Source organism: Zingiber officinale, chromosome 11B (genome assembly GCF_018446385.1).
Source record: "Zingiber officinale cultivar Zhangliang chromosome 11B, Zo_v1.1, whole genome shotgun sequence".
Taxonomy (NCBI): domain Eukaryota; kingdom Viridiplantae; phylum Streptophyta; class Magnoliopsida; order Zingiberales; family Zingiberaceae; genus Zingiber; species Zingiber officinale.
The window spans coordinates 25236307-25308395 of record NC_056007.1 but is presented as its reverse complement, the minus strand read 5'-3'; the positions used below and the strand labels follow the sequence as shown (position 1 = coordinate 25308395).

At 39.5% G+C, this 72089-nt stretch overlaps 1 protein-coding gene across 12 annotated transcripts; it reads left to right on the top strand.

Moving 5' to 3' along the window:
- Positions 1-34610: 34610 nt before the first annotated feature.
- Positions 34611-45818, top strand: LOC122034273. 12 transcript variants are annotated; one of them, XR_006126658.1, is made up of 7 exons: positions 34611-34752; positions 34882-35049; positions 43377-43702; positions 43778-43905; positions 43971-44255; positions 44559-44865; positions 44970-45818. XR_006126658.1 is itself a non-coding variant. In XM_042593449.1 (6 exons), the coding sequence occupies exons 3-6, from the start codon at positions 43449-43451 to the stop codon at positions 45632-45634; spliced, it is 465 nt and encodes a 154-aa protein (XP_042449383.1). In that variant the 5' UTR covers positions 34611-34752; positions 34882-35049; positions 43377-43448; the 3' UTR covers positions 45635-45818. The 12 variants fall into 12 exon arrangements, 1 of the variants encoding a protein (XP_042449383.1); XR_006126660.1 differs by having other exon boundaries at positions 43778-44255; positions 44970-45003; positions 45586-45818; XR_006126659.1 differs by lacking the exon at positions 43971-44255.
- The last annotated feature ends 26271 nt before the right edge of the window (positions 45819-72089 follow it).

The window sequence follows — 72089 nt, the reverse complement described above, 5'->3', positions numbered from 1 at the left end:
ATAACTCCTTATGTAGGGATCCATGGTGACTTCAGGTCTAAGGACTAATAGTCACACTAATAGCCACATGAGAAAGTATATGACACTCATATAACGATCCATGATACTTTCTCATGGCGGGTCATTCAGTATACATTCTCTAATGCATACCCATGTGTCAGCTTGATGTCTCTATATCCATGACTTGTGAGATCAAGTCATCGAGCTGACCTACATGCTAGTCTTATTGTATTAACATTGTCCCTGAATGTTAATACTCGACTAGGAATGATTTAGAGTAGTGTTCGCTATATCATCTCACTATCGATTCAACTAATCGATTGATATAGGTATGAACCTTCTACTCAAGGACGCTATTATACTTAGTCTATTTGGCACTAATACAAATAAGTATAATAACCAAACAAATGCCTTTATTAATATATAAGAATATGATATACATGAGTCCATACAATCATCAAATGATTGGCTCTAGGGCTCTAACTAACAATCTCCCACTAGCACTAGTGCCAATCAGTATAGGCTCTAAGGCCTAATGACCTAGTGTGACCATCATGCTTCCTCTGTGCCAAAGCCTTGGTCAAGGGATCTGCGATGTTAGCCTCTGTAGGTACTCTGCAAATCTTCACATCTCCTCTATCGATAATCTCTCGAATGAGATGGAAGCGCCGTAGTATGTGCTTGGTCCGCTGGTGTGAGCGAGGTTCCTTCGCCTGTGCTATAGCTCCATTATTGTCACAATAGAGCTCAACTGGGTCAGCGATGCTAGGAACCACCCCAAGTTCAGTGATGAACTCATGGATCCAAATCGCCTCCTTGCCTCGATGCGAATGTACTCGCTTGTAGAATCACCATCGATCCCGCTCAACTCTTCCACCGACAAGACCACCATTAATGCAAAATACGAACCCCAACTACGATCTATAGTCATCCTGGTCGGTCCGCTAGCATCACGTAACCCTTTACACCTAGCTCATCATTGCCTCCATATATCAAGAAATATTCTTTAGTCCTTCTTAAGTACTTAAGAATATTCTTGACCGCTATCCAAAGGACTTTCACCGGATCGATGGTATCTGCTCGTCATGCTCAAAGCATACGAGACATCAGGTCGAGTACATAGCATGGCGTACATGATCGATCCTATGGCTGAGGCATAAGGGATCTGATCCATGCGGTCTCTCTCCTCTCTAGAAGAGGGACTTTGAGTCTTCGAAAGACTCACGCTATGTGACATCGGCAGAAATCCCTTCTTGGAGTTCTGCATGGCAAACCGAAGGAGTACCTTATCAATGTATGTACTCTGACTTAGGCCAAGCAATCTCTTAGATCTATCTCTATAGACCTGAATCCCTAGAATGCAGGATGTCTCACCTAAGTCCTTCATTGAGAAGCAACTCCCTAGCCAGGTCTTGACAGACTGAAGCATAGGGATGTCCTTCCCAATGAGTAGTATGTCATCCACATACAATATGAGGAAGACAACTATGTCCCCTACAACCTTCTTGTAGACACAAGGCTCATCTTCGTTCTTGATGAAACCAAACTGTTTGATTGCATCATCGAATCGAATATTCCAGCTCCGAGAAGCTTGCTTTAGTCCATAAATGGACCTATGCAGCTTGCATACTCTACTAGTATGCTGTGGATCTACAAAACCCTCAGGTTGTGTCATGTACACATCCTCGAGTAGGTTTCCATTCAGAAACGCGGTTTTGACATCCATCTTTCATATCTCATAGTCATGGTAGGCTGCAATAGCAAGCATGATCCGAATGGACTTAAACATCGCTACTGGAGAAAAGGTTTCATCATAGTCAATACCATGAATCTGCTTGAAACCTTTAGCTACTAAGCGACCCTTATAGATAAGTCCATCCATGTCAGTCTTTCTCTTAAAGACCCACTTACACCCAATGGGTTTTACCCCTTCAGGTGGATCAACCAAAGTCCATATTTGGTTGGTGTACATGGATTCCATCTCGGATCTCATGGCTTAGCCATTTCTAATCTGTCTCATCACAGCTTCGATAGGTGGTAGACTCATCCTCTATGAGCATAACGTCATCATGGTCAGACAAGAGAAATGAGTATCTCTCAGGCTGACGACGTACCCTATCAGACCTACGAAGAGGTATGTCTACTTGAACCGGTTGTTGTTCCTCAACTCCTTATGGAACAGCATCATCCACAACACTTTGTGGTTCCAATTCAATTTCCATCGAGGCATCAGTGCTATTGTTCGCATCTTGAACTTCTTCAAGATCGAACGCACTCCCACTAGTCTTTCTAGAAACAAAGTCCCTTTCTAGAAAGACCCCAGTCTTTGCCACAACTACCTTGTGCTGACTGGGAATGTAGAAGTAATATCCCTTAGTTTCCTTGGGATATCCGATGAAATAGCACTTGTCGGATTTGGGTCCTAATTTGTCTGAGACTTGACGTCGTACGTAAGCCTCACAACCCCAAATCCTCATGAAAGACACCTGGGCATCTCTCCCAGTCCATATCCTATATGGTGTCTTTATCACGGCCTTGGATGGAACTCGGTTGAGAATGAAAGCTGCCGTGTCTAGAGCATATCCCCATAGATATGTCGGAAGATCTGTGTGACTCATCATAGATCGTACCATATCTAATAAGGTATGATTCCTCCTTTCGGATACACCATTCCACTGTGGTGTTCCAGGAGGAGTGAGTTGAGATAAAATCCCACACTCAGCTAAATAGTCACGAAACTCATGGCTTAAGTATTCACCACCTCGATCTGATCGAAGTATCTTAATACTCTTGCCAAGCTGGTTCTGTACTTCATTCTTGAATTCTTTGAACTTTTCAAAGGATTCGGACTTATGTGTCATCAAGTACACATAACCATATCTACTGAAGTCATCAGTAAATGTGATGAAGTATCTATAACCGCCTCTAGCAGCGACATTGAAAGGGCCACATACATCACTATGTATGAGTCCTAACAAATCAGTCGCTCTCTCGCCGTGCCCACTAAAGGGAGTCTTGGTCATCTTGCCTCGTAGGCATGACTCGCATATCTCATATGATTCAAAATCAAATGAGTCCAGCAAACCATCCTTATGGAGCTGGGATAAGCGCTTGTCATTTATATGACCTAAGCGACAGTGCCAGAGGTATGTTTGGTTCATGTCATTTGACTTGAATCTCTTGGTATTTACGTTATAGATAGGGCTCTCTAGATCTAGAATATAGAGTCCGTTTATCAGAGGTGCACTACAATAGAATATATCGTTTAAATAGACGGAACAATATTTGTTCTTTATTATAAACGAAAATCCTTTCTTGTCCAAACAAGAAACGGAAATTATATTCTTAGTCAAGGCAGGCACATAACAACAATCATCTAATTCTAGTACAAGCCCAGAGGGAAGAGATAGATGATAAGTTCCTACAGCAATAGCAGCAACTCGTGCTCTATTGCCTACTCGTAGGTCTATCTCACCCTTCGTTAATGCCCTGCTATTCCTCAGCACTTGTACATTAGTACAAATGTGCGAAGCACATCCGGTATCTAATACCTACGATGAAGAAATAGAGAGGTTGACTTCTATAACATTTATACCTGAAGTAGAAATCTTATTTCTCTTCTTCTTAAGATCTTCCAGGTATTCTTTGGAGTTCCTCTTCCAGTGCCTTGCTTGTCCTTGATATAGGTGACAAAGATGTTCAACCATATCGTAAGCGCTCATCAACTCATGTTGCTTCTGAAGCTCAGAGTTCATGGTTGCGAGCATAAGACAAGACACATCTAATGCGTCATCTTGATGCTTCTTGTAAGCATCTCGGTCAGCTCAGGAGGAGCCTCCGGAATGGGCTGCTCCAGAACGTACAGTTTACGTTCTTGGGTGAGAACTATTCTCGTGTTCACCAGTCCAGGAAATTTGCTCCGTTGAGCTTGTCCTTCTTAAGGACAGATCGCAGAGAGAAAATGTTCGTATTTGACGTTATGGTTATCTACAACAGAAAATTTACAGAAATAAATATCATATTCTTTTAAAATCATTTAATTAGGCCTTCAATTAAATGATGCTCCCACTGAATTCTATAATTCTTGTGGGACAAGATCCACATCATACTAACCCTTGAGTTAGCTTTGGCTAATACGCCCAAGGCTTAGTATGATCGGTAGGTAACGATTACCAATTACATCTCTATGCAACTCTTGTTTATAGAATCAATATCCGCATTTATATTAAAACTCGAGTTAGCTTTGGCTAATACGCCCGAGAGTTAATATAGATGTGATTTTGACCTATCTTTTCCAACCGTTGGAATAATGCCTATAGTTGACTCGATCCAACCGAGTAACTAGGAATACTCAATCTAATTGAGTTTGTATTCACCCATGCGTTGATAGGCGGGACCAAGATTGTCCCTCCGTACCCTACCAAGATAATATGTATTGCTCTGCTTTGGCAGATTCAACAATACATGTGATCGAGGTAGTGATAGGTATCACGGCATGGTTAGGCATTTAGAGTTGGTTCGATCGAGATCTAATCTAATCGAAAAGGATGCATCTTGTGCACACTTAGATCTAATCTAATCGCAAGGGTGCATCATGTGCACGACTTAGATCTAATCTAATCGTAAGGCACTAATTAATTAATTACTTATTAAACATGCATCACATACACAAGCAATTAATTAATTTATTTGTGATTTAGTCATGGCTCTACTACGATCTTCTCAAGCCAATGAGAAGATCGATTGGTCAATCAACAGCTTCTCCAAGCTCCTCCCTTTGACCACCTTGTGTTGCTCGTGCCCGCCTCGGAACTCCGTCTCGTGTGGACCCTCCACCGCTCCAATTTGTACATTACAATTTGAAACTCGAGTTACATTCGAGTCTAAATCTAATTTACAACAAGAATATAAGAGAAAGGCACGACGCGCAGGTCGCGGAAAAATAAAAACATACAACACGCGCAAACACATAACGGCACGCAGGCCGTATTATGAATTACAACACAATCCAATCATATTGGGTTTTTGGGCCATGACTATCACAAAATTAATATATAATTCAAAATTATATATTTTCATAATTTTCTATAATTTTAAAATAATTTTTACAATTTTACGAGTAAAATTTCCCGGCGGTCCCGTTTAGCGGTTTCGGGCGCAATCGCGGAACGGATCCCCTTGCGGGGCCCAGGGGCAGCGCCCCTACCCGCGATCTAACCATCGTGAGGGTTCGTTTGCGATCCAACATCGCCTAAAACCGCTGTCCCAAAACGATTTGGGCCGAGACATTGCCGTTTCGGAAAAATCTTCCCGGCGGGTTCGTTTTAAGCGATTTCGGGTGCGATCGCGGAGCAAATCCCCTTGCGGGGTTAGGGGCAGTACCTCTACCCACGATCTAACCATCGTGAGTTGCTCCTTTGCGATCTAATGGCACCCAAGCCCGCTGTCCCAAACGGATTTGGGGCGAAACGAAGCCGGTTTTGAAAGATCTTTCCGGTAGCCGAAGCCTACAAGTGCCGAGACACTTGTGCTTCGCTTCTACGGAAAAATTACCCATAAAATCATAAAAAAAACTAATTTTTACAGAAAATCACAGAAGGGTTTTATTTTTCATAAAAATAAAAACAAACTCGTACAAGCCTTGCACGTGGCTCTGATACCACTGTTGGGTTTTTCGGGCCGCGAAAACCGCTTTTCGCGTCGCGGAAACCCCGAATCGCCCAAGCCACGGATCTCGTGCAAGGTAAAACTTTCGAAAAATATGAGTATGAGTTTAAAACACGATCGACTCTTAGATCTACGAGGGGAAAACATTTACCCTTGATGCGTGCCCTTCGTAATCCCGCAATGTCCAAAGGTAGCCGGATCTCGAGACCGTCAAGCGAACGGTCCTCTAGCGGTATCCACACGAACAAGGAGTGGTCTTCTACCACTCAAATATGGAGAGGAGAACCCACAAGTGTGCTAGCACTTTCTAGGGCTCTCGGATTGGATCTAAAAGGTGAGAAAGCAAAGAAGGGAAAAGGAACTCACACACTCCTCTAGGTACTCTCCTTTTGTGACCTTCAAGCTTGTCTTTCTCAATTCATTAATATAAATTGACTCATGAATCAAATTTAAATTAGACTCATTCAACAATTGAATCTAATTGAGTCTAACTCAATAAGTCTAATTTGAATCCAATCTTTGATTCATCATATGAATCTAATCCTATTGGTTCATCATATGAACCTAATCTCCATGCACATGTTCTTTGTGTGTGACCCAATAGGTTCTTGTAACGTTGACAATGTTATAAACTCCTTTAAAAATATAAGCAATGAGCGGCATCTAGCAATACATCATTGCTACCCAAGTTACAAGAAATGTTGAGATCCAACATCACCTTGTGACTACTAATTGTGACTCCTCACAATATGTGACAAATGTCCTTCTATCCTAGACATCTATATTGATCAATGTGAGGCATAGACCGTGTCATCCTCTGACCAATCTAAATCTTGAACTCCGAGTAGACTCACTCAATCAAATGAGCTCAATATCTCATATTGACTCATTTGGGTATGTCCATACACTTCGTGGTCTTACTCTATCAAGAATATCGATGTCACTCCTGTCATATAGGAGGGATAGATCCCATCTACATCACTCACATCCCTCTGCATAATTCGTTACATACCCAGTAATCGCCTTTATAGTCCACCCAGTTACGGGTGACGTTTGACGAAGCCAAAGTACATAACTCCTTATGTAGGGATCCATGGTGACTTCAGGTCTAAGGACTAATAGTCATACTAATAGCCACATGAGAAAGTATATGACACTCATATAACGATCCATGATACTTTCTCATGGTGGGTCATTCAGTATACATTCTCTAATGCATACCCATGTGTCAGCTTGATGTCTCTATATCCATGACTTGTGAGATCAAGTCATCGAGCTGACCTACATGCTAGTCTTATTGTATTAACATTGTCCCTGAATGTTAATACTCGACTAGGAATGATTTAGAGTAGTGTTCCCTATATCATCTCACTATCGATTCAACTAATCGATTGATATAGGTATGAACCTTCTACTCAAGGACGCTATTATACTTAGTCTATTTGGCACTAATACAAATAAGTATAATAACCAAACAAATGCCTTTATTAATATACAAGAATATGATATACATGAGTCCATACAATCATCAAATGATTGGCTCTAGGGCTCTAACTAACACTAGCCACTTCTCAAGGCCATGATAGGGGCACTGTCTCAGCATGCTTTTGAATCGGTACCAGGCTTCAAATAGGGATTCTGAGTCTATCTGCTTGAAGTTGGCAATCAGGTTCCTCATGTGGACAGTCTTGCTTGAGGGTAGAACTTGTCTAAGAATTTTTTCTCATATTGCTCCCAAGACGATATGCTATCTGCTGGTAGAGAATTCAGCCACTACTTGGCCCTGACTTTCAGAGAGAATCCAAAAAGAAGCAGTCTCACCGATTCTGGAGGAACCTCATTCACCTTCATCGTGCCACAGATTTCATAAAACAGCTCTAGATGATGATTCGGGTCTTCGTGTGGTCCTCCTCTGAATTGATTTTGCTGGACCATGTGGATTACTGCGGGCTTGATCTCAAAGTTGTCAGCATCGATGGGTGGTCGGGTGATATTGGATCGGACCCCTCGTGCACATGATGCCGTATAATCTTTCAACGGTTTATCGGCCATTCCTGAGGATTCTTTTGCTGCATGGAAAGCTTTCAGTAAATTCCTTCGCCTCAGAAAGGTCCTGTCAATCTCTAGATCAAATGGTAGCAGCTGTCATGAAAGGTTAGCTCTACGCATGCAAAAGAAAAGAAAACAAGATAGAAAATATGACAGCAAGAAATTAAAAAAATGAATGCAGTAAGAAAGAAGAGTGAAAATATTTTATTATTAGTAGATTTTTTTATGCAAAGAATAAAGAAAACAAAGCCTAATCTAATCCAATCTGACTTAGCTAGTGTTATGGACGCAGTCCCCGGGAACGGCGCTAAAAACTTGTTATGCTTCCGTAAGTGCACGGATTCGTCGTCAGTAATAAAAATATCAATCCCACAGGGACTGGCTATAAGCACTAGCAATCGCTCACTTATGGTTAGCTAGACTACCAATGGTCTTGAACAGGCTAAGGAAAAAGAAAGGTCGAGGGAGAGAGTCGAGAATCGCAAGGTCGAAATATTCACTTGGTGATGAGGAGTTCTAGGGGGTCGGTTTCGTCGTGGTTGTATTGATGTGTCTCGATTTATCTTACTCTCGCTGTCCTTATTCACGCTATTACCGGAAGCTAAGTGAGTATTCTCAAGCGCCAGACTAGGGTAATGCCCTAAGAAGTCCTGTCACGGTTTACTCCTATCACTAGGGCACCTCGGCAAATCTTGAGGGCATGACTCTAACTAGTAAATTAAGAATAGTGAGTAAAGCTAAGCCTGGTCTCTCACTCCCTTGGGGAGAATCTGCCTTCCTCTCGAGGAGCTACCCTAGATGTCCATGAACGGGTTATCCCTGTCACTAAGGCCCCTCGGGTATACGATCTAGAGGTAATCCTCTACGAGGCTGACAAGTTCTTCACAATCAAAAGTAAGCAATTAGCAATTGAAACAAAGCATGAAAGTTCATCCAACAAGTATAAACACAATACGAGTTTTACATCAATCCGTACCACGACTACTCCCTAATCCCAAAACAAGGGATCTACTCCATGAATGCTAGAGAGATATCCGAAAATAGAGTATAGACAAACATATAATTCTCAGCAAATAAGAGGGAATATGCTTATCGAATGTCGAAGAGTGGCCTTCGGATCCAACTCTCTGGTTCTGGAGTCGATGTGGTGGTGGAAGTTCACTGAACGGCGGTCCAAAGTGGCATAGAATTACTCCAAGATCTTTTTCTCCCTGACGGCTCACCTCCCCCATAACAAAAAGGATTAAAACCCTTATATAGCCTTAGGGTTTGGCCGCCGCGGCACGGCCGTGTAAGGGTGACACGGTCGTGCCCTTCTCCGATTCTGTGCGTGGCTGCACGGCCATGCAGGGTCGCATGGTCATGTAGCCCTTGGGCTCTGTCTCCTGGGGCTCGACCGTGTAGGGGTGCACGGCCGTGCAAATCTCCTTCTCTGCCTGGGGTGGCACGGCCGTGCAGGGTTGCACGGTTGTGTGCTGACTGGTCACTGTTTTGGTCGCACGACCATGCAGGGTTGCACGACCGTGTGCTCTTCCTCTCCTGTTTGGCCACACGACCGTGCAGGGTTACACGGTCGTGTTGTCTGGTTGGTTCCGGTGCATCAATACTCTCCGTTCAAGCTTCTAAAATCTTTCCTGTCAACATAAAACCAAACAAAGAGCAGATATCCGAACAAAACAATAGATATGATGAATACAAGATAAAAGACGTGATCATGTGAAGAATATATGTGCATAAGTCAAGTGAATATGCGCTAAAACATGCGTATAAGATCATACTATTTGCGCACATCACAGAGCATTCCATCGACCGCGATAAACCTAATCTTTTCCTGATCTTCTTTGGCGAATGGTACTTGGTGGTAGCCTTGATACACATCGAGCATATAGATCAGCTTGCAACCCACTGTAGAGTCCTCCATCTGGTCTATCCAGGGACAGCGGATAGAAATCCTTTGGGCACGTCTTATTTAAGTCACGGAAGTCAATACATACTCGCCATTTGTTGCCCGGCTTTGAGACTAATACGACATTAGCGAGCCAGCTCGGGAACTGGACTTCTCGGATGTGGCCGACCTCTAGTAATTTCTCTCTTTCCCCAGATGATTAAGTTCTACTCTGTACTGAAATCCCTTTTCCGTTGCTTCACGGACTAGACGTCTGGTCGGATATGAAGCTCATACTGAACGACACTTGAAGAGATTCCGGGGAGTTCATGGGTCGACCAGGCGAACACGTCATGATTTTGCTTGAGGCAGGCAGACAGCTCTGCCTTTTTCTCTCTCTCCAGCTCGACAACAATGAAGGTGGTCGCATCCGATCAGTTTGGGTGAATCAGGACTTCTTCCTTTTCTTTATAAACCATCGCCGGGGGTTTCTCAATGATGGCGTTAACCTCCAGGCACGGGTTTTTCCGAGCAGTCCTTGCTTCTGATCTGACCATTTTGATGTAGCATCGCCGAGTAGCCAATTGGTCATCTTTGACTTCTCCCATCTTGTCGTCCACCGAGAAATTAATCTTCTGACAATAGGTGGACACCACCGCTCAGAACTCATTTAGGGTTGGTAGGCCCAATATAACATTGTATGTTGACGGTGTGTCTACCACGATGAAATTTGTGGTTCTTTTCCTCTTCAGGGGCTCCTCGCCAAGTGAAATGGACAACTTGGTTTGACCGATTGGCAACACTTCATTGCCCGTGAAACCGTAGAGCAGGATCATCATCGGCAGCAGCTCGCTCCGATCGATTTACAACTAATCGAATGCCTTTTTGTTTATGATGTTCACCGAGCTCCCTATATCAACAAAAGTTCGATGGATTGTATAATTGGTAAGTACCGCTCGAATGATCAGTGCATCACTGTGAGGGATCTCTATTCCCTCCAAGTCTTTAGGGCGGAAACTGATTTCGGGTCCTTCAGCTTTCTCCTTGATGCAGCCAACAGCGTGGACCTCGAGCCGCTGAACATGCAACTTCCTTGCTTGGTTAGAATCTCTGCCGGTCGGACCACCTGTGATCATACCTATCTCCCCTCGAGCGGCATTACTCCGGTTCTCTTCCTCCCGTGCCGATGATTCATTCTTCTCTGTAAAATAAGACAACAAAAACTAATTAAATAATAAGGTTAAATAGAGGAATAGCCTTAGCGGAATTTTTAGAAATTTTTTGAAATTTTTTCGGAGGTCGTATAGTGTGAGTTACGGAGATAATTATGGGGCCACGGGAAAGCCTGTTTGGGTTACCCCATTGAACGAGGAAAAATTTTCTTTTTCTTTTCTCTCGTCGTCGTGCCCTAACCCATCTTCTTTCCCCGCGCCTTCTCCTCTCCCGATCTCCTCCCGAACCCGATCGTCTCCCAACCGGCGTCGTCCTCCCGACGCCTCGCGTCGTCCTCCCGACGCCTCGTGTCGCTTCCCCTTCTCCAAGAATACAAAGCCTCAAGCTGAACCCTTTCCTTCTAACGCCCTCCCCCTCCGCTTCCGAGCCCTCCTCTTCATCTTCCATCCATCTTCTTCCTCACGCACCTCTAGTCTAAATCACTGGATTATCTATCCACCACTCTATCCGATCCTGTTGAGGGTATAAGTGGACCGTTGTTGATCGCCGACACCCTACAGCCGAAGGATCCCTTCATTCCCCCTTCTCGAGTAGTTCACAGAGCCATCCGTGCCTCCTTTCAGGCGCGATCAGATCATGCGACAAACTTTGGAAGCGGCCAACAAGGTAAGGCAGCGTCGGGAATTCTATGGATTTAAGGATCTTGTTGATTGGTCCTCCTTTTTGCGATGTTCTTTCTGTTCGGGCTAGGGGGATGCTTCGGAACAACTCACTGTTGGTTGTTCCTGATCAGATCCTGGTCCTTCTCATTCTTGCGGCTGGTTGAGGTCTCGATTGAAGGTGTTGGGAATCTTTTGAGGTGAGTGATGTTCCATGTGTTGAGTTTCAACAAATTTCTGCTTACTGATAAGACTTGGACTGATTCCGAATAGAACTTATGGATGTATAGGTGTTCTTGGTAGCTGTCGGCAGAGGTTTATAAGGTGGCAAGCTTTATATTTCAACAATATCTGAAAGTAAGAATGTTGTACAGTGAAGTAAAGAATAAATTGTTACTAGAATTATTTTAGGTTTAAATTTGAATATAATTATGGTTAATCGATGGATCTAATCTATGTTTGGATTAGACTCGAGTTATGTAGCTGACCAAGATTACTAAATGAATTAGGGTTCCTGGTAAATAAGAATTTGATTTAGCTATTTGATATTTGTGGTAGTAACTAAATTAAAGGTGTTGATACAGGACTCTGATTTTGCGACGAGCTGCCTTACGTGAGATTACATTTGGCACGCGATATATTGGAGGTGGGTACTTTGACTTATCTTCTAAGATATTGTCGTTTCATATGCATAGTAATATTTAACGAGTAGTAATACTTATGTTCATTTCTGCATTGGTATATCATTATCTATTACCTAAGCATGTTGTATTTATTACCTACTTTTGCATTCATGTTCGTTTGATTATTTATGTCCTTAAGGTAATGACATATCATGCCTCATTATGTTCAGGACCTAGATTTATTCTACTATACCTGACCTGTGTACTTAGGATATTCTATTTGATCTATATACCTTTTGGTACACATTAGATAGAGATGGATATAGTCAGGATCTTCATGCTTAGTGTCATGCACCATCTCGCATGATTACATGCTGAGCGATTTGCAGCTCCATTATTGTTGAGCACATCGCAAGTTACATGAATCTGCACACACAACCACTCATGGGTTAGTGGTATATCAGGCAGGGTGTGTAACATTTATGCTCTGTTAGGCTCCGCTAGTCCACTCATGGGTAGTGGTGACGCAGCGTGGTAGCCGGCAGACAGATTTGCTCTGTTTGGCTCCGTTGGTCCGCTCATGGGTAGTGTGACGCAGCGTGGTAACCGGCAGGGATCCCTCCTCTGGACTGGCTCAGGGAGATGAGAGCATTGAGCTCCCCTACTTATGATTTGGGGTAGGAGGATAGGTGTATTCCAACAGCTTCCCGTCCACTCGGTCACTCATCAGGAGCAGTGATGGTAGGGTGCACGGTTGTCATAGCCCTACCCACTCGGTCTCACTATCGTCTGTGAGATGGCTGACTGGCGTCAGGGGTGACCATGTCATTGGCATCATATACATGATTGCATTTATTGCTTGTGTTTGCTGCACTTTATTTGCAGCATATTTGGTATATGCATATGATTGATATGCATACAGATCATGATACTCCTCGGTCTGACGACCTTGTTTACCTTATACCCAGGTTCTAGTTAACAGTTTCTCCTCTTTAGTTTAGTTTTGCATTGTTCCTTTATATATATATCCAGGAGACTGTATTCATATTTATTACTAGTTGTTATGTCTTACTATGCATGTCAGCCGGTACCCGCTGAGGAGTTGACTCACCCCATTGATATTACCATTTCAGGTTGATGCTGTCGAGAGGTTCCAGTCGCTAGTTCCCACTTCGTGTCACGACGGTTTTCTACTCTTTGGACTTTAGTTCCTTATTATATTTTTATATACTTGTGATGTAGGATTGTACTCGAGGATGTTTATCGAGTTTGGTCTACTGCATTTATTTTTCTGCTACGTTGTTTTCTCTGTTGTGTTTTACGTTTTCCGTTGTGTAGTGGAGTAGGTGGTTTTCAAATATAAACTGCGTGGTTATGTCAACCAGAGGCTGAAATATATAAACTGCGTGGTTGTTTAGTTGTATTTTATTATTATTGTTTCGGTCGTGTTGGCCGAGGTATATGTGGCCTAGAGGGCTTTGTAGTAAAGTCTCAGATTGTCACCCGTACAGGGAAGAGCCGAAATTTCTTCTGGTAGAGACTACTTGGGGCATGCATGACAGCTCGGTGAAGCATCGAGCGGGACTTGGATTGTTCCCACGCTGAGATTGATGGTGGCGTGGTTCGGGCGTTGTCCTCTCTCCCTCTCTTCGGACGGTTGATCGGTGCCTTTGTCACCGATCAGGTGATGGTGATCGACGACGATCTCCCCGCGGGGCTAGCCTACTGGCTGCCAGGTCATAGCAGTCCCGAGTATTGTGCGTTGCCGACTGGAGGAAGGAGCAGAACATCAACGTCTACACCTTGCCTTTTATAGTCTTTGGACGAGCAACCACCACATGCTACACGACATGTGTCTTGGGCTCGTGTGGCGGGGCTCCTCCTAATCGAGGTCCTTTGGGTGGTTGATGGCTGCTTGACTGCCACCGTCAGATACTCCTACGGGTTCGGCTTGTGTCTCCTTCTTCCTTGCCGCTTGGGCTTCTTCCACGTTGATGTATTCGTTAGCCTTCTTTTGTAGGTGGTCAAAGTCCCTTGGCGGCCTCCGAATGAGCGACCGGAAGAATTCTCCTTCAGTGAGCCCTTGGGTGAAGACGTTCACTAGCATGTTCGAGGAGACTGTCGGGATGTCCATCGCTACCTAATTGAAGCGCTAAATATAGGTCCTTAATGCTTCTCGGGGCCCCTGCTTCAGTGAGAAGAGATTTACACTCGTCTTCTGATAGTGGCGACTGCTAGCAAAGTGATGCAGGAAGGGCACTCGGAAGTCCTTGAAGCTATGGATCGACTTACTCGACAACCGCTTAAACCAGCATTACGCTGATTCAGATAACATGGTGAGGAAGACTCGGTATTTCACCTCATCTGTGTACTGGTGAAGTATGACCGCGTTATCAAACTTAGTCAAGTGGTCATCGGGGTCAGTTGCTCCATTATATTTCCCGATCGCCAGTGGGGTGTAATGTTTTGGCAGAGGGTCATTTAGAATCCCCTTAAAAAACTATTGATTGACACGCTCGGGCGAAATCCTCTCTGGATGCCTTCCTTTTCCTTGTATCTCGAGCGGGTGCCTCATCCGAGGAAGATCCCCCGCCTCTGTCCGCTAGGGCCCTCTCTTTTGCTGGAGTCCATAACGGCGCTCGATGTAAGGGGACCGACGCATGAGGTGCTTTCTCATAGGTGTCGATCGGTCTCTTGTTCGGGTCCCGAATGGAAAGTTGTTCCTTCGGTCCCCTTGCTCAACCTGGAGTCCTGCCGTGGAAGCTGCAAGCTCCTGCGCTTGCCGATCGACCAATACCTGTTATTGTTGTTGATCCAATATCTTCGTCACCCGAGCCTGTATTAGTGCGTTGAGATCCTCTTGCGTTAGCGTCACTGTTGTGAGTCGTCCAACGTCTTCCATCTTCTCGTTCGGATGCAGGCTACGTTCCCACAGATAACGCCAAAATGATCCTGTCCGAAGGCATGAAGCTGGAAAGCCAGGGAGGTGACAGTTCCGTTGATTGGATGAAGACTTCGCTCCTTTTTGCAAAACAAAACTAAAACCATGGAAGGGGTTCCTGACATTAGTCCTCTGACGCTCAAGTTAGGAATAGAAGAAGAAGAGAAAGTGAAAGTACTAGGGACAGAGATTCAGTTTGTCTTTTTTCATACCTGACATACTCTTTTATACCCTTCTCAGTAACTCTCCATCTTCTCCTATTTAATTATATTAATTACTGATGGAAGACATCTTTATCTTGACTTCTTTTTATTTAATGATAGATTGAGTGTTCTCTTTTATTTTTTCTTTCTCTTATTAATTATCTATCTTTTTCTCTTTTATTATTTTATCGATTCATTATATGTATAATGCCAATGTCATACCTCGAGCCAGACGAGTGGCCCGCTCGACTCAAGGTCCTAGCCCGCTCAGCTTACTCTCCTGTCGATCGGGTTGACCAGACATTGGTTTACTCAGGCGGCCGACCGTACAATGATCCCTCCGATCGACCGATGAACCACTTCCCGCTTGGGTGCGGTCAAATCTTACTTAAGCATTGACGTTGATCGTCTTGACTTTAACCTACAATGTCACAATTGACTCATACCGGGTCTGGTAGGCGTCTTCCCGCATCATTAATAATTGATAAAGAATTATAAATTATATTAACTCAACAAATTATCTATTACACGGATTTTTTTCTTATAGTTCAATGACACGATCTATAAAATATATCTACAATTTATAAATTGACAATATTGAACATGAATTTAACAAAGCTAAAATTAAAAATGACAGGTTTTATATCATATAATTCAATTAAAGATTTGTTAAGTTATTCTATTTAGTTTTATATTAACTTTAATGAAAGTAGCGGCGAGGAGATGGATAGGGTTGTCTGAGACGGTATGCTAAACTTAAAAATATCCTGTACCAAGACGTTGGGAGAGAGAACTATTGGTGACATGGAAAATATAGATTAACTGCTGTTACTTTTAACTTATCTTATTAACTTTACACCTTCATAATATTTTAATGGTCATTAATAATTTATCATTAATGTCTAATGATTATTAATGTCTTCGGCGTTTCCTTTTCAACCTATTGAATATTGTCGTATATTAATATATTATTTCACATCGAAGACATAGCTAGTCAAAAGAATTTGGACATCACGGATAAGGGTCCGGGTTACTAAACAATCTTCCTCACGATCAGGAGGGTTTGAGCCTGACAAGTATTCATCTCAGTCAGCTGAGTCATCTTCGTTCCAGTCGACTGAGTTATTTTCATCTTAGTTGGCTGAGCTATCCTTGTACTGATCGGCTGAGCTATCCTTGTGCCGGCTTCATTCCGATCAGCAAATTTTGAGCCGATCTATTTTTGACTTCTCCATCCAAATAGACAAATATGTTGAAAAACATACGGAGGCTCTACTATTTTCCCACGTCATATATCGTTTCTCATCTCCCAGTTACTTCCTTTATTTAGATTGAGATGAAAAATCACGTTTAAATCCGGATGAACCGCTCAATAAAATACACAATCGTGGACTCGTGGTCAGTTTTCCCTTCTCTGGAAAACTGGAACGTCCTAATTGGGCCGCCCCATTAAGAAATGGAATCGACGACATAACAATAAAAAAATATAAAGCAAATACTAATATTTGTATCAACTAATTAATCTTAAAACTATTAATACTGTATACATGTGATAAATCAATTTAAAATTTTGTAATGTTTTATCATATTAATTTGATAAAAACACATACAGTTAACTGCATAATTAAGAGATCAAGATCATTCAATTAAATACTCATATCTGAAATTAAATCAAAGGTCTAGTTCCAAAATTTCTAGAGCAAAAATCTTTCTTCTTCCTTCTCCATAATATAATACCTCCCCATCAACGTATGTTTTAAAATCCCAAAATACCTTACGCGATTTTGGTAAAACGCAAAACGTGCTACGCGGTGGAAGAGGTATTTTCATCAACTTTTTAATGAAGGTTTAGGAGACCAACTTAACTTAGGTAATTTAATTAGGTCAAATGAGCATCGAAATTTTAATTTTTATCGTAGAATTCAAACTTCAGAAGTAAAACAAGTTTTAAATGAGATGCACAATGGAAAAGCCGTTGGACCAGATGATATTCCGATAGAGGTATGGAAGTGCTTAGGGAAACAAGGTATTGAATGGCTTACAAAATTATTTAACATGATATTGAAAACGAAAAAAATGCCTGATCAATGGAGGATAAGTACTCTAGTTCCCTTATATAAGAATAAGGGAGACGTACAAAATTGTGCAAACTATAGGGGTATTAAACTAATGAGTCATACTATGAAACTTTGGGAAAAAGTAATAGAAAAAAGATTAAGGAAGGAGACGTGACAGAAAATCAATTTGGGTTCATGCCTGGAAGGTCGACAATAGAAGCTATACATCTTCTTAGACAATTAATTGAAAAATATCGAGAGCAAAGACAAGATCTACACATGGTATTCATTGACTTAGAAAAGGCATATGATAGAGTCCCAAGAGAAATTATATGGAGAATTTTAGAAAAGAGAGGTGTTAGCGTAACATATATTGAACTAATTAAGGATATGTATGAGGATGTAACGACCAGAGTAAAGACTTCAGGTGGAGTAACTGAAGCATTTCCAATAAAGATAGGGTTACATCAAGGATCAGCTCTCTATCTTTTTACATTAATTATGGACAAACTCACTGCGCACATTCAAGACACAGTACCGTGGTGCATGTTGTTTGCAGATGATATTATTTTGGTAGATGAGACACGTGAAGGAGTAAATGCTAAGCTAGAATCTTGGAGGGAAACACTAGAAGGGAAAGGTTTTAAGCTTAGTAGATTAAAGACGGAATATATGAAATTTAAGTTTAGCAATATTAGAAGTAATGAAACAATTGTTAAGATAGGAGAGGACGAGTTGCCCGGAACCGAGAGATTTAAATATTTAGGATCATTTTTACAAAATGATGGAGGGATTGAGAGAGATGTCTTACATAGAATACAAGCAGGATGGGTGAAATGGAGGGGAGCGTCGAGTGTTTTATGTGACCGTAAAGTACCTCTTAAACTTAAAGGTAAGTTCTATAAAACCGCAGTTAGACCTGCTATGTTATATGGAGCTGAATGTTGGGCTATGACTCGAGCACATGAGCAGAAGATGAGAGTTGCAGAGATGAGGATGTTAAGGTGGATGTGTGGACATACGAGGATGGACAAAATAAGAAATGAGAGCATTAGAGAGAAAGTAGGAGTTGCATCTATTGAGGAAAAACTCAGAGAGACACGTTTAAGATAGTACGGACATGTACTTAGACGACCAATAAATGCTCCAGTTAAGCGATGTGAAACTATGATAAACATGCATATAAAACGAGGAAGAGGAAGACCAAAAAAGACTTGGTTAGCAACAATAAAACAAGATAAAATTTATTTAAATATAGATGATGATATAATAGGAGATAGAGTTCAATGGCGTAAAAGGATTCATACAGCCGACCCCACTTAGTGGAAAAAGGCTTGGTTGTTATTGTTGTTGTTGTTGCAAAACGTGCTACGCGGTTTGGAAAATAGCTGTATTTATCTACTTGTCTAAATTTTAATTATAATTTTATTTATCTATTTTTATCCACATACAAAAAATTAATTATATATATTTTTTATTATCTTAAATTATCTATTATCATAAATAAAAAAATATAAATTTATTATATTAGCTGAATAATTTATCTAAATTATAAGGACAATAATATCATAACTTGAACGTCATGAAAAATTCAAATCTCCAAATTGAGCTCATAAAAATTATAACAAATAAATTTAAATAAAAATAAATAAATACGGTTCAATTGACCTTAGGCGGTTTACTCTGACGGTACTATAGTGGAAGGTTGAGTTTGGTGGATTGATTGATGGATTTGACACTGTTAATCTGTATTTTGATATAGATCCGATATCTCATTTTATTATCCTAAATCAATTTCACAAGGCAACCTCAATGCCACCACCTCTCTGTTTCCTCCGTCCAGGATCCTAGGCCGCAATCCTAATTCTACTTTTGGATCAGAGGTTGTTAATAGATGAGATTTCATGGACCCATCTATATAACAGGTGGAGTCCATGAGATCACGCCTATAAATGAAATGGTCCATCATCTGAATCACACTTTATAGTCCAGAAGATCCGACTCTTTTTTCCTCTTGCTCTTCCTTAAATCCTATTCCCTTTGCTGTTTCCATTCGGATCACATCCCTACCTGACTTCATCATTTAACAAATAACTTCTGGTTGTCCATCGGCTGCCTATTGAGGCTTGTAACTAGAGTATATGATAATTAGCAATTTGACTATCGAACGACTATTGAGACCTGCGACTAGAGTATGTGATAACTAGTAATTTGATGTTTATTTTATATCTCTAATTAATGATTTTCATCCTTTCACATGTTTAATCGATTTTTTATATCATGCATTGAATTTTGAGTTTCATTGTAATTTTTTTACCTTTACGACACTAATTCATAAATTGTGAATGTGATTGTGTAAAGAATCAAAAAAAGCCATGAGACTTAAGTCGAGCCGAGTCAGTCTTGGGCCAAGTGGGGAAGGCGAATTTCTTACAGATTATCCGCAGTTACAGCGCTCGTCTGACAATAATATTCTTGTTGTTGGACAAGAAGGTGAATTTCTTACAGATTATCTGCAGTTGCAGCGCTTGTCCGAGCAAATATATTCTCAAGAAGTTATATCCCAATACAGGCCACCTGTTGATACCACTATGAATCCAGTTGGTTACCCCCCCCCCCCCCCAGGCCAAAGCTAGAGTATGTCAGTATTACCATAGAACCACAAATAAATAAAGGCAAAGGACATTTTAAAGGAAACAATACTTCTGAATGGTGGAATCTACCATCAGCACAGCAGCAGACAGGAGCCATATTAACTCTTCCTATGCAACTAGGAAAAATTGAAGACGTCTTTTTACGATGGGAAGCTATCACCAAGAATGTAGTTTCCCTGCAAAACTTTACTGATACACAAGACAAGGCAGATTTTATCGAAAATTTATTAGGGGAAGCAGAAAGACTTACCTGGATTCAATGGCGCATGGCTTTTCCAAATGAATATACTGAACTAGTAAGATCAGCTGATGGACGAAATGGTACGCAAAATATAATCTCTCAAATTAGAAGAGTATTTATTCTTGAAGATCCATTCCAAGGATCTACTGATATGCAAGATAGTGCGTACAGGGATTTAGAAAGATTAACATGTTCTCAAATAAAGGACATTATACCTTTCATGAATGAATATATGAACCTTGCTGCAAAGACAGGTCACTTATTTACAGGTCCTGAGTTATCCGAGAAGTTTTGGTTAAAACTCCCAGGGGACCTTGGAAGAAGAATAAAGGCTGCTTTTGAAGATATGTACCCTGGAAACACAATGAGAGTTCATCCCCGTATTATCTTTGCTTATAGATATTTGGAAGAAGAATGCAAGAAAGCTGCCTTTAGTAAGTCATTAAAAGACTTATCATTTTACAACCAAATACCTATACCTGGTTATTATCAAGATTCAAAAAGAAGGTATGGAGTTCGAAAATCAACTACTTATAAAAACAAGCCTCATCAGTCTCATGCTCGCATAGAAAAGAAGAAGCATCTGATAAGGAATAAAAAATGTAAGTGTTTTCTTTGTGGAAAAGAAGGCCATTTTGCCCAGGATTGTCCAAGGGAATATAAAAACATCAAGCGGTTTGCAATGTTTGAAGGTTTAGAACTTCCTGAAGAATATGAAATAATGTCAGTACAAGAAGGAGATGATCAATCAGATGCAATCTATAGCATTTCAGAAGGTGAAGATAAACAGGTATTATCCATAGCTACTGAATACTTGTTTGTCTTCATGGAAACAAAAAATTGCTATATGATAGGAAAAACTGGAGGATGGCAGCCCATGGTCCGAGTTTCAAAAGAACAGCATGACTACACTCATATCTGGATAATAAATGATGACATTCCATCGCCATATGACAAATGCCATTGTTGCAAGCGGGAAACTATGAAGAAGCATAGAGCACATTGCAGCCAGTGCAAAATAACAACGTGCGGTATGTGTTCAGATAATTATTTTGATATGGTTATACCAGTGCAAAGAATATCTGTCATACCATTTAATCCTACAAGCTTAGTTAAAGAACAGCAAGCTTATATAACATGGGCAGAATCAGAAATAGTCAGGCTACAACAAGAAGTTGAGGCAGCTCAGGCCATGATGGAACTTCAAATTGAGCAAATTAGAAAGGAATTTCGCGCTGAAAAAGATGATATTCTCCAACAAGCTTCGGCTGAAAAGCTTGAAGTTGATACTAAAAATAAAGAGTTGAGATTCAAAATTGATGCTCTTGAATTAGAAAATGAAGATTTAAAGAAATTACTTCAAAAAGAAAGAGAAGAAGTTAATGTGCTTATTTCAGAAGGAAGGGAAAATGTCTTCTCTGTAGAGGAAGTATCTGAACAAAAGAAGAAAACAAATGGGCTCTTCAATCTTGAAGTTGAAATTCACATACCAGGTATCAAAGACTTTAAGGCTACATTTGGTTGGGTGTAATGTAATCTAGCTTGTAATGTAATCAAATTTGTAATGTAATGTAATGTAATCTTGATTACATTACTACGTTTGGTAATGTAATGTATGTAATCTTTGATTACAAAGGTAATTACATTCTTTTGTTTGGTGTCCATTATTTTTTATAAGGAATATAATTCATATTATTATAAAATGACAAAAATATCCTGTGATCTCTATCGACGATCGCCACACCTCTGCCGAAGTTTGCGGTAGCCATCGGCAACCAGCTGCCGCCGCCACCGTCGGTCGCCGCAGCAGGCCACCGTCTTCGCCAATCGGTAGTCGGCGGCGGTGGCGGCCGGCGACCGGCTGCGGCGGCGTCCGGCGACCGGCTACGGCGGCGTCCGGCGACCTGCGGCGAAGGTCGGCGACCGGTGGCGGGCGACGGTCGACAACAAACTAGGGGTATATTCGACATTTAAACTTTGGTGAAACAATGACCTCGTAATGTAATCGGATTACATAGCATTTACTTTGTAATCCAGATTACAAATCTTCACTACCTTTTGTAATCCAGATTACATTACAGGTTTTAAATCAAACCAAACAAAATAATCGACTTTGTAATGTAATCTGGATTACATTACAAGGTAGATTACAGGCTACCAAACGCAGCCTAAAGTAAATGCTATTCTTGATACAGAAGCAACAACGTGTTGTATTGATCAGGCATCAATCCCAGCTGAAGCAATAGAGGATAACACTTTTGTAGTAAGCTTCAGTGGAATCAATTCCAAAACAACAGCTAATAAGAAACTGAAGTATGGAAACATGAAGATCTGAGAATATTCTTTCAGAATACCTTATACTTATGCTTTTCCCTTATCCATTGGAGGTAATATTACTATGATTATTGGATGTAATTTTATTAGATCTCTCTATGGAGGTATTCGAATTGAAGGAGATGAAGTAATTGTTGGGGTTGAAAGGTTGCAAACATAGTCCCATATTGGAAACACATGGTAAAGATCATGGGTTTATAAGAAAAAAGATATCTCCATTGGCATGAGGCCTTTTGGGGAGAGCCCAATAGTAAAGTCATGAGGGTCTAGGCCCAAAGTGGACAATATCATGCTATTGTGGAGATATCTAAATTCTTTTCTATCCTACAATTAGTACCTACCTGCTCTGATTTGGTGCAACCACCAATCAGACAGGAGGAGAAACATTTCTTTTAATTTTTTTTCGACTTTCAGTTTTTCGCATAACTCCAAACTGGTATTATTACCTTTTTGAAAAAAAATTTCGTAATTAAAACTAAATTGGTGCAACACCGATTTAGCTCTTTTTCATTACTCTTCTTTCTTAACGCACTGCTAATCCAAGACCAAGTCTTGACACCACTTTTTAGTTTTCCATCTTCAGCATTCAATGACTCTTCTAGAAGGACTGAACCCTCACGAACCACCACCATATGATCAAGATTTTAACTACTGGAAGCGATTAATGGAATGCTTCTTAGGAAGCTTAGATTTTGATTATGTGCTAATATTGAGAAAACCCTCTCAGGACTCGGAACTGAACAAAAATGTAAGTAAAATTATTTGTAGTATTTTACCTAACAATATTTTATGCAGACTAGAAAAGTGCAAGAATGCGTGTGAGCTTTGGACCCAGCTGATCAAGCTTCACGAGAAGCCGTTGGAGTCAGACAATCAAGCCAAAATTGAATCTGAACTCGAGTCAGATCTAACGGAGAAGCCTGCTGAATTAGGGGTTGCGCTCAAGGTTAGTAATATTTACCAAAACACCCTTGCTAGTAGTAGTTTAAAATATGTGCATGTTAATTTGGATATGTCTGAAAGTATATGTGAAAATAATGTACATGACAATACTTGTAAAAATACCCCTAGCATATTTTCTGATAAAACAAATATAATTAATTCAGAAAATATAGAAAATACCCCTAGGATATTTTCTGATAAAATAAATATAATTAATTTAGAAAATGCAGAAAATCTGAAAATAATTAATAAATCTAAAAATTCGAATTTAAACCTAATTTTTTTTGAAAATTCAAACAAAAAAGATGACAAGGTCAATATTGATCTAGATAAAATTAATAAATTATTTAATCTAGACAATATTAATCTAGAAAGTCTTATTCAAACTTGAGATAATGTAATTAACAAAAAATTAAATATTAAAGATAAAACTTATCTAATAAATTCCACTAATTATATCAACTTAAAAGATAAAGAAAATATAAGGATAAACTCAAACACTCTGATAAAATCAAAAATAAATTTAACAAATTTAAAATTAAATGTTAAAGATAACATATTAAACAAAGATAATCTGAAAAATTTAAAATTAACGGTTAATAAAAGATTAAAAGATAAACCTTTAAAGAAATATAATTTAATTAATTCAAATTTAAAAATTAATAAAAACTCAATCATTAATGATAATCCATTAAATAAAGACAATTCAATTAACTTAATAAAATTAAAATTGAAAGAAAATTTAAATATTAAATACACTCTCTTAAAGAAGGATAATTTGACCAATTTAATTAATTCAAAATTAAAAACTTAAATCTAAATTACAAATTTAAACTAAAACAAAAAAAATCTTAAAAAGAAAATCAATAATTTAGGGGAGACTCCAGAATAGCTGGCACCTCCAAAACTAACTTACTCGACAGGGTAACAAATAACTAATGTACCTGGCAGGGTAATTAGGACTAGTTCAAAAGGGATAATAGTTTAACTTGACCAACGGTACTGGTGAAATCTTGGATGATAGTACGTTAGGGAAGCTTAGTCTATGCATGTCTATGAAGATATGACTTCGCCCTGGTGCATTTGGCAAAGTGGAACTGACCGAAGCTACCCTTTATGGATCCTAACCAGTTAGACCAAGGTTTTATACTAAGTCGAGTGGATAGGACTATTTGGAAAACCTCGAAGGCATGGTTACTCTAATGATGTCCAAGTGACTCACCATAGCCCAGAAGTTTACCCAAAGAATGTCTATTTGTTAGATCAAAAGCTAAACCTGAATCTAACACAAAGTTAAACCAAACCCTAAAATGGAATCTAATTCATCTCACAAAATAATAGGATTCCCTGATTGATAATTTAGATCAGGTGAGATGACTAAGGACTTAAAATTAAATTAAAATTAGAGAAAGTAAAATTTAAATTAAAATAACAACTGATTTAAAATTAAAGTAAAATTAAAATTAAAATTAAGTTAAAATTTAAATTAAAATTATTTTAAAAATATTTTTAATAAAAAATTAGTTTAAAAAAAAAATTAACTTAAAAGAAATTATTTTCTTTAAAAAAAAATCATTTTACACACCTTTAAAAAATCCTTTTAAAAATCCTTTTAAAAATTATTTTAAAATCCTTTTAAAAATTATTTTAAAATCCTTTTAAAAATACTTTTAAAAATTATTTTTGAAATTATTTTAAAAATCTTTAAAAAAAAACTATTTTAAAAATCCTTTTAAAAACTATTTTAAAAATTATTTTAAAAATATTTTTAAAAAAAACTATTTTAAAAATCCTTTTAAAAATACTTTTAAAAACTATTTAAAAATCTTTTTTAAAAAATATTTTATAAATCCTTTTAAAAATTATTTTAAAAAATACTTTTAAAAATCCTTTCAAAAATTATTTTAAAAATAAATTCTTTTAAAAATCATTTTAAAAACTCTTAAAAATTATTTTAAAAAAAACTCTTTTAAAATCATTTTTAAAAATTATTTTAAAAACTCTTTTGAAATTATTGAAAAATTATTCTAAAAATTATTTAAAAACTCTTTTGAAAATTATTTTAAAAATTCTTTTAAAATTATTTAAAAATTCTTTTCAAATTATTTAAAAATATTTTTAAAATTATTTTAAAAATTCTTTTAAAATTATTTAAAAACTCTTTTTAAAATCATTTTAAAAATTATTTTAAAACTTATTTTAAAAAAACTCTTTTAAAAATTATTTTAAAAATCATTTAAAAATTATTTAAAAACTATTTAAAAATTCTTTTAAAAACCATTTTAAAAATTATTTAAAAATTACTTTTAAACTCTTTCAAAAATCAGTTTAAAAAAAAAGAAGTCTTTTAAAAATTAAATCTTTTATAAATCATTTTGAAAAATTCTTCTTAATATTATTTTTCACTTTAATAAAATTTTGTTAACTTAAAAAAAAATTATTCTTATTGATTATTTAAACTTTAAAAATTATTATTTAGATTTTAAATTTTTTTTTACCTTAAACAGTATTTTTATCTTAAAATTATTTTTAAACTTAATTTAACCTAACTGAAAATTAAAACTTAATTTTGAAATTACAATTAAAATTTAAAAATTTAACTTAAACTTAAAACTTAAACCTAAATTAATCACGAATATTAATTTAAATTTAAAATCAAAACTGAATTGAACGTATGTTAATTACCATTAAATAATTATAAAAATCATTTTAAAATCCTTTTAAACACTGTTTTAGAAATCCTGTTGGAAATCCCTTAAAAATAATAATAATAATAATTCTTTTAAATTCATTTAAAACTTAAACACCTAACTTAAAAACTTAAATTCCGTTAACTTTAACTTTAAACTTAATTATATAATTAATAAGTAGAAGTTAACTGTTTAAGTTTATCTTCATTTGAGAACTAAAATTGACTTGAATTAAACCTTACTTAACTGTGTCTAATAATTTTAACTTCATGCTAAATTCAAACTAAATTAATCCCACTTAAAAGGAAGTAAATAAAAAAAATAATTATAACTAACACTTTCATTGACAAACTCAATCAATTAATATGAAATTTAAATTATTTTATTAAGTATTAAATTATTAAATCAAGTAAAAATTAATCAATAAATTATTGATAATGGCCAATTGTTTTTGATTTAATAAAGTTTATCTTATTAAACCTTAAACTGAAGCTTAAGCGCCTGAATCTAATATTAATTATTGATTAATCAAACTCAAATAAACAATTATATCAAGGATATAGAGATAAATATGTAAATAATATAAGTGTTATCAAATCACCTAGAACACTTAGGTTGACAAATGTGTTAGGTCTTGAAATTTAACACACTCAAACCTTAGCATTATATTAAGGGGGAGTAATAAATAAGGATGATTAATAAATTAAAGGAGTATCAAATTCAGGGGAGGTTTATTTTTTAATTATCTCCTTAAGTGTTATTTTTTAATCTTCTCTTTAAAATCTCTCTAGAAAATTCTACCTCAATTTTTTTTAAAAAAAATAATTCTACTTTGAATATTTTTAGCAAATATTTTTAAAATTTTATGTCAGGTTCAGGGGGAGGAATTAATTAAAAATTTCCCTTTATTTAAAATATTTTAAAATTTGTGTTTGAAAAATGTTTTCTTAAAAATTTCTTAAACCTATTTTTGAAAACTAACTCTTATAAAACTAAGTTGTTTTTAAGAATTGGGTTTTACTTTTTATTGAAAATTGATTTTGAAAATTAGATTTGACTTAGTTTTGAAAATTGAATTTAGAAATCTAGTTCTTAAAATTTGATTTTACTTAATTTTGAAAATTTGATTTGAAAGTTAAATTTTACAAAAATTAGTTTTAAAAATTGCTTTGTTATTGAAAATTATGGAAATTAGATTTTTCAAAACTTAAGTTTACAAACTAAGCTTCTCAAAATCATTTTCCTTAATTTTGAAAATTGAATCTTTTACAAATTTAGTGTTGAAAAATAAATTTCAATCATTTTTGAAAAACAGATTTTTCAAACTTAGTTTTGGAATTTTGATTTTGAAAACTTATATTTGAAAAGCGTTTCAAAGTTGAAACTTGTTTTGAAAATTTAAAACTTGATCTTGAAATTTAGAATTTATACACTTATGTTTGAAAATTAGACTATCTAAACTTAGCTATTTTTCTAAAAGCTAAAAGCTAATGCTTTAAACAAGTTTTCAAAAGTTTAAACTCCCCCAGATTAACTTGACATTATTTCTTACTTTGTCTGAAGTCTATATTTATGCTTACTTAATTCATGCTTACTTTTGATGAATGCCAAAGGGGGAGGGTTAGGTGGTTAAGTTAGCTAAACCAAACTGAAAATACAAACTAATTTAAAAACCACATAAATGCATGTTGTTACTTGTTTTTTCTTGCATATGTTTTCACTAACTTAACCAGGTTGTCATTCCATCAAAAAGGGGGAGATTGTTGGTGCGGTTAGCACTAATGATTTAACCCAGGTTTTGATAAATGACAAATAGGTTAAGTTAGGTTTGTCGTTATCTAATGCTTTGATCGAGTATGCAGGCTAAGTCCAAACAGGTCGATGGGTTGATCGGATGTCTGACACGAAGTCCAAGCGGGTCGACGGGCTGACCGGACGCTTGGTGAGAAGTCCAGCTAGGTCGACGGGTTGACCAGATAGTTGGCACAAAGTCCAAGCGGGTCGACGGGCTGACCGGATGCTTGGCGAGAAGTCCAGCTAGGTCGACGGGCTGACCAGATAGCTGGCACGAAGTCCAAGTGGGTCGACGGGCTGACCGGACGCTTGGCACGAAGTCCAGCTAGGTCGACGGGCTGACCGGATAGCTGGCACAAAGTCGAGACGGGTCGAAGGGCTGACCGAACAATTGGCAAGTAAGTAAAGGTAAGTCACTGGAGGAGAGTGACTGTAAGGATGCATCTCAGTTAAGGGACAGTAGGCGTCGGTCCAGTTTAGGTCCATTTTGGATCCCTAAATTGAGACCCTGACTAAGTTCTGGTCTCGGGAAGACATAACCTAACTCATAAATCTATATAAAATGTCTATACATATATTTTTCTAACTCTATTTTGTAGATACAAATGTAGAGCTTCAAATTCTACACGCGTAGCAATTGACAGAGCTTGATTCCGAGTTCGGAGTCAAAAGTTATGACCTTCGGAAGATGACTGTGTCAAACAAGTAGTTGGAAATGACTCGGATCAGCCAGATTCGAACTCTCCTCATCTGATCCGAATTTTTGGGATCTGATAAGCTCTGGAGACCCCTCCAAAGGGCTATAAAAGGAGGGGGTGAGCAAGCTTCAAGTACACAACTCTCAGAACGAAGAATCTGCTTCTTTGTGCTCCTGCTGCGCTGCGATTTCCGATAAGCTTTTCCTTTCTGTTCTAAGTCTTTTTATTGTCGGTAATCTTTCCTTATTAGCAATATTGTACTTAACGTGTAATCTATATTTTAAATTGCTAGTGAATTACCCAACTAAAGTACTCACGGAGTACGGGCCTTCGAGTAGGAGTCGTCACAAGCTCCGAACGAAGTAAATCCACTGTGTTCAATTTTCTTATTCCGCTGTGTTTATACTCGTTGTTTTTCGAATTGATATTCACCCCCCTCTATCGACGTTTCACGATCCAACAAGTGGTATCAGAGCCCGAACTGTCAGAAGGTTTAACCGTCGACTGTGCAGAAGAGCTATGGTCTGATTGAGCCATGTGGGTACAATATTGACCTCGAACAAAAAGTGGGGGCTCCTATGTTTGGATTAAGAGAACCAGACACCAGGCAAGAAGTTCTAGTTGCAACTAGGCAAGGAAGTCCTAGTAGGTCAGGTGTACCGAGGGGCAGGAAGACCTGGTGGGTCGAGGATCGGACGTGGGAAGCCTATGGTCCTTTGTTTGAGGGGGGATTGTTGGGGTTGCAAGGTTGCAAACATAGTCCTATATTGGAAACACATGGTAAAGATCATGAGTTTATAAGAGAAAAGATATCTCCATTGGCATGATGCCTTTTGGGGAGAGCCCAAGAGCAAATTCATGAGGGTCTAGGCCCAAAGTGGACAATATCCTACAGTAACCTTCTATAAGAATATTACAACCATCAAGACCCATCAAATGGTTGTTACAACTCCCTCTATTAAAGAACTGGACTCTGAAGAAGAAGAGTATTATTATATAAAGGAGCAAGTTTGTACATGGCAAACAGGTACACAAATTGAAGGCATTATTAAGGAATTATCTGATGCAGGATATATTGGCAATGAACCCATGAAGTATTGGTCAAAATATCAAATTAAGTGTACTCTTGATATCAAAAACACGGATCTGATTATAGAAGACAGGCCTTTAAAGCATGTGACACCACAGATGCAAGATGCTTTCAGAAGACATATCAAGGTACTACTTGACCTACAAGTAATTAGACCAAGCAAAAGCCGGCATCGAACAACAACTATTATAGTCCATTCAGGAACAACTATTGATCCAGTAACAAAGAGAGAAGTTAAAGGCAAAGAAAGGTTAGTCTTTAATTACAAAAGACTTAATGATAATACTCATAAGGATCAATATAGCCTGCCAGGAATTAATACTATAATCAAGAGAATCAGAGGCAGTAAGATTTATTCAAAGTTTGATTTAAAATCCGGTTTTCATCAAGTTGCTATGGATCCAAATTCTATTGAATGGACAGCTTTTTGGGTACCAGATGATTTATATGAATGGGTTGTTATGCCATTTGGATTGAAGAATGCTCCTGCAGTCTTTCAAAGAAAGATGGATAGCTGCTTTCGAGGTACAGAAGAATTTCTAGCAATCTATATTGATGATATACTTGTCTTTTCTAAGACAGAAGAAGAACACAAGGAGCATCTGAAAATTATGCTCAGAATTTGCAAAGAAAATGGGCTAATATTAAGTCCCACAAAAATGAAGATAGGAAGCCCTACTATCGAATTTCTGGGCGCTACTATTGGGCAATCAACAATAAAGCTCCAACCCCATGTAATCTCAAAGATTGCAGACTTTAAGGAACAAGAGCTTTCTACAACCAAAGGTCTTCGATCTTGGTTAGGTCTGTTAAATTACGCAAGAAGTTATATTCCTAACCTAGGAAGATTACTAGGTCCACTATATGCAAAGACAAGCCCAACTGGTAAAAAGAAGATGAATTTTCAAGATCTAGAGTTGATCAGAAAAATCAAAAAGGTTATCAAAGAATTACCCGATTTATCAATTCCCCCTGATAACTGCTTTATTATTATTGAAGCTGATGGCTGTATGGAAGGCTGGAGTGGAATTTGTAAGTGGAAACCAAAGAAGTACGATTCTAACTCAGCGGAGAAGATTTGTGCATACTCAAGTGGGAAATATAACCCACTAAAATCAACAATAGATGCTGAAATTCATGCAGTAATGAATAGTCTCAACAGCTTCAAAACAGATCTGATTATTCGCACGGATTGCCGAGCTATTATAAGCTTTTTCAATAAGTCTGCTCAAAATAAACCATCTAGGGTTAGATGGTTGGCGTTCACAGACTTTATTACAGGACTTGGCATTGAGATCCAATTTCAGCATGTAAACGGTAAAGATAATTTATTAGCTGACGTACTTTCTCGACTTGTGTGTTCTTTGATAGGACCATGGACTCCTGCGGCGAAGGATCTTCTAATACTAGCCCAGATCGAGGAAGCCTTACTACAGATCAAGGACAGACCCAATTTGATGGCATCCCAACACCTAGCGGGCCTTATAAGCTCCTTCAACAATATGAAGAATTGGCTTGCTATACGAAAAGAACAAGTATCTACAACCAAGAAGAACACGACAAACGCTCTCATATGGCCGACATCGAGTGGACAACAATCAAACACATACTTAGCAGCATTAGAGAGCTTGAACTTATCTGCCAGCTCAAGGAATCAGATTTCCGCAAAAGAAGCCACTTCCAAGGACGAGACACCCACTGGCAAAAAGCCTTACCAGCTGTCAATGAAGCAAGGATTGAATTATTCAAAGTATTCATCCACATGCAATGCATAGCACAGCTCATAAGGAAAAATCCACCATGATTGACATAAAGGAGCATGGTGAGCCCAGGAATCCAAAAACTTTATGGATTGAGCCCCGGGGAGCCGTCCATGTGTCTATGTTGATAAGTTCTCTGAGTCAACACTACAATAATGCTTGTAAAAGGGTCAATAGATAAGATTCGATTGAATGATGATGGGGCCCGATGCGCACCCAGTTCATCGATTCCTTCTCTATAAAACCCTATGTCTAGTCTCATTGCAAGACATCAAACACTTCACGCTACAAGTCTTACTTGAGAACTTTGTAAGTCCGCTGTTTTATTTTCAGATCTTAGTCCTGTATTTCTTTCTAGTGTCTTGTACATTATCTAAGGTTTGAAAATATTATTTTATTTTGTTTTGTTTCGTTGAGCCCTCCACCTCAAATGGTATCAGAGCTAGTGTCAATGGCTGAGTAATTGGTTTTAGGTATTCAAGGAATGCATGTTTAGTAGCCTTTGTGAAAATAAAAACTCTCAGTTATTTGCTAAAATTAACTAAGCAATTTTTCGTTAAAAGCTTGAATACTAAACTGTGATAAAGCGACCGAGGAACGACGAGTGGATTGCAAAAGGGTAGGTCCTAACTTAGTAAAGCTTGGGGCTTAGATACCGAGGGCACACCTACATGAGCAAGAAAGCTCTTAGAACCTCCTAAGCCGTAAGCAGTGAAAAATTCAAAGCTAATAAGAATAAAAACTTAGTTAGTGTTTAGGGATAAGATCCAATTGAAAAAGAAACTACTTGATCGCAAACTAAGCCTTGTAGTTTTGCTTAAGGTGGATAGCCAGAAGCCGTAGGTGGGTATGATTGGTGGATAGCCAGAATCCAATCTACTCGAGTAAGATCTTTATGTCTAAACGATGGGAAATAGCTATACAAGAATGGTATGCAAAGGCACCAACTGCAAACCTTGAGTACCTTGATTTAGCAGAAACAAAGCCGACCGTTAAAGAACTAGCACATAATATAACTGTTATATTTGATAGATTAAGTCTCTCAAATAGAGTAAACCTTAAGAATTTTAAGCAAATTCAGGAAGACATTGAGGTTTTAAAAGAAGAAAATCAAAAGTTAGTCAAAGAAATAAAAAATTTGACTAAAGAAGTCGTACAAAACCAGCCCTTAACTAGGGAACAGTTGAAAAGCTTTGTGCTCCAAATTGAAGAAAAGCATAAGCTAGAAACCAGTCAGGTAATAGCTTATTCTGAACAATTAAAAAGAAAGCTTAGTCAAATTGAAACAGTACTACAAAAAGTAGGAGCGTGGGCCTCTTCATGAGCTACATCAACACTCAAGCAACAAGCTCATACAAAGAAGCTCTCCAGGCAACTGAAGCAATTGAAGCCCCTTCACTCGGTTTCTATAAACCTGCTGATTACAAAGGTGCTCTTAGTGGAACAATTGCTACTATCAAACAAGCAAATACATAGATCCAGCTTCTAGTAACTATACTAGAAAAACTTGAAAGTTTGGAAGACAAAATCAAGAAGATTGAAGCAAAAGCTAATCCTGAGGTATCTTTACCTGACGAAGTTATTCAAGAATTATCTAACAAAATTAAAGGCTTGACTTTTAAGGAAAAGGCAAAAGAAGGAAGAGGGAAGCTATTGGTATTCAAAGACCCATACGAGTCATTTCGAGAACAAAAGAAGCCATGAATACCAGAGTCATTACAAATCCTCCTGTCACTACTGAAAGAGCAAGTGAAAGAAATCCCCTTTTTGAAGATCAAATTCGGGATTACAGGCGTAATCAACGAAGAAGATATAATGCTGAAAGAACTTTACAAAGAATCACACGAAGAATTACAGGGCAGGGACCTTATATTTATTCTCTTGAACAACAGATTGATCCTCAAGTTCAGCTAAGGCAATCTATGCAAGAAAGGGCCTCCTTAGTACCTGCTGAGGTACTTTATCATTCCAGACGAGATGATGTGCACCACCGGGTGTATATGCATAGATCAGAGGAAGCTATTTTGGTGACAACTAATCAAGTTGATCGTGCCTTCATTCAAGAAGAAAGTTTTCATCAATTACAAAGAAGTGGGATGAGATTTATTCATATGGGGATTATACAACTTAGAATCCAAATCCTTCATCGACAGGAAGAAGGAACTTTTTTACTAGTGGTATTTCGTGACAACAGATGACAAGGGGATCAAACAATCTTTGCAACAATGGAAATTGATCTCACACATGGAAGCCAACTAGTGTATGTAATCCCTGACATAATGTTAACTATATTTGATTTTTATAGAAATATACAGATATCCATCTTAGCACGCGGCTACGAAGGATGGAGAAATGGAGAAGCAAATATTCTCATCACTAGAGGGCTTGTCGGAATGTTATCAAATACTCCAAATGTGGGGTTTGCTTATGAAATTCAAAATATTGTTGATTATCTTGCTAGCCAAGGGGTTAGAGCATTACTTGGAAGAAGATATGATGCAGGTTTAAAAGAAGTTGATTCAAAATTAAGAGGGATTCAATTTGAAGGGTTCATCTTGTTCCGTTCAAATTGGAGCTTGGTTCAAGACTTCAAGTTCAATTGGGGTTGGCTCATATGAGAGCTTGGTTCGACAACCCTTAATCAAAGGGTTCAAAATCAAGTTGGCTAAATGAAGGGTTGGATGAAATACAAGAGAAAAGGGTTCACTAAGGAGGGTTCCCCCTCATCTCACGCGCCGCCATCATCTCTCAGGTCACTCCTCGCGCGACTCTTCCCCGAGACAGAACCGTAGGAAGGCTTCCTCAGCGGCGGTGCCAGACTCATCATCCTCCTCCTCTTCAGCTCACGCCATCTCCATTTGGGAGCTTCGGATCCGAATCTCCTCCACTCATCCACCTGCATTCCGTAACCCACCGCCGGCAAAGCCATTTTCCTCCAACCGATTGTAAGGAGGGAGCTCTTCTCGCGAAGCCTCGAGATCTCGTGGCTACGAGTTCATCGTTCTACACGGTTGGAAGCCTCCTACATCCGTTCACAGCTCCTTCGTTGGCAGATTTGCTGCTGGAGAGGCCTCATCCAGGTCACACTTTCATTCTCCTTCGATCAGCCACCACAGCCTTCTTCACCTTCCTTGAGTTCCCGTTCACCACTGCCAGCACCACAGCCACTCCATCCAGCGATTCCACCGCCCTTCCTCGGATCTGGACAGCCTTCATCAGATCTGGGCAGCAAGCTCATCGGATCTGGACAGCCTTCATCAGATCTAGACAGCAGCTCTTCCGGCGATTCCGGGTAGCGACTCTTTGTACTCATCTTTCTCTCTCTTTTTTTTTTTTTCCTTAGTTCAGTTTTTTTTCCCCCAATTTGTGATAGTTAAGAAATTGGAAATAAAACCCAGAAATGTTTTTTTTTTGTTGACAGCGAGCAAGCTTTCTTACAGAGTGAGATGTCCCAACTTGCTAGAAGAATTGACGATGAGTTTACCATGATTATACTTACCCACGGAAATAAGAGAAGAAAGAAGTGGAAAAGTATTCTGCCCCTTTTGCTTGCAAGTTGGCATGGGAGGTTTTGGAAAAATATTATTTAGTGAGTAAAATATATCTTCACATTTATATTAATTTTAGTAGTTTTATATTTATCTCTCATAGGTTTCATATTCTATTTCTCATTTTTACTAAATCAAGCATTCATTTTCTAAAACTCTTTTTAATTTTATTAATTTATTAAATTTAGTAATTAAAGTTTGAGAATATCTAAATTAGGTAGGTAAGTTTGTAAATGCTATGTCAACAGTACGTGTATATTGCTTTGCTAAATATACCTGATTAACATTAGCCAATATACTTGTTTTTTTCTCTTGTCAAAAGATGGAGTTTTAGTGTTCCTTCTCACCTAGGTGCAAATCAAACATAAATAGGTGCCAATGACGTTTGTCTATGTTTATTGGACAAAATATGTATCTTATTACCCGTTCTCTTCCATGTGATTTAATTCATTACAAAAAAAATACAAATTTAAGGACAAAAGTCTTGGAACGAAAATAATTCGTCCCAAAATTGGGACAAATTTACCAACAAAAATAAATTTTGACCCAAATGATTAACAAAATTTGTAAAAAAAAAAATTTTGTTTCAAGTTTGCAATAGGAAAAAATTTCGTTGCTAAATTCGTCCCCAAATCTGGAACAAATCTAGAATTCATCACAAATTTAAGGACAAATCCAGGATTTATCCCAAAATCTGGGACGAATCCAGGATTTGTCCCAGAATTGAAATTATTTTTTTAAAAAAGAAAAAAACACGGAAGACTTATATCTTGACCTAGAGACATCGGAATTTCATGAAACAAGTTTCTATGTGTTTGTATCGTTATCCTAATCGTAAATATGCCATCATCCATAATTTTGAATTAATAGTTTGAGTGATTCAAAATTTTAACACAAATTAGTTCAAAATGGAATTAAAAAATTCTAAAAATCAATACATTTGGTCAAAAATATTTTTATGAATATATTTATGATCAGGACAACGATACGAACGTATAGAAACTTGTTTCACGAAATTCTGATATCTCTAGGTCTATATTTAAGGTTTTCCATTTTTTTCTTTTTTTAAATAATTTAATTTTTGGGACGAATCCCTGGATTTGTCCCAAAATCTGGGACGAATCCAGGATTTGTTCCAAAACTGAAATTAATTTTAAAAAAGAGAAAATCAAACACTGAAGGTTTATATCTTGACCTAGAGACATCGGAATTTCATGAAACAAGTTTCTATGCATTTGTATCGTTGTCCTGATCATAAATATATCCATAAAAATATTTTTTACTAAATATATTGATTTTTAGAATTTTTTAATCCCAATTTGACCTATTTTTGGTGTTAAAAATTTGAATCAATCAAAATAATAATACAAAATTATGGATGATAGTATATTTACGATCATGACAACGATACGAACGCATAGAAACTTGTTTCAGAAAATTCCGATATCTCTATGTTCATATTTAAGACATCCAATTTTTTTTTCTTTTTTTTTTAAAAATAATTTAAGTTTTGAAACGAATCCCAGGATTCATCCCAAATTTTGGGGCAAATCTCGGGATTTGTCCCAAGTTTTGGGACGAATCCAGGATTCGTCCCAAAACTGAAATTAATAAAAAAAGAAAATCAAACACCGAAGGCTTATATCTTGACCTAGAGACATTGGAATTTCATGAAACAAGTTTCTATGCGTTCGTATCGTTGTCCTGATCGTAAATATACCATCATCCATAATTTTGAATTATTATTTGGAGTGATTCAAATTTTTAACACAAAAAATAGGTCAAATTGAGATTAAAAAAAAATACTAAAAATTAATATATTTGGTAAAAAATATTTTTATGGATATATTTATGATCAGGACAAATGATAAGAACGCATAGAAACTTATTTCATGAAATTCCGATGTCTCTAGATTCATATTTAACCCGTTCCATTTTTTTCCTAATTTTTTAAATAATTTAAGTTTTGGGACGAATCCCTGGATTCGTCCCAAAACTGAAATTAATTTTTAAAAAAGAAAATCAAACACCGAAGGCTTATATCTTGACCTAGAGACATCGAAATTTCATGAAACAAGTTTCTATGCGTTCGTATCGTTGTCCTGATCGTAAATATACCATCATCCATAATTTTAAATTATTATTTTGAGTGATTCAAATTTTTAACACCAAAAATAGGTCAAATTCGGATTACAAAATTCTAAAACTCAATATATTTGGTAAAAAATATTTTTATGGATATATTTACGATCAGGACAACGATACGAACGCATAGAAACTTGTTTCATGAAATTCCGATTTCTCTTGGTAGATATTTTTTAAAACATATATAGGTTGTTACTAACTATTGTAAAACGGTGTTGTGCAGCGAATAGTTTTAAATAAGTGACTGAAACATTAAATATGGACCTAAAGATATCGGAATTTCATGAAACAAGTTTTTGTGCGTTCATATCGTTGTCCTGATCATAAATATGTCATCATCCATAATTTTTAATTAATATTTTCAGTGATTCAAAATTTTAACACCAAAATAGGTCAAATTGGGATTAAAAAAATTTCAAAAATTAATATATTTGATCAAAAATATTTTTATGAATATATTTACGATCAGGACAACGATACGAATGCATAGAAACTTGTTTTATGAAATTCTGATGTCTCTAGGTCCATATTTAAGTCATCCCATTTTATTTTTCCATTTTTTGATTTGTCCCAAAATTAAAAATAATTTTTAAAAAAGGAAATCAAATACTGAAGGCTTATATCTTGACCGAGAGACATCGGAATTTATGAAACAAATTTCTATGCGTTCATATCGTTGTCCTGATCGTAAATATACCATCATCCATAATTTTGAATTATTATTTTGAGTGATTCCAATTTTTAACACAAATTACGTCAAATTGTAATTAAAAAATTCCGCCAATCAATATATTTGGTTAAAACTTTTTTTCTAGATATATTTACGATCAGGACAACGATACGAACGCACAGAGACTTGTTTCACGAAATTCTGATGTCTCTAGGTAGATATTTTTTAAAACATATATAGGTTGCTACTAACTAAAAAGGTGTTGTACAGCGAATGATTGTAAATAAGTGACCGAAACCTTAAATATTGACCTAGAGATATCGGAATTTCATGAAACAAGTTTTTATGCATTCGTATCGTTGTCCTGATTGTAAATATACCATCATCCATAATTTTGAATTATTATTTTGAGTGATTCAAATTTTTAACACAAAAAATAGGTCAAATTAGGATTAAAAAATTATAAAAATCAATATATTTGGTAAAAAATATTTTTATGGATATATTTACGATCAGGACAACGATACAAACGCATAGAAACTTGTTTCATCAAATTTTGATATATGTAGGTCCGTATTTATTCCTTCTAAATTTTTCCCTCTTTTATTTTAAAAAAATAAATTCTAGGACGAATCCTTGAATTCGTCCCAGATTTTGGGACGAATCCAGGATTCGTCCTAAATTTAGGGAGGAAATTGGGAACAAAAAATATTTGATGGTAAAAACCCTAGATCTATACCTCATCACACTTCTTATTTTCTTCCCCATTTCTTTCCTCTCTCCGGTTCCCCCTTCCAACCTGCGATTTCCAAGAGGGTTTCGGCCACATCTCCGATCGACGACCGCGTGATCAGCGACGACCGCGTGATCTCCGGCGGTGGAAGCTTTTCGATTGGTAAGCCCATCTCGCTACGCTGCTCTCGGATCTCCCTCTCTCGGCGACGAGTGATCTCCGGGGTGGCCGCGGGTTGGCCACTGTTGCGGGCTGGCCACGGGATGGGCGTCGCCAGGCGATGGTTGGCCGGCGGCGCGGGCCTAGCTGTGGCTGGCCGAATTTGGCCCGCGTCGCTGGGCTAGCCGCCGACGCGGGCTGGCTGCTGCCTGGCCAATGTGTGGCTGGCCGTTGCCAGGTGTTGGCTGGTCGACGTCTGGCCGCCGACGTGGGCCTAGTCGTGGCTGGCCGTCGTCGTGTGGCTGGCCGACTCTGCCCCGCGTCGCGTCCCTGGCCTCGATTGGATGTGGGTGGCCAGGGTTGACTGTCGGTGCCATCGGTGGCCACGTTTGGCTGCGGGTGGTCGCGTGGCAGTGCCTGGCAGGATGAGGTTGATCATTGTTTCATTTTTTATTTAATATTCGGAAGTTACTACTTGAATTGATATTGTTGTTTGTGCATGTCTCAATTTGGCGTGATCTCAGTGTAGTTGAAGACAACTGTATTTGTTCACTTCTTTTCGGTATTCCTAAGTTCATTAATATATATTTACTGATCTGTATATAAAGTTAGTTTTAAATAATTATGTTATAGTTATTAATTGCGTTCCTTTTTTTTGATAAGCTGCTCTTTGTTGTTTTGTCTTCAATAATAAGATTTATCTGTAGTTACTTTTAATAATGTTTAACTAAATAGTTGAATTCAGGGAAAATGCAGAATGAGCGAAGTTGGATGTATAACAAGAATTTGCCTAATCGTCAGGGGTTAACTCCTGAGTTTATCATTGGCCTGAGACAATTTTTGAATTTTGCATCTAGTCAAATTATGTATATGGATGCCAAGAAGATAAGGTGTGCGTGTAGAAAGTGTCACAATGACAAATTTTTACCCACCGATAAAGTTGAAGAACATATTTGTAGATTTGCTTTTACAACGAATTATTATAATTGGACGAGTCATGGCGAACCGTTCATATCTGATGGGGATTATGGACGGAATTTTCAAGCCTCTGTTAGTGGGGATCAGAGTTATTATGAACAATTCAATCCATATCAGAGGATGATAATTGATGCAAGCTGTTAGAATTATATTCCCGAGACGCTTGATGCAAGTTCTAGTTTTCCTCCAACAAGTGAACAAATGTTTGCCACTAGTATATTGCCGTTGGAGGAGCCTGATGTACTAGGTCTGGATGAAATATATTACAAATTTCAAGAAGTATTGAGTGCCACAAATGAACCATTATGGGATAGTTGTGACAGTCAAACTAAATTATCTCTCACCTCCAGACTATTAAATATAAAGGCAGATCATAATATTTCGGAAGATTGTTATAATGATATTGTTCAAGCGTTTGACGATACATTGCCATGTGATCACAATTTGCCTCTTGATTTTTACAGTACGAAAACATTGGTGAAAGATTTAGGTCTTCCGGTTGAAAGAATTGATGTTTGCAGAGATAACTGTATGTTATATTGGGGAGATGATGCAGATATAGAGGTTTGTAAATTCTGTAATCAAGATAGGTATAAGACAACCAGAAGGAGTTAATAATGACGTAAATTACACAGCCAGTTGTTTTATTTACCTTTAACTCCTAGGTTACAAAGATTGTATGCATCAAAGGCAACTGCGGAACACATGACTTGGCATGCAACTCATCAAACAGAAGAGGGTTTAATGTGTCATCCATCAGATGCAGATGCGTGGAAAATTTTTGATAGAACATATCCAGATTTTGCAAATGAGACTAGAAACATTAGATTATGTTTCTGTGCTGATGGATTTGCTCCGTTTGGTAAATTGGGAAGAAATTATTCTTGTTGGCCAGTTATCTTAACGCCGTATAATCTTCCACCTGGGATGTGCATGAAAACACCTTATATGTTTTTAACATTGGTTGTACCAGGTCCGCAAAATCCAAAGAAATTAATAGATATTTATATGCAACTCCTGATAGCAAAACTTAAACAACTATGAGATGAAGGTGTTCCTACATACGATGTTCATTCTAACCAGATGTTTATATTGAAGGCTGCTCTTCTTTGGACCATAAATGACTTTCCAGCTTACGGTATGCTATCAGGTTGGAGTACTGTTAGGATCTTGGGATGCCCCATATGTATGGAGAGATCAAAGTCATTCAGATTGAAATACGGAAAGAAACTAAGTTATTTTGATTGTCATAGGCAATTCTAACCAACAAATCATAATTTTAAAAAGAATAAAGATGAATTCACTAAAAATAGGATCGAAAGAACACTTCCGCCATTGAGATTGACAGGTCTAGATATTTGGTACAGAGTGCTTCACTTTCCATCTGTTATTGAACAATCATATGGTACAACATATGAATATGGGAGTACACATAAATGGACTAAACGAAGTATATTTTGGGATTTGCCGTATTGGTTTAGTCATTTGATACATCATAATCTCGATGTAATGCATATTGAGAAGAATGTTTTTGATAATCTGATAAATATTGTGATGGATATCATCGGAAAAACAAAAAACAATCTCAGTGCAAGAAAAGATATGTGACTCGTATGTAAAAGACCCACTCTTGATGTCGATGAAAATAGTAGGAGACCAAAGCCAAAGGCAGTTTATACATTAAATAAGGATCAACGACGTGTCCTATGTGAATGGTTGAAATCTTTGAAATTTTCATATGGGTATGTCTCTAATCTTGGAGGATGTGTCGATATGAAAGAATGGAAGTTAATTGATATGAAAAGTCATGATTGTCATATCATAATACAAAGACTGATTCATATTGCTTTTAAGGAACTCTTACCACAATTTGTATGGGGAGCGATTACGGAGTTAAGTATTTTCCTACATGATATTTGCTCAACAGTTTTGAGACGTTCACATATGAAGAAGTTAGAGAGAGATATTCCAATCATTTTGTGCAATTTGGAAAGGATATTTCCACTCTCCTTTTTTTGACTCCATGGAGCATCTTTTGGTTCACTTGTCATATGAGACCAAAGTTGGAGGACCCGTCTATTTTCAGTGGATGTATCCATTTGAAAGGTAGAGTATCTTTTTTGTATAATTCGACTGTTTGAATGCAAAAAAAAAAAACTTCTACTCCTGGATCACATATTTATATTTAATATAATTTTATATATCTCCAACAGATTCTTATATTATTTGAAGAAAAAAGTGAAAAATAAAGCACGAGTTGAAGCCTCTATTGTTAATGCATACATTGTGGAGGAAGTTATCACTTTTGCATCATATTATTTTGAACCTCATGTTCAATGCAAAAGGTAAAGAACGGGCAGAAATGATGAGGGTCCTATTGATCCAAATGTTATCTCATTTTCAATTTTTTACTAGTTTGGTCGACCAAGTGGACCATGTAAACAAAGATACTTAACTGGTAAAGAATGGCGGGCAGCCCAAACATATATTTTACTAAATTGTCCTGAAGTATCGTCATATTACGAGTAAGTTTATATTTTTATTTTTATTTTTTTATTTTGTCAATTGTTTGTGTAACAATATGTTTTTTTGAGTAGGATATTTAAAAACTTATATTCTGAATTATCGACACAAGAGTTCGATCGATTTTGTGAAGAAGAATTTATTGCATGGTTCAAATTATATGTAAGTAAACAGTCTATGTTTTGTTGATACATATGCATACTTTTAACAATTGATATTTTGACCTTAGGTTCAAGCTAATCAAGCTCACCTTGAGCAAGAATGACTAATCCATCTGTCATGGAGTTCAAATTCATGCGTACGGACTTGGTCAGCATAGTTCATAAATGGATATAATTTTCATACTCGAGATTATGGAATGTGAAAGAATATCATGAATAGTGGGGTGTGCGTATCGTCATCTAATGAAGGAGGTGCAACCAATGATTTTTATGGTTTTTTGGGTGAAATTATAGAAGTAGAATACCCAGCGTCACAAATGCAAGTTATATTATTTATGTGTCGCTAGTTTGATCTTGTTAGAGGGATGAAAGTGCATCCATATTATAATTTAGTTGAAATAAATCATAAGAGATTTTATAAGAGATATGAACCATTTGTGTTGGCACAACAAGCAATTCAAGTATTCTATTCTTCATATCCGAGTTTGAAACGCGATAAGATTGATTGGTGGGCTGTTTGTAAAACCAAAGCACGAAAAAAAATTGAGGCACGTTGGGAAAATATTGTATATCAACAAGAGGAAGTTGCAAACACCTTTCAGACTGAGGAATATATTATTCCAACTTTATGAGATCCCAACGGCGTAGTAATAAACGTGGATAGAAGTGAAATTGATGATGATGATAAGGAGGAGGAGGAAGAGGAGGAGGAGGAGGATGATAATGACAATGACGACTTTGATTTTTAATGATTGGTAAGTTTTGTTAGCTTATTTAAAGAAATTTCTCATAATTTATTGTATATATAGTCTCTTATAATTTGATTTACTATATCTGTTAACACATTGTATTTGTTTCTACAGGTCATTAGAGGTGACATTTCATAAATTCCCCCTTCCCCCTTTTCCAGAATTTTTACATAAAAATATTAAGTTTTTAATTATCCTTTGTTATGTATCATATCTGTAATTAACTTTATCAAATTATTGGAATTTCCAGCATATATTTCGATGTGGTGGACGTAGACGGCGGTCACAGGACCAGACAAATCCATCACCTGCCAGTGAACCTATGCCACCCCCTAATCAGGCAAGACCATCCCATATGTCTTCTCCACCGGCATCATATTCCCCTTCTAGTGTACCTATGCCACCCCTTCACCAGTCGGACCCATCTCATGTACCTTCTGCACCGGTTTCATATTCGTCGCCGCAAGTACCATACCCAGAGCAGTTACTTGTCCACTCAGATCCTCCTGACTCAGCAAGAAACTCATTTGCTGAGTTTAGGAATGATAGAGCTCCTTTAGTTCCCATCGGTGATTCGTAAGTACTATAAAATATTTTATTTTTTAGTCCTATCTTAATTATTTAACATCGTTATTTTGTAATTTAATGCAGATTTGAAAATTTGGTACAAGTTGTTCGAGAAATAAATAGAATTGTGAACAAACCATTGGGGAGGGAATTCTATGATATATTCAAGCACTCTATCGGCCACAAAACAACTTTGGTGGAGCGAATTCAAAGTATATTTTCTTGAGTTTACTTCAATTTTACAGTTAATATATAATAAAATAAATTTCCATTTCAGCGCTTAAATACTTGGGACCCGAATGACGAAATGGAAATATAAAAAATATTTAAAAAGAAATGTGACGATCACATTAGACATGTATTAAGTCATGCCAAGAATCGGGGGAAAAAGTCAAACTTTATCACCGAAGAAAATTAGAAGAGGATCACTATATTTTGGGCAACGGAGGAGAGTAAGCAAAGGAGTGACCTGAATAGAATGAATCAATCTCACAATTTTGGTGGCTCATGTGCTATATATGCGGGAGACTCCATTAACATAGATGAGCATAGACGGAGAATGGTAATTTTTTCACTCTTTCACAAATTTTTAATATATATCAAATTATTTCATTATTTGAAATAATATTTTTTTAGACCAAGGAGATAGGGAAGAAGCTTTCTTTCATTGATACTTTCACCCGCACTTTTAAAAAAAAAGATAACACATGGAGTGGGGCGAGAGCAAAAGCAGTCAAGGTTGAAATTAATATTTATTTTGTCTTAATATATTGTTTAAATTTAATTAGTTACGTATCATTACTATCTTAATATTATATGTATTTCTATTATATCTAATCAATATCGTATGTGTTTTACAAAACAGGAAAAATATGATCAACTCGAGCTAGCCCAAATATGCTCACAAGCTGGTATCGATAGTAAGGGGTTCTGCTCAAGGATATTGGGGATGAGATCTTTGAGTAGAACCCAAAGATTAGTTGGAACATCTTCCTCCACATCAGCACTTACGACCCAAATAAATACCTTGATTGATGAGGTTAGCAATCTGAAGGAAATAATATCGCAAAGAGACCAAGAAAGGGTGCAAAGTCAGAATCCTCCCAATGACGATGATGATGACTACGATGATAACGATGATGGTGGTGATGGTTTTTGATGATTTTAATTATGTATGATGATTATTTCTTATGTTTATTGTTTTACACATTAATCAATGGCTTGTTAACTTTTCTAATTTTTATTTTAATTAATATTGTTAATTTATTTTTAACAGGGTTGGTGAGGCGAATTAAAGGTCGAAGAAAAAAGTAAGTATTAAGTAACATGTTAAACTTTTAATTTTATTTATTTATTTATTTTCTAATTGCTTTTAATTTATTGAAATTTGTTATTACTGCATTATTAGTTCAAATTCCAAATTATGATTAGAGTTTATCTAGCAACCAAGTAATTATGAGTACTAAAAAACTAGTATCACCAAATTAAACTTAACTAGTTTGTGTTTTCTTCATTTGAGCTATTTTCATATGTGAGGAAATTTTAAGAATACATATCATGTTCTCCATGTCACATGGACATAGAATATTTGTAACTATTGATTGATATGGTGAAATAAGTATTATCATAATAATTTGATGTGCCAATTATATTAGGTTGTATCATATTTATGATACTTGTACTTAGTTTCAAGATACTTCTTATAATTTTATTTATCATTGCTATGACATGGATGGTTCATATCGTTGGTAAATAGAACATTTATTTGAATGTTTAAGGAATTTCATAATTATGTCTTGTTTCCAATCTTTCTTGTTACATGGGCATATTGTATCATATTTACAATCTTTCTTGTTACACATGATCTGGTTTATTTGTTTGTTGTTATGTAGGCAAAGGAGATTTGAGGGGGAGCAAAACTTTTGTGGCAGACGAAGATAGACTTGATGTATTCTTAGTTTATTTACCTTCTTGGATGAATGATGGACTTATATAACATTTGGTTGTTGAACTTGTATAATATTTTCTAGAAGCTTGAAGATAGAGAAGCTTGAGCAAGATAGATCTTGTAAAATTTTTTGAAATCTTTATATTTGTTGAATTATGAGTTGATTTCAATTATTAATACTGTATGTGAAATTAGGATGTGTTGAATATATATAATCTGTTATTTGAATTTGGTGTTTATGTATCTATGGATTGAATTGTAGAAATAAATTCAATTTTTTAAAAAAATTTAATATTAGGGACGAATTTGGCGACGAAAACGATTTGTCCCCATTTTATCGTAACTACTGTACCTCGATAATTTTGTAACATTTATTTTCGTACCAGATTCTGGGACGAATCTGTGGATTCGTCCCAGAATTTGGAACGAATTTACAAAATTCGTTCTAGATTATGCGACGAAAATTTATTTATTAATTGAATTAATATTTTCGTTGTCAAATTCGTCGCAAATGCTTATGAAAATTATCAACGAATTTGGCAACGAAAATTTAAGTCGTCGTCAAATTTTGTTGTCAAATTCGTTGTCAATTTTACAACAAATTTATTATTCGTCGCAAAATTAGGGACAAAATTGACAGTAAAAAAAAATGTCACCAAATTCGTCCTCAAATTTGTTGTAATATTAGGGACAAACTTGGCAACAAAAGATAATTTGTCACCGAATTTGTTCCCAAATTTGTTACAAAAATAGGGACCAATTTGGTAAAAAAAAATTATTTCGTCACTGAATTCGTCCCCAAATTCATTGCTAAGTTTGCAACAAAAAAATTATTCGTTACAAATTTATATGTTTTTTTGCGACAAATTTAGGGACTGAAATTTTATTCGTCGTCAATTTCGTCCCCAAATTCGTTGCCAAATTTACAACAAACCATAATTCGTTCTAAAAGTTGACATCACGTCCCAAAAAATTTTGCAACGAATTTTTTAAAATTCGTCCTAAAATTCGTCCCAGAAAGTCTTATTTTTTTGTAGTGATTGTTTGATGAAAAGAGAGTCCGCAAATTACTCCAAACATTTCCTGTGTAAATAAGATGGTCAGATCAAAATACACAAATAATTATCTTATATTAAATTCATGAGTTCTATAAATCTAGAGAGAATTCACTCGGACAGAATATGGATGAATAGACTTCCCGACCAATCTGCTTCCGCTCAATAGCCAAGACAGCAAACTATGCCATCAAGCATTCCCCATCATTGAATACATTCCAGTCTAAAAATTGTGAGAATGAAAAAAGTAGAGGTGGATTACGTCCAAACTTGGCTCTTTTGTGTGACTGCACCGACAAATAGAAATCACAACCCTACGAATTACACGGTAGAAGTACAAGGTATAGGAACAAATATTTGAGTACCTACATAATCAACACATTGTAAGCACAGTGATCTCACCTTATTTTTGCAAATGGTTGCATAGTTTCAGCGATTTCAGGATTCAACTCTTGCCCAAAATGTTTTTAGACTTGTTGCACAGGTGTACCATTCACAATGTTTTAGACAATTCTACATTTGTAAGTGCACTCTAATACTGTATGTGATAAATACAGTAATAATCATGTATTTTTCATAGATTACATTGATAATCTTATTCTTCATCTTATCATATTCATCAGCGATGTTTGGGCATGACACCTTTACAATGTCCTTGCCTTTGCCATGACGAAGCTCTTCAGCTACACTTCGCTGACTTGAAGGCTCCTTAGTCCCTTCTTCTCCTTTAACACCCTCCTCTGGCTGAGTAGGCGCACTTAATTCAATTCTTTTATCATCCGCCTTTTGTTTGAGTAGTCTTAGAGGCCCATCCTTTTTTCGTGCGAGAGTCTCTCTTAGTGTAGGGGAGCAGAGAGTGATGTTGTACTAATTGGTCCGGTTCTTGGGGAGCCTATATCTCCGTCGAAGGTGAGATAATGCATTCTGATAGCAGAGCTCTTTCTTTTAGCTGACTATCTTTCTCAGCAATTAACGAATCATCTTAAATTAACAAACTCGTAGTTTTAGCAATTTGCACTTTTGCTCATGTATAGTATCGTTCCTTTCACTTATGCCTCAAGCCATTTCACATCTTCCACATTTTGAAGTAGATTTAGAATTTGTTTTTTCTTTTCGGTGATCTCTAGGTCTTTAAGTGTGACGGTGACATAGGATTCTGCAGTAGGACTTGCAAATTTTGTGTTATATTTTCAATATCTCGTTGCTTTTGCTTGCATTCACTGCAGTCTACCTTATCGCCCCACTGCACAATAAATTTTTGGAACTGAACTGATGTTCCTCCTACGTCAAACTTAGGTTGTTGAGGTGATAGAGAATGACGTGCCATCAAAATAGCCTCTGACTTGGAATAAGGTCAACAACTTGCTCCGGAGTTGGACGGTCTATCAACTTTTTAACTTTGCTTACGTGAGAGTTAGACCATTTTTCACCTCAACAATCTAGGAAATACTTAAAGCTGGTATGCATTAAAAATAGGGATGTGCTCATACATCCACACTTATAATGTTATTTTAATTAGTTTACAAATTATATTAGAAATAATATAATAAACACTCATACATCTACACTTATTATTAGAAACAATATTAAAATTGCGTACGATAGACCCAGTGCAATCTAACCTTTTCTTGATATCTCATATTGGCGAGAATTTTCTGCATTGGACTATAAATTTTATTGTGTTTATGTTTATCATTATCAACTTCTCTCTATATATATAGTTCTTAAAACAACCGATAAAATATACAAGTTTTTTATCTTCTTTTTGTATTTATGTTTCTTGATTTTTACATTTGCTTTGTAAAATACCGAAAAGGGCAGATAATAATAAGGGGAGTTTTTCAGAATTTTTGAAAATTTTTCTGGAATTTTTCGGAAATCGTATGGACAAGTTTACAGGGATAAAATTTGGGCCCCGGAAAAGCCTGTTTAGGCTACCCCACCGAACGAGGAAAATTTTTATTTTTCTTTTCCTATTTTCTTTTTCTTTTCTTTTTATTTCCTTTATTTCTTTCATCCGTTTCCTTTCGTCCCCACGTGCTCGAGCCCCTCACTCGACGCCTCCTCGCGTTGAGCCGTACCCGATGCAGATCTGCCCTAACCGCCGCACGCGACGGTTTCCTCGCGATTAAAGTCGCGGCCGAGGGTTTGTCGATCCCCTTCTCTTCTTGGCACTCCTGACCCTTCCTCCCTCACTCTCTCGCGACGCCGGTCAAGCTCTTGCTTGCCCTTCCTCGGTTCGGATTTGCGCGTCAGCACAGATCACTGGCCATAAGAACCCCAGCGTCGATCGCCACCTTGTCGCCGGGCTCCACCTTGCTCTTTGCAACGCTTGAGCCACCATCGGTCGAGCCCTTCTCTGGATCCCTTCGTCCTCCACTCGACGGCGTTGCCCGTTTCCCCTATCATCCTCGGCCACCTTCGCATGGACGCATCTCGGCAGAGCACCCATCACTGGTCTCTCCTGATCTGCCCCCTTTTGTGCCTAGTTTTGGGTTCACAGCCGCCGCCGCACCTCTGCACCTCACTGTCGCCGGCCACCAGGTTCAGTCGAGCCTTAGTTGGTTTTGGAGGTAAGATGTGTGGTGTGGAATTAGGGTTGTGGCTTGATCTCTGTTATTGATCTCAGTTCATGGTCTTGCTTGGACCAGTCGGTGGATTTCTGCTCAAGCAGCAACTGCTGTTTCCAGCAAAGAAGTGTTCCAACAATAACCTCTGTTTCCAGCAGAGAAGTTCTCTAACAGAATCTTGCTCCAACAGTCGTAAGGTAAGGGTTTGGTGTGTGGATTGAGTTGACACATTCTTGATACATGGTAAATTATAGTTCATGTTTCGATCTTGATATTCGTTAGGTATGATCATTTTTTGTTGTAGATGAATTATACTCGATGGTTAGGTTGATTAGGATTTTACCCTAATTTAGCCTTAAGGATTTTATTTAGCCATTCGTTTGAATTTTAGCTAAATAAAATGTATATATATTGGTGACTCAGGGTTTTGACGCGAGACGAGCATCTCGACGTCCGAGTTGGACCGGATTGATCTTTTTTATTGAAGGCGGGTACTTTGACTTTATGTCATTTGATATGCATAGTAATGTTTTTAACAAATATCAATGATTGTGTTTCTTATCTGCTTCGGTTGGTCACTACCTGATCTGTTACATGCTTGTTTGTTTATTTGTTATGCACTTCATGTTAGTACCTACATGTTTATACATGCTTATAGGAGTAGTGACACAACCATGTTTTTTATTATGTTCAGGATCTAGGTTTTATACCTTATCTAATCTGTGTACCTTTGATTTGGTTCATTGTCCTATGGTACACATTTTATATATATATGGATATTGTTGTGATGCTCAGGATTTTGCCATGCTTAGTGTCATGCACCATTCACATGATTGCATGCTGCGCGATAGTCTGCTCTATTATTGTTGAGCACATCGCCAGTTTCATCTCTATCGGTGCTCCGCTGGTCCGCTCATGGGTAGTGTGACGCAGCGTGGTAGTACGTCAGTTTGCTCGGTGGTGCTCCGCTGGGACGCTCATGGGTAGTGTACTGCAGCGTGGTAGCACGCCGAGATTGTCACGCCCCCAGAGGAGTCCCTGTCCGAGAAAATTTCGGCAGCATCTCCCCTGTACGGTGGACAATCTGAAACTTTTCTACATCTCACAAATACCTCAGCCACAGGCGGCTGGAATAACAACAGTAAATAAAATCAATCACCACGCAGTTTATATATGTATTCAGCCTCTGGCTGTCACAACCACGCAGTTAATAAAAATAAACAACCTAGTAACACTCTGACTCGAAAAACAACCCTACTCAACTACACTCGTAAAGCCCAAATCCGATTTTTCTTACCTCTTCTGCCGTCCAGGCAAGCATGTAGTAGAGTAAATCCAAATCATACTAAAAGTCCATCCAACGGAAAGATTCCATACAATATCCATATGTAAGTCCAAAACAAAACAAAAACAAAGTCTGATAGCGAAAAGCTAGAATGAAACAACAACTCAAAAACCAGCAGAGGAGTAGCACTACGTGCTGTGGGGACTAGCGACTGGAACTCCCTCCTGACAGCATCAACCTGAAAATAACAACAATGGAGGCGGGGTGAGTCCAACACTCAGCAGGTACAATTGATATGCAAAGTAAAGAAATAACACCTAACACTAATCATGCGTACAGTCTCCTGATATAAGAAAGATATAAATATGCATCTGAAGTAAACAGGAGAATGCTGTACTAACCAGGTCCTGAGTATAAGGTCAAACAGTCCGAGTGGTATAGGAATCCTGTATGCATGTCAAACATAGGTATCCAAACAATATGCAGCATATAAATGTAGCAACCACAAACACAAGCAATAAATGCATCATGCATATGATGCCAATGATGCGTCCTGGTCACCCCTGACGCCAGTCGATCATCTCATACAAAAGTGAGGCCGAGTGGGTAGGGCTGTGACAACCGTGCACTCTGTCGTCACTACTCCTGATGAGTGACCGAGTGGACGGGATGCTGTCGGAGTACACCTATCCTCCTACCCCAAATCATAGATGGGGGAGCACAATGCTCTCAACTCCCGGTACACGATGACGGGGAGGTACCTGCCGGATAACACATCGTGTCACACTACCCATGAGCGGACCAACGGTTCCTAACAGAGTCCCTGCTGCAACACACTCTGCCTGAATCGACCACTAACCCATGAGTGGTGGTGTGTGCAGATCCATGTAACTGGCGATGTGCTGAACAATAATCGCACAGCATGCAATCATGCAAATGATGCATGGCAATAACCATATAAACATCCTGACCTAATCCATATATATAGAAAAGTGCATCATAGGTCAACGAATCCAAAACAATCCAAAGGTATACAGAAGGTATAAAACCTAGGTCCTTAACATGGTCAAACATGGCATATCACTACCCCCTATAAGCATGTATAGACAGGTAAAGTATACATGGGATGTAAAACAAATCAATCAATCAAACATGTACCAAGATTTGGGTAGTGATTAACCGGAATAGATAAGAAACATAATTAATGAAACATGTTAATTCCATTACTAAGCATATCAAAGACAACAAAAGTCAAAAGTACCCGCCTCCGACAAAATGGTCCAAATCCGACGTCGAGATACCGTCTCGAATCAGAGCCCTGTGTAAACAAAAATACCTTTACTTTTATTTAGCTAGAATACAAATAAACAGCTAAATAAATCCTAAATAGAAATTTAGGGATAAACCCTAAACCATTTCCTTCGACCTTTCTAACGGTTAATTAGGGTTAATTACCTTAACCCCAAATAACCTTTTTGATAAAAATCCAAAAACCTAAATCCATATAACATAATTATTCTACACAACCTAATGATGAATAAATTATCAATAGGTATCAAGATTATACCTAAACATGGATTAATCCAATATTTTCCTAATCCAATACATGAATCCAACTCATCAACACGTAACAATTACTCTACTTCTTACCTTGATTCAAACCTCTGCTCTTGATCCAACCACTGGTGATGCTGGAACCAATCAATCCACAGAATAGCACCTTGTTGGAATTTGATCAGAATCGAAGGTAGAATCTTCAAGATCACCACAAATCAGTGAGGAGGAGCCAAGACTCGGTAAAGGGCAGAGATCAAACTCAGCAGGCAAGGTGGCGTGGGCACTGGGGTTCGACAGAGAGGAAGGAAATGCAGCCGTGAAAACGGCTAGAACTCGTAGTGGCCCGTGACCAATACCTAGGGCACAGCAACTGGGGCCGGCAGTGTGCAGCGGTGAAGAGGCTAAGGCAGAGGTGGTCGGCGGTGAATCTAGGGCGTGGCTGGCGCCTGCGGTAGACCGGCAGTGTCGGCAAAAGAAGGCGGCGGTGCTAGAGCTCGGGCGCCGGCACAGAGAAGTGACCGAGAGGTGTCAGTGGCGTCGGGGAAAATGCTAGGGCACCGGGGTGGCGTCGGGAGGAAAGAAAGGGTTGAGAAGAGGAGGAGAAAACTGCTCGGTCGACGGTTAGGGCACCGAAGGTGAAGGTGCGCGGCGGCGTCGGGGAGAAGATGGAAAGGGTGCGGGGGTTGGCTCGGGTTCGGCGACAAAAGCAAGGGAAAAGAAATAAAGAAATAAAAAGGAAAAGGATATATAAATATAATCTTTTCCTCGCTTAAATCGGGTAGCCTAAATAGGCTTTTCCCGATCCCGTTTTTATCCCCGTCAACTCGTCCGTACGAGCTCTGAAAAATTTCCGAAAAATTTCCAAAAATTCCGAAAAATTCCCTTATTCATATCCGCCTATCTTCGGTATTTTACATTCTCCCCCACTAATAAAAATTTGGTCCCCAAATTTCAGTATCTACCATCAGCAAGTACTAATAACAGATAATAATAATAAATGCTGAACGGTAAATAAACTCACATACCTCAAGTGAAAAGATGGGGATATCGAGCTCGGATCGTATCCTCGAGCTCCCAAGTAGCCTCCTCGTCCGAATGATGCTGCCATCCGACTTTAACCAGCCGGATAGTCTTGTTCCGCAACTGACGCTCTTTCCGGTCGAGAATCCGAACCGGAACCTCCTCATATGTAATGTCAGGCTGAACTGGAACTGGAAAATCTGCCAGCACATGTGTCGGATCAGGCACGTATCTCCTCAGCATCGATACGTGAAATACATCATGAACGCCTGACAGGGACGGTGGTAGTGCCAATCGGTAATCTACCGCTCCGATCCTCGCCAAGATCTCAAAAGGACTAATATACCGCGGAGCTAGCTTACCTCTGAGGCCAAATCTCTTCACCCCTTTTGTGGGTGAAACTCGCAGAAATACATGGTCGCCCACAGAGAACTCTAGTGGTCTGCGTCTCCGATCAGCATAACTCTTCTGGCGATCCTGCGCCTCTGACATCCTCCGTCTGATAGTACGGACCAACTCTGCATCCTGCTGAACTCTATGAGGTCCCAACAACTGAGCCTCTCCAACCTCATCCCAAAGGACGGGTGTCCGACAAGGTCTACCATACAACGCCTCAAACGGTGCCATCTGGATAGCCGAATGAAAGCTATTGTTGTAGGCAAACTCTACCAACGACAGATGGTCCTCCCAACTGCCTCCGAAATCCATAACACATGACCTCAGCAGGTCCTCTAAAGTCTGAATGGTCCGCTCTGACTGTCCATCTGTCTGCGGATGGAAAACGGAGCTGTGTGCCCAAGGCCTGCTGCAGACTCTGCCAGAAGCGAGACGTAAACCGTGGATCTCTATCCGAAATGATACTCAACGGAACACCATGTAGTCTGATGATCTCCCGACAATACAGATCTGCCAATCGATCCAATGGATCAGTCCTCCGGATCGCTAAGAAGTGTGCGGATTTGGTTAATCGATCAACGATTACCCAAATCGCGTCATGGCCTCGTCGTGTCCTCGGCAACCCTACCACAAAGTCCATGGTAATGTGATCCCACTTCCACTCAGGAATAGGAATCCGCTGAAGTAATCCTGCAGGTCTCTGGTGTTCAGCCTTCACCTGCTGACAGACAAGACATCTAGCTACGAAATCCGCGATGTCTTTCTTCATGCCGCTCCACCAATAGGAACGCCTCAAGTCTCGATACATACGGGTCCCGCCTGGATGGATTGCAAATCGAGAATGGTGTGCCTCCTGGAGTACCTCCTGTAAGACCGGATGAGACTGAGGTACACATAATCTGCCTCGGAAGTATATAATACCCTCCTCGTCTCGTGTAAACTCGGTCTGCTGCCCGGAAGCTATCTGACTGCCAATGAACTAACGATGCTGATCACCAGCCTGTGCCTCTCGGATCCTCGTCCTGATCGACGATTGAGCAATCATGGTAACCAGAATACCCTGCTCTGTAGATCCCTGCTCCTCAAGGTCTAACTCGGAGAAACTCTGAATCAAGTCCGTGACTGAAATCCGGTGGCAAGCCAAAGTCCCTCTGGACTTCCTGCTGAGTGCATCTGCAACCACATTAGCTTTCCCCGGGTGGTAGCTAATGGTACAATCGTAGTCCTTCAGGAACTCCATCCATCTCCTCTGTCGGAGATTAAGCTCCTTCTGAGTGAAAATGTATTTGAGACTCTTATGATCAGTGAGAATCTCAAATGTGATACCGTATAAATGATGTCGCCATAGCTTCAGAGCAAAGATGATGGCAGCTAACGCCAAGTCATGAACTGGGTAGTTCTTCTCATGCTCCTTCAACTGACGAGAAGCATAAGAGACTACTCTGCCGTGCTGCATCAGAACAGCGCCCAAACCCTGTAGAGACGCGTCGGTGTAAAGTACAAATCCATCATCTCCAGAAGGTAAAACCAAAACTGGAGCCGACACTAATCTCTGCTTCAGCTCCTGGAAGCTGGTCTCGCAATCCTCGGACCATACGAACTTCACGCCTTTCCGGGTAAGACGTGTCAGTGGCATAGCAATACGCAAGAAGTCCTCGACAAAACGTCGGTAATATCCGGCCAATCCTAGGAAACTGCGAATCTCCTGAACTGACTTGGGCTGCTCCCAACCGGTGACAGCCTTGATCTTCTGAGGATCAACTGAAATACCTCTGCTAGGAACCACGTGTCCCAGAAAACCGACTGAGGATAGCCAGAATGCACACTTGCTGAACTTCGCGTACAGCTGATGTCGTCGAAGAATCTCCAAGACTGTGCGAAGATGTTGTGCATGCTCCTCCTCGGAACGAGAGTAGACCAATATGTCATCAATGAAAACGATAACAAACTGATCTAGATACTCCAGAAAAATGTGGTTCATCAAGTCCATAAACACCGCTGGAGCATTGGTAAGCCCAAATGGCATTACCAAAAACTCATAATGACCGTATCTGGTACGAAAAGCTGTCTTCTGGATATCTGAGTCTCTGACTCTCAGCTGATGATATCCGGATCGCAGATCAATCTTAGAATACACTGATGTACCTCTGAGCTGATCAAACAAATCCTCAATCCGTGGTAATGGATATTTATTTCTGACGGTCACTGCATTCAGCTGCCTGTAGTCAATACATAACCTCATGGTGCCGTCTTTCTTCTTGACAAATAGAACTGGAGAACCCCATGGTGAAACACTAGGGCGAATGAATGCTCTGTCTAAAAGCTCCTGGAGTTTAACCTTCAGCTCGTTCAACTCTTTTGGTGCCACACGACATGAGCTTTCGATGTCGCGGTTCCCGAATCACCAATAGCGAACTCCACCGCCTTCGGGAGGTAAACCCGATACCCTCCGAAATACATCCGGTATTCCTGACAACAGAACGCTTGAGAGTCGCGAACTACTACCGCCTCGATCGATCAACGACAACAGAAACCATGACGGTACGTGAGATGCTACCGAATCGCGAAATAATCGAGATGCCGCTGCCTCGATGCGGTGAAACTCCACGAGGGTTGGTTCGGAAAGGTGACCACCCTCGTCTGGCAATCAACGGTAGCATGATACATCGACAGCCAATCCATGCCAAGAATGACATCAAACTCGACCATCTCCAATACTAGAAGATCTACCGTAAGTATCATGTTGCCAAAGTCTAACGGCAACCTCGATCTCTGGGTGACGTCTAAAGTATCACCGGACGGTAGGGAGACGGTCAACCGCTGTAATCTAACAATAGGTAATCTACCAATCTCCGGCATAAAGGTACGGGATATAAAAGAGTGCGAACTACCAATATCAATCAAAATATCGCAGAAAATGCATAAATGGAAATCGTATCGCGGAAAAGGATCCGTCGGCCCGCTGAGCATCCTCTCTGAACACGACCGCCTCCGCGGAGGAGGAGGTGGTAACATCGCTGGCGGCCGGACAAGCTCGCCAGAGGCGTCCGGACTATGTGCGATAAGACCGAGAGGATGGTGGCCCGTCTTGTACCGGCCGACCGAGTCCGACATCGCTCGAGTTGGAATATGGTCTCGAGCAAAACTGGGTGCTACAGCACTGAGTACTCCGCCCAAGCATGCCAAATGCCGCGGAGGGAGCTGCCTCGCCGACGTGTGAAGATTGGGCCGCCTCCTCGATATGCCTCGATCGACTAGACTGCCCCTTGACTGACCTCCGAAGCCGTGTCCGAGCCTTCACCGACAATCTCGGCTCAGGTGCCCGGTTGCAATAAAAGCAAACTGACTGTCCCAGAGAGCAAGCTGGGGTGAGGTGATCTCTGGATCCACATCTGAAACAATGAGTATCACCGGAAGGTGGTTGCCGGTTCTGCTGAGAAAACCGGGAACGTCCTGAAGAAGACCGCCCTGATTTCTGAGGCCTACGAGACGCCCCAGAAGTACCCTGACCTGACCGTCTGCGACTACTCTGTGGCTGTCCTGTCGCCTGTGTCTGCTGGACCTGCTCTGATGTCTGACCCGTATGCTTTCTTTTCCTGTCCGGATATGCTGTCTGCCGAGCTAACTCTATCATCAAAGCTCGATTCAATGCATCAGAGTAAGATGTAATCCCTAATCCGGCAAGCTGTACATGCAGATAACCATCCAATCCCTGTATAAACTGCATCATGCGAGTTCTGTCCTCCGCAACTAACTCTGGACAAAACTGTGCCAACCGGAGGAATTCAGTATTATACTCGGTCACTGAGCGATTATTCTGCCTCAGACTCATAAAATCCTGTCGGCGAGCCATCTGATAGGACAGTGGAAAGAAACGACTCTCAAAAGCCTCTCTGAACCTGGTCCATGTGACGTTGCGCTCACCAATAATAGCACGCTGAGTAACCCACCAGGCATTAGCTTCATCCCGTAAATGGTATGCAGCCAGCTCTGCTTTCTCCCACTCGGAGCAAGCCATATAGAAGAAAGTCTGCTCCATAGTCTCTATCCATGACAGAGCCATACTCGGATCGAGATCTCCGCGGAAAAGAGTGAAACGAGTCTTCATCGACTCGGCCAGTGTTGGAATCCTAGCTCGTGCAGCGACAATATCAGTGAGCTGTGTCGGGACGGCTGCAGGAACTGGTGGAAACACTGGAGCTGATACTACAGGTGGTACCGCGGAATAAACCGGAGGAGGAACTCCCGATGCTACTGTATATACCGGAGCATAAGCCGTCGGTGGTACTGCCTGGGGAACAAAAGTGGTGGCAACTGGAGGTATGGTAGGAAAAGGTACCGGATGTGGAGCAGCTGCTGCTACTGTAGGCACTGGGGGTACCGGTGCCACTGGTATAGGATACACTGTAGATCCAAGTGGTGGTGGCACTGAATACGCTGTAGGCTGCGCCGGAGCAAATGTCGGGTACACCAATGGTACCCCTGATGGTACTGTAAACAGGATAGGCGTGGATACCGTCGGTGTGGCCAAAGTAGGTATCTCTACAGGAGCTATCGGGATTTGAGAGCCCGATGCTCCCGCTGCATCCAGAGTCTGTCCCTGACTGACAGGCTCACTAACAGTGGGCATCTCTGGCATATCCAGAGATCCCGTGGTCCTCCCACGTGGTCGTCCAGCACCACGTCTCGCAGCAATACAAGTAGATCGTCTCATATCTGTTAAATTAAATTACAGATATCAATACCAATATAACAAACATAAAATAACAACATACCTATTTGCTGTCTGGAGATGTTCCGTCGCTGTCCAGTCCCCAATTTGACCTCAAAATTCCGAACGAGAATATCGCCGGAAATCCAATAAATCCGAAACGGAAATCCGAAACATAACCATATCGAAAATCCGATAATGTCCAGTTTGACTCGCAAACCTGGCTAACCCAAATATCCAGAATACCAATAAAAGGTATCCGATAATTCTCCAGAACACCAAAAGCAGGTATCATAACCCGCTCTGATACCAAATAAATTGGTATCAGATAAATCTCGAAAATCCAAAATACGAAACAAATGATCGTAAAACCTCGCTCTGATACCACTAAATTGTCACGCCCCCAGAGGAGTCCCTGTCCGAGAAAATTTCGGCAGCATCTCCCCTGTACGGTGGACAATCTGAAACTTTTCTACATCTCACAAATACCTCAGCCACAGGCGGCTGGAATAACAACAGTAAATAAAATCAATCACCACGCAGTTTATATATGTATTCAGCCTCTGGCTGTCACAACCACGCAGTTAATAAAAATAAACAACCTAGTAACACTCTGACTCGAAAAACAACCCTACTCAACTACACTCGTAAAGCCCAAATCCGATTTTTCTTACCTCTTCTGCCGTCCAGGCAAGCATGTAGTAGAGTAAATCCAAATCATACTAAAAGTCCATCCAACGGAAAGATTCCATACAATATCCATATGTAAGTCCAAAACAAAACAAAAACAAAGTCTGATAGCGAAAAGCTAGAATGAAACAACAACTCAAAACCAAGAGGAGTAGCACTACGTGGGGACTAGCGATCGAACTCCCTCCGACAAGATCAACTCGAAAATAACAACAATGGAGGCGGGTGAGTCCAACACTCAGCAAATTGATATGCAAAGTAAAGAAATAACACCTAACACTAATCATGCAGAGCTCGATATAAGAAAGATATAAATATGCATCCAAGTAAACAGAGAATGTCACTAACTGAGTCCCGAGTATAAGGTCAAACAACCGAGTGGTATAGAATCCTGATGCATGTCAAACATAGGTATCCAAACAATATGCAACATATAAATGCAGCATAAACACAAGCAATAAATGCATCATGCATATGATGCCAATGATGCTTCCTGGTCACCCCGACGCCAGTCGATCATCTCATACAAAAGTGAGAACCGTGCACTCTGTCGTCACTACTCCTGATGAGTGACCGAGTGGACGGGATGCTGTCGGAGTACACCTATCCTCCTACCCCAAATCATAGATGGGGGAGCACAATGCTCTCAACTCCCGGTACACGATGACGGGGAGGAATCCCTGCCGGATAACACGATGACAGAGATCCCTCCCCGTCATCGTGTACCGGGAGATGAAAGACTTGAGCTCCCCCACTTATGATTTGGGATAGGAGGATAGGTGTACTCCGACAGCATCCCGTCAACTTGGTCACTCATCAGGAGCAGTGATGGCAGAGTGCACGGTTGTAACAGCCCTACCCACTCGGTCTCACCATCGTGTGTGAGATGGCTGACTGGCGTCAGGGGTGACCATGTCATTGGCATCATATGCATGATGTATTTATTGCTTGTGTTTGCTGCATTTATTTTCTACATTTGGATGGATGCATATGATTGACATGCATACAAGATTTATGATACTCTCGGTCTGACGACCTTGTTATACTTATTCCCAGGTCCTGGTTAATATAGTTTTCTCCTGTTTATTCAGTTGTATCTTTATCTTTCTTATATCAGGAGACTGTACGCATGATTTCTGCTAGATGTTATTTTCTTACTATGCATGTCGATATTACCTGCTGAGGAGTTGACTTGTCATGCCGCAGAGGAGTCTCTGTCCGAAAAAATTTCGGCAGCATCTCCCCTGTATGGCAGACAATCTGAAACTTTTCTACAAGCACTATATACCTCAACCACATGCGGCTGGAATAATAACACAAATAAAAACAATTACCACGCAATTTATATAGATATTCAGCCTCTGGCTGTCACAACCACGCAGTTAATAATAGTAATCACAAACAATATCACTCTGACTCGAAATCCACCCTACTCAACTACACTCGTAAATCTCAAAGCCGACGAACTCACCTCTTCTGCCATCCAGGTAGGCATGTAGTAAAATAAAATCCAAATCATACCAAAAATCCATCAACATCTCAAAATCCATACAAAGTCCAAGTATCCAAACAAACCAAGTCTATAACATAGTCAAAAAGGAAACAAACAAAACCAGTAGATCCATAAGTCTTCGGGTCTTCAGGGGACCAGTAACTAGAACTCTCTCCTGACAGCATCATCCTGAAATATAACAACAATGGAGGCGGAGTGAGTCCAACACTCAGCAGGTACAATTGATATGCAAAGTAAAGAAATAACACCTAGCACTAATCATGCGTACAGAGTCCTGATAAAAATAAAGGTAAATGCAAACCGAAGTAGACAGGAGAGAATCTGTACTAACCAGGACCCGGTATAAGGACAAACAGTCCGAAAGGTATAGAAGACCTGTATGCATGTCAAACATAGGTATTCAAACAATATGCAGCATATAAATGCAGCAATCACAATCACAAACAATAAATGCATCATGCATATGATTCCAATGTCATGGTCACCCCTGACGCCAGTCAGCCAACTCACAACAAAAGTGGGACCAAGTGGGTAGGGCTGTGACGACCGTGCACTCAGCAACACTACTCCTGATGAGTGATCGTGTTGGAGTACATACATACTCCTACCCCAAATCATAAATGGGGGAGCGCAATGCTCTCATCTCCCGGTACGCTATGATGGGGAGAAATCTCTAACGTGCTACATGCTGCGTCACACTACCCCTGAGCGGATCAACGGAGCACCGGAAGAGTCAAACTGACGTGCTACCACACTGTGTCACGCTACCCATGAGCGTCACAACGGAGCACCGAACAGTGATGAAAACTGGCAAAGTGCTCGACAATAATGGAGCAATCTATCGCACATCATGCGATCATGCAAATGGTGCATGTCACTAAGCATGGTAATATACTAAACCAACCTCTGGACATAGAGCAATGGGCACCATAGTGAATAAATCATATCAAGATATACTGATCAATAAGGTATCAAACCTAGGTCCTGAACATGTGAAACATGGTTATATCACTACCCATGAGCATGATAGATCAGGTACAAGATCAATACGAGATGCAAACAAACAATCAGTCAAACAGGTAACATGTATTGGGTAGTGATTAACCGAAACAAATAGGAAACACAATTAATGCAACATATTATTTTCATTACTAAGCATATCAAAGACAATAAGTCAAAAGTACCCGCCTCCGATAAGAAAAGTCCAATCTGGAATAGATCCCTCGTCGAGACACCGTCTCGAATCAAAGTCCTGTACCAATCAATATATATATTTTTATTTAGCTAAAATTCATAAGAATTTAAATAGCTAAATAAAATCCACGAGACTAAATTAGGGAAAACCCTAATCCACATAATCATTTGCCTACCTAAATTAAATCTAACAATTGACTAGGGTTAATTGTCTTAACCCTAATCGTTCCATTAGATAAATTTTAAACCAACCCAATCTACAACAAGGATCCATTACCCTAATTCAAATCTACACATGATCATGTAATCAAAGCCCTACACAATACCTCAATTCGTATGTATCACTGTTGATCCAAAAATCAAAGATGTTGGCTGTCGAAACAAGATCAGAGCCGCTGCTGGGGATCACAAAGTTACTGCCCAAACAACACATGTTATGCTAATACACTGCATCAACCTCTCAAGATTACAAGATGAATCAAATTGAAGCCCAACATTTCATACCTAAATCCCAAGCTCCTGTTGACGCTCAACTGATCAGAAAACCAATTTAGCCGCAGCAGATTAAAAACCCTATTCTGCCATATAAACCAAATCCAAAACACTTATCAATTCCTCCACAACAAAATCTGAGAACAGAACCATAACCTAATTCCAATCACAGTTAGGGTACAGAGCCTAAGACCTGTGATGAAACGAACCTGTGGCCGGCGGCAGTGCAAGGGCACAGCTTCAGCAGGGCTCGGCTAGGGCACAGCGTCGGCAGTGCTTGAACAGGGAGGAAAAGGAAGAAGAAGACCCAAATCCAAAAGCCTCGGCTTACAAATAGGGCAGAGGATCGGCAGTGGAGACGGCTAGGGCATCGACGATCGAAGTAAGCGTCGGGCAGTGAAGCTAGGGCATGGGGCGGTCGGCGGTATGCGAGCACAGGGGGAAGAGAAGACACTTAATCGTCGGCTCTCTATTCCCTGGCGTCGTCGGCGTCTGGCAGAGGAGAGGAAGGCGTCGGGAAGGAGTGGCAGCGACGCGGCTAAGGATCGGCTCCGGCGCTCGTTCTAGGGCACGACTGGGCGGAAGTGTTGCCGGCACTTGGGAGAAGAGAAGAAGAGGTGGAGGCGGAGGAACTGTTGTGGCCGACGGTTAGGGCAAAGATTGCGACGGGGAGAGAAGAGGGGCGCGCGGGTGGCTCGGCAGGGAAGAAACGGCGACAAAAGAAAATGAAAAGAAATAAAAGGAAAAGGATATATATAAATATAATCATTTCCTCGCTTAAATCGGGTAGCCTAAACAGGCTTTTTTCCAGCCCCGTTCTCGTCCCCGTTAACTCGTCCATACGAGCTCCGAAAATTCTCGGAAAATTTCCAAAAATTCCAGAAAATTCCCTTATTAATATTCGCCTATTTTCCGGTATTTTACATTCTCCCCCACTAATAAATATTTGGTCCCCAAATTTCGTTATCTACCATCAGCAAGTACTAACAACAGACAGAAAGTATAAATGCTGAACGGTAAACTAAATCACATACCTCAAGTTAAAGATGGGGATATCAAGCTCGGATAGTATCCTCGAGCTCCCAAGCAGCCTCCTCATCCGAATGATGCTGCCATCCGACTTTAACTAGCCGGATAGTCTTGTTCCGCAACTGACGCTCTTTCCGGTCAAGAATCCGTACCAGAACCTCCTCATAAGTGACGCTAGGCTGTACTGAAACTGAGATATCTGTCAGCACATGTGTCAGTTCGGGTACGTATCTCCTCGGCATAGATACGTGGAATACATCGTGTCCTCCTGCCAAGGACGGTGGTAGTGCCAACCGGTAAGCTACCGCTCCTATCCTTTCCCAGATCTAGAATGGTCCAATGTATCGTGGAGCTAGCTTACCTCTGAAGCTAAATCTCTTCACCCCTTGCGCGGGTGAAACTCCCAGAAATACATGGTCGCAAATAGAGAACTCTAAGAGTCTCCGACTCAGGTCAGCATAACTCTTCTAGCAGTCTTATCCCTCTGACATCCTCTGTCTGATAGTACGGACCAACTCTGCCTCATGCTGAGCTCTATGAGGTCCCAACAACTGGGCCTCCCCAACCTCATCCCAGAGGGTGGGTGTCCGACAAGGCCTACCATACAACGCTTCAAACGGTATCATCTGGATAGCCAAATGCAACCCGTTGTTGTAGGCGAACACTACCAATGGCAAATGGTCCTCCAAACTGCCTCTAAAAATCCAACATACATGACCTCAGCAAATCCTCTAGAATCTATATGGTCCGCACTGACTGTCCATCTGTCTGCGGATGGAAAGTTGTACTGAAACGGAGCTGCGTTCGCAAGGCCTGCTGCAGACTCTGCCAGACACGAGACGTGAACCGGGGTCTCCATCCGAAATACTAGTCAAAGGGACACCATGTAATATGATAATCTCCCGGCAAAACAGATCTACCAATCGATCTAGGAAATCAGTCTTCCGGATCGCTAACGAGTACGCGAATTTGGTTAATCGATCAACAATTACCCAAATCGCGTCATGGCCTCGTCGTGTCCTCGGCAAACCTACCACAAAGTCCATAGTACTGTGTTCTCATTTCCACTCAGGATTAGGAATCTGCTGAAGTAAGCCGGCAGGTCTTTGGTGCTCGGCCTTCATTTGTTGATAGACAAGACATCTAGCTACAAAATCCGCGATGTCTTCTTTCATGTCGTCCTTCATGTCATTCCACCAATAGAAACATCTCAAATCTTGGTACATACGGGTACCGCCTGGGTGGACAGCAAATCATGAGCGATGAGCCTCCGGAAGTAACTCCTATAAGACCGGATGAGACTGAAGCACGGAAAATCTGCCTCGGTAGTGTATAACACTCTCCTCGTCTCGTGTGAACTCGGTCTGCTGCCCGGAAGCTATCTGGCTGTAAATAAACTGCAAATACTGATCAGCAGCCTATGGCTCTCGTATCCTTGTCCTGATCAACGACTGAGCAACCATGGTAACTAGAGTACCCTGCTCCATCTGTCCTTACCCCTCAAGGCCCAAATCAGAGAAACCTTAAATCAAGTCTGTGACCACAACTCGGTGGCAAGCTAAAGTCCCTCTGGACTTCCTGCTAAGCGTATCGGCAACATATTAGTTTTTCCCCGGTGATAGTCAATCGTACAGTCACAATCCTTCAGGAACTCCATCCATCTCCTCTGTTGGAGATTAAATTTCTTCTGGGTAAAAATATATATTTGAAACTCTTATGATCAGTGAGAATCTCAAATGTAATACCGAATAGATGCTGCTGCCAAATCTTCAAGGCAAAATAATGGCAACTTGCTCCAGATCATGTACAGGGTAATTCTCCTCATACTTCTTCAACCGTCGAAAAGTAGGAGACCACCCTACCGTGCGGCATCAAAACAGTGCCCAACCCTGTAGATATGCGTCGGTGTAGAGGACATATCCGTCCTCTCCAGAAAGTAAAACCAAAATCGGAGCCGACACTAGTCTCCGCTTCAGCTCCTAGAAGCTGGTCTTGTCATCCTCAGTCCAAGTGAACTTCACGCCTTTCCAGGTCAGGCGTGTTAGTGACATAACTATCCGAGAGAAACCCTCAACGTATCTCCGGAAATATCGAGCCAAACAAAGGAAGTTGCGAGCCTCCTCTATAGACTCCGTCTACTCCCAACAGTAACAACCTCTATCCCCTGTGGAACCACGTTATACTCCTACTGATGCCCGTGTGTCTCAAACATCTCACAGAAGATAACCAAAATACGCACTACTGATCTTCACATCTAGACGTTTCCATCGAAGCATCTCTAGAACTATACAAAGATGAAGTGCGTAACTCATCGTGGATCCGAAATAGATCACAACACCGTCAACAAAGACAATGAAAACCGATCCAAACATCCTGGGAATACCAAAATCATCAAGTCTCTGAAAACCTCTAAGGCTTCCCAAACCCTAATGGTAAAATCATGACACATAATATCCATATCACAGACATTTCTAACCATAAGATCCTTGACAATAAGTCTGAAATATGATCACCAACGATATAAATCATCTAAGCATAGATCCTCCAGTGTGAGAGCAACGCTCCATCACAGAAAATACCACATATGTGGGAGCAACGCTCTACCACAAGAAATCCTCAATATGTAGGAGTAACACTCCACTATAAAAAATCTATAACATGTATCTACAACAGATATGGGAGCAATGCTCTGCTACAAGCAATCCGAAATATGTATATGTGGGAACTCCGCTCCACCACAAACGATCCATAAGTGTCCAAGGCACTTAACTATCCAACTAGAGGCTGCACGAGATCACTCAACCACATATCACTGTAGGCAGCCAAAGGTATAAACAACCTAGTAAACAAATCAAATCCATAGTCAACTCTATCATCATCTTAGTGGGTTGGTCACCCACTAATAGGAGAATTAGTTGACAGGGTTATACAACCAATAACATAATGTAGACACTCAGCATTCTACATTCAACATAGGTAGAATCATCATGATGCTACCCACCATACACCTGGTACACATGCACACACAACATATGTATAATCGACATAATCCTCCAATTTATACACACCAAACACACTCATAGCACATGTATAAATCAGTGTGATACCTCCAACAATACCTATCAAACCCGTGTGCATATATCAACATAGGTATAATCAACAATACACCTCAACAACACTCACATGACATATGCACACCTATGCCAAGAGTATAATCAACGTAATACTTCCAACAAATCATAATCGACACGAGTATACTCTCAAAACAATCATATAATAATCAAGATACCTCAAATATTACACCCAACACATCTGCACATATCACAACTCAGATTAGATCGATAAGATACATCCAATAAAACACTCAAACATATGTGCACATTTCACAACATAGTTTTTAATTGACAAATACCTCCAATAAACAATTAGACATGTATGTCTAACCACTCGGGTATAATCTACTAGAAACCCACAATAATCATATGTATAAAGGTATACGACCCAAAAGATAAAGTCAGAATTCAAGAACATCAAGACACTCTCATTTTTTTATCCTCAAAAATATCATCCCACATAATATCAGATGAATCAGTCTCTACTCCCATGAGGGCAAATTAGCATTCAAAACATCGATCATTATTTATCCACATAGTTCAATATCAGATGAAACAAATATCAATTTTTATCATCCTGTTAACTAACCACAACTAACCAGATTTATTAAAATCTCATAGGCACTCTAAACCATAAACTCTCTAGCACCCAATTTATAATCTGATCACGAATTATAATCATCAACCTGTGAATATCATATATGACACTCACTATGTCACCATCAACGACAACACAAATAATAGATCATCAAAATAGTTGACACTCACTATGTCACCATCAACGACAACCCAAATAATAGATCATCAAAATAGTTATCCACTAATAGATCATCAAAACCACATAACATTTACTCTCACAAACCATTAGAATCAACACATCACAATATCTGATCTCCCAATATCCCTCAACCTCAAATCATTCTCAACAATGATCAAACATGATAACTCTCCAATGACCAATTTTCATCGTATCGGATACCCAAATATCCAAAAGATACAAGTATAAAAACTCTACTGGCTAAGTCCACAGGAATATATAGGTATCATCCATTACCTAACTAACAATAGCAGAAGCTGATATGTGCCTCCATCTCCTAATAGTAGTAACAGAAGCTAAAACTATTGATGGTATGATATAAAAAAAATCACCAGAGACTATAATCCTTGATCTCTATTAGGGTCGACCAAGATCAGTGGCTAACCCATCACATGTAATATGGCTACAACAACCAGACAGGTAATAAAGATAAAGTGCTAATAGATGTCCTAACCATCATAAAATAAACATCATACCTATTTGCCATCTGGAGATGTTCCATCGCTGTCCAGTCCCCAACTTCTGACCTCAAAATTCCGAACGAGAAAATCGCCGGAAATCCATATAAATCCGAAACGAAAATCCGAAACATAACCATATCGAAAATCCGAAAATGCCCAGTTTGACTCGCAAACCTGGCTAACCCAAATATCCAGAATACCAACAACAGGTATCCGATAAATCTCCAGAACACCAACAGCAGGTATCATAACCCTGCTCTGATACCAATAAATTGGTATCAGTTAAATCTCAAAATCCAACACACGGAAACCAACCAAGTATCGCCAAACTTTGGCGCTCTGATACCAAATAAATTGGTATCAGGTTATCCCAAATATCAAAAATACAAAGACAACGATCGTAAAACTGCCCTCAGATACCAAATAAATTGGTATCAGAATAAATCTCGAAAATCCAAAACACATAGCAAGTATCGTATACCTGCTCTGATACCACTAAATTGTCAAGCCCCAGAGGAGTCTCTGTCCGAAAAATTTCGTGTAAAATACCGAAAAAAATAGGCGAATATTAATAAGAGAATTTTTCGAAATTTTTGGAAATTTTCCGGGAATTTTTCAGAGCTCGTATGGACGAGTTAACGGGGACAAAATGGGGCCCGGAAAAGCCTGTTTTTGCTACACTATTTAAAAGAGGAAAAGTTGAATTTCTTAATTCCTTTTTCTTTATTTATTTTCTTTTTCTTCGTTTTTGGTTATCGCCGTTCACATCTTCTCCCCGACACCGAGCCGTGCTCCTCCTTGCCCTAACCGCCCGCGCCCTTCTTCTCCTTTTATTTTGTTTCAATTCCTCTCCTCTCCTCTTATCTGTGAAGCCAAGCCCTCTCGCCCGGCGCCGACGCCTCTCTTCTCCTATCTCTTCTTCTACTCTGCCGACGCCGATCTCTTTCCCCTGTGCCCTAGCCGTCGGCGACGCACCGAGCCACCCCGATCATCTTCTTCTCTACCGAGCCGAACCCCACTTCCCCTCCGCCCAGCCGTGCCCTAGAGCGAACGCCAACCACTGTGCAGTGGATCTGAGCCACACCGCCGACGCCTCTTCCTTTGCAGAGTGTCGTCGCCGCACCGGACAGAGCCGGCGCCACTGCCGGCCACCCCGTGCCCTAGCTCCGGCCAATTTTTCCTCTGCCCTAGCTGGGATCTTGGAGAGCATTTCGTTGCTATGTGGTGACCTTGAAGGTGAGTGTTGATCTCAGTTATGATTTGGGCTTAGATATTCCTCTATGCTCACTGTGCTGCACTTGTGCCCTAGATTCTACCTTCGACTCTGATCAAATTCCAGCAGCCAAGCAACCTCTCACCCGCAGTCACTGGGATTGGAAATTTAGGTAAGGTTTAGGGTTTTTATTTTCGTTATAGATGTTGGTTAGAATGGTTGCAGGAGTTGGTGATACAGATTGAACCAGGAGATCAGTGAAAGGTAAGGTTTTTGGGTTTAACATTTGTGGATTTAGGTCTTGATGTGGATAAGTTAATTGATTATCAGTTAAGGTTGATCAATAATTAGGGTTTTCCTAATTGAGTGAGTAGTTTAATTTAGTTATTTAATATATGTTGAGTAACTAAATTATATGTGTTAAATTAGGTAGGTTGATGATTATGACTCAGGGTTTTGCCCTAAATTGTGTTGAGAATTTTATTTAGCAATTCATTTGAATTTTAGCTAAATAAAATATCTGTGTATTGATATTTCAGGACTTTGACGCGAGACGAGTATCTCAGAGTCAGGATTTGGACCATTTTATCGGAGGCGGGTACTTTTGACTTTTTGTCTTTGATATGCTTAGTAATGAAATTAACATGTTGCATTAATTGTGTTTCTTATCTGTTTCGGTTAATCACTACCCAAATCTTGGTACATGCTTGATTGATTGATTGGTTTGCATCTCATGTATATTTTACCTGTTTATACATGCTTATAGGGGGTAGTGATACACCATGCTTCACCATGTTCAGGACCTAGGTTTTTATACCTTCTGTGTACCTTTGATTCGATATGATTCTTTGACCTAGGGTGCACTTTTCTAGATATATAGATTAGGTCAGGATGTTTTTATGGTTTTTGCCATGCATCATATGCATGATTGCATGCTGTGCGATAGTCCGCTCCATTATTGTTGAGCACATCGCCAGTTACATGGATCTGCACACACCACCACTCATGGGTTAGTGGTCGATTCAGGCAGAGTGTGTTGCAGCAGGGACTCTGTTAGGCACCGTTGGTCCACTCATGGGTAGTGTGACACAACGTGTTATCCGGCAGGGATTCCTCCCCGTCATCGTGTACCGGGAGTTGAGAGCATTGTGCTCCCCCATTTATGATTTGGGGTAGGAGGATAGGTGTACTCCGACAGCATCCCGTCCACTCGGTCACTCATCAGGAGTAGTGACGACAGAGTGTACGGTTGTCACAGCCCTACCCACTCGGCCTCACTATTGTGTGAGATGATCGACTGGCGTCAGGGGTGACCAGGACGCATCATTGGCATCATATGCATGATGCATTTATTGATTGTGTTTGTGTTTGCTGCATTTATATGCTGCATATTGTTTGGATACCTATGTTTGACATGCATACAGGATTTTCCCTATCCCTCGGACTGTTTGACCTTATACTCAGGACCTGGTTAGTACAGTATTCTCCTGTTTACTTCAGATGCATTTTTATCTTTCTTATCAGCAGACTGTACGCATGATTAGTGTTAGGTGATATTTCTTTACTTTGCATATTAATTGTACCTGCTGAGTGTTGGACTTACCCCGCCTCCATTGTTGATATTTTCAGGTTGATGCTGTCAGGAGAGAGTTCCAGTTGCTGGTCCCTGCATACCTCGAGGATATGATTAGTCTTTTGGTTTTTCTTTCATAGACTATGTTTTAAACTTGTTTTGTTTTTGGATTATTCTACTTATGGACATGGTATAGATTTTATTATGTCGATGGATTTGGATTTGGATTTTATTCTACTACATGTCTGCCTAGACGGCAGAAGAGGTGAGTTCATCGGTTTTGAGCTTTACGAGTATAGTTGAGTAGGGTGGTTTTCGAGTCAGAGTATTACTGTTTTGTTTAATTATATATAATTGCGTAGATGTTTGTGTGGTTGTGTTATATTTATTGTTATTATTCCAGCCGCATGTGGCTGAGGTATGGAGATATGTAGAAAGTTTCAGATTGTCCGCTGTACAGGGGAGATACTGCCGAAATTTTCTCAGACAGGGACTCCTCTGGGGGCGTGACAATTTAGTGGTATCAGAGCACAATTTTACGACTTTTGTTTTGTATTTTGGATTTTTGGGATTTATCTGATACCAATTTATTTGGTATCAGAGCGGGTTATGATACCTGCTTTTGGTGTTCTGGAGATTTATCGGGTACCTGTTGTTGGTATTCTGGATATTTGGGTTAGCCAGGTTTGCGAGTCAAACTGGACATTATCGGATTTTCGATATGGTTATGTTTCGGATTTATTTGGATTTCCGGTGATATGTACGTTCGGAATTTTGAGGTCAAATTGGGGACTGGACAACGACGGAACATCTCCAGACGACAAATATGTATGTTGTTATTTTATGTTTGTTATATTTGTATTGATATCTGTAATTTAATTTAACATATATGAGACGATCTACTCGTATTGCTGCGAGACGTGGTGCTGGACGACCACGTGCGAGGACCACGGGATCTCTGGATATGCCAGAGATGCCCACTGTTAGTGAGCCTGTCAGCGGGACAGACTCGGGATGCGGCGGGAGCATCGGGCTCTCAAATCCTTCCTGTAGCCACACCGACGGTATCCACTCCGACCGTATTTACGGTACCATCAGGTGTACCATTGGCGTACCCGACATTTGCTCCAGAGCAGCCTACGACGTACTCGGCACCACCGCCACCGGACCTGATGTGCACACAGGTGACACTGTGCCCCGATGCTTCTGATGGCAGCAGTGCACCATATCCCACCATTACCTACTACCTCCACCGCCACCACTTTTGTTCCCCGGCGGTACCAAGCGGCTTATGCTCCCAGGTATATCTGACAGGAGTTCCTCCTCCGGTTTATTCCGCGGTACCACCGTAGTATCAGCTCGGTGTTTCCTTGATTCCTGCGACTCGATATTGTGCACGAGCTAGGATTCCAAGACCTTGGCCGACTCGATGAAGACTCGTTTCACTCTTTTCCGCGGAGATCTCGATCCGAGTATGGCTCTGTCATGGATAGAGACTATGGAGCAGACTTTCTTCTATATGGCTTGCTCCGAGTGGGAGAAAGCAGAGCTGGCTGCTTACCATTTACGGGATGAAGCTAATGCCTGGTGGGTTACTCAGCGTTCTATTATTGGTGAGCGCAACGTCACATGGACCAGGTTCAGAGAGGCTTTTGAGAGCCGTTTCTTTCCACTGTCCTATCAGATGTCTCGCCGACAGGATTTTATGAGTCTGAGGCAGAATAACCGCTCAGTGACCGAGTATAATACAGAATTCCTC

What these genes read in the sequence shown, in the direction of transcription:
- LOC122034273 (XM_042593449.1), top strand. Translation starts at nt 43,449, where the DNA reads ATGCCACCCCCTAATCAGGCAAGACCATCCCATATGTCTTCTCCACCG. An exon ending in TTAGTTCCCATCGGTGATTC is followed by an intron (nt 43,703 to 43,777) that starts GTAAGTACTATA and finishes AATTTAATGCAG; the next exon opens with ATTTGAAAATTTGGTACAAG. An exon ending in TTTGGTGGAGCGAATTCAAA is followed by an intron (nt 43,906 to 44,969) that starts GTATATTTTCTT and finishes TATTTTTAACAG; the next exon opens with GGTTGGTGAGGCGAATTAAA.